Raw genomic sequence first — 71415 nt, 5'->3', positions numbered from 1 at the left:
ACCTGAATGTCTTCAAACTCAACTCCTGAGTCCTGGCATACACTGAAGTAACCCCCACCTCCATTCAATAACCAATTCCCCCCCCCCCAAAAAAAAAACGCCGAATGGTGCCGACGACGGCCAATTAGAGTGAAGCAAGGATGTGTGCACCCCATTTACGCATAGTATCAAGCATCAACAAATGTTAGTGGGTGCGTTAGAAGGTCTAACTTCGGACAGGATCTTGGAGCACGTGTTCTTACATGCGACATGGCGTGCATTTTTGTACACAAATAATATAGGTGGGACGGAATGCTATTTGGGTGTATCCTGAGAAACAGGTAGGCGTTGGGTGATGTTATTGGATTTTTTAGCAAACCGAACATACCTAATGTAATAACAATGACGAGTATGCTATCACGTGTGTGCGATACTCAGGACAACGTTTACTAATCGTAAAGGTAATGTTATTTGTAATTACGGAGCGAACGAAGCGAGCGTAGTCTTTCCTTAGATTAGCGGAGTTTTCTGAGAACCAGTCGCGTATGAATAACATTTGGGTAGGTATGCTCGTGCATCCTACTGGAAGCAAGTGCGGTTTACGGTGTAGCAGACATTAGACAATCAATGCGCACGTAGGTAAATGAATGTTGCTCCGGAAAGCGGCCATTGATCCTGTGACGTACATGGCGGCTACAATAAAATAATTTTGCGATATCCTGAACCGGACACGTAGCACCATGCGAAAACCTTATTAATTCGGCTGGTCGAGAACAATGGCAAATATTGCATGCCTTCCCTCGACATTTAGATAGAATAGTAAGTAATCATTCTATTGGTCGTGTACGTGCCCACGACTAACGTTTCTGCCGAAGAACAAAAGAAAATTATTTTTACGTTTTATAAAGCACTATTGTGTTTGTTCTGAGAATGAAGACTTGCATAGACCTGTTGATAAATGTTATGACGTTGTTAGAACCTTTTATTCTGATATTCTCGAAATGACATGAGAAGACATACCAATATCCGAGCGTGCCTAGCTATTATGGCTGTAGGAAAAGTACTAATAAAATTGCGCTGAAAAGTACAAAGGACTCTTGATACCACTTCTCCGAAACAGTATTCAGAATAAAAGCATGCTAACGATATTTAGATACATACCTACATTATTCGTGTAACATTATTCGTGCTTACTCACTGCCGGATCCTTTACTGCTACCTACTTGTCACGTGTTTCCAATCGCATCATTTTTGCGAAGGCGCCTTGTGATGCTCCGCAGCGGCTCAGGATCGTAATAATTTGCCTTTTGTTTTTTTTTTTTCGCCAGGTTGCTGGAAAGGATGACCTGACTGCCAAATCGTTAACGACTGTTGTTGGAATCGATGATGTAAGTATACTCAGTATTACGTCACACATGACCTAATAAATGAGTGTCAGATGCAATATCATCATGCGGTGTTGGAATTGTAAACTCTTTTCTTTGAAGTGTCTTTTCTTTAAGTGTGTATGTTTTAGGCTCGTGTATTGCTAAGGTGAATCTAACTGTCCATAGAACAATGGTCAAGTGTGCTGAAAATGCTCTGCTGATAGGTATAGGTATTTCATCCAAGAAACGGAATAGCCACCCCAGTCTGTACGTCACGAAAGCCTTCACCTTAACAAATTGGTACCGCCGCTGTGGCATGGTTGACGTATAATACCTCCACATTCGGTGTGGAAGATCAATTGATCAAAGAATTAAAAGATGACCTCCGGCAGCCTCTTCCTTGTCAAAAGAGCTGGCAGTAATTGGGAAATGTTCAGTCAGCCCTGTATAAGAGAAATTCCCGGCTGCGAAGATAATATGAAATAAAAGATGTTTAATAAATCCTTGCCAATAATAAATCATTTCGTTCGGTGGCATCTCCTGGGGGCATGACCTCGTGAACGTCGATATAATGTTTCAGTGCAATTACTACAGCGAGTATTATTTGATGATTTCTTTCTGCAAAAGTACGTGTACACTAGTGATTGAAGTTTTCTTTTGCTTTCTTTCTACCCTGTGTTATGTATTTTTATCAGATGTCGTCTGTCTAGTCATAATGCACAACCAGCAATCATTGAAAACTGATTTCACCTGATGCATAACGCATTTCAACCAGTGGCGGCGGAAGGTATTTTGGGATGGGGGGGCACACCTGATCCTTCCCGGAACCTAGGGTACCCCCAAATCTAGTTTTCTCACCGGTTTTAGGCCACTTATTTTTCACCTCTTGGCCTTTACAACAAAAATAAAAAATAAAACATTTGCAAATAAGTGAGATAATTAGTCTCATCTGAGTCAAGAAACTACCTTTTTGGTAACCTGGAATAAACGTTTAAAGCTTCCACACATGAGCTGTCAAGTCAGGTACGGGGACCCGCAGTTGCTACTGTACAGCGACCCTGAGTAAATTGTCCCAGCACCCTCACAGGGAACAACGATAAGCTGTCAGAGGGCACGCACAGAAAACCTCAGCTGCTCTTGTGCAGGGACCGGCAGTCGATATCAATGTTATCGGTTGTTACTGGACAGGACAGACGGCTAGAGTTGGGGTTCGTGTACAATAGCAACTGCGGGTCCCCGTACAGAGGGGGATTTTTTTACTTAAATAGGTATTGTCTTCCATTCAGCTTTTCTTTGAGGCCCTCGGCCGCTAATATGGGGAGGACAAGCTGCCCCGACGGTTCCTGGCCCTTTGAAACTTTGCGGGGGCAGAGACCCCCACGGCCCCAGAGTTGTGGGGGCAGGCTGCCCCCATGCTGCCCCCCGGCTCACGCGCCTATGCCGGCTGGCGTCTGGCAGAGTCGCGGGGAAAGGCCTGTGGCACGCTCAGACGCACTTTCGTGACGTCCGTGCCGGGTTACTCGCGTTCCGTCCTACTCTTCCAGACTTCGGTTACCGGTAGCTCGTAGATAGCTCTGCTTGATTTCTGAGCATTATGTGTGGAGGGCGTTTGGTGGAAATAGTCCGTCACGGACTAGCTCGCCGGATAGCCCGTCGTGAAAACGGCTATTATCAATCCAAGTTACTCGCTATATCAACTTAATAAAAAGGTACTCAGCCAAACTGGCATATGTTCCTGACGTAGGTAGTATGGAAGTATTGTGGTACTTCGTCGATAACAATTTTGGGGGGGCAAAAAGATATGTTTGCCCCCCCCCCCACCCTGGAAGATGGGGGGGCGCCGTGCCCCCGCTGCCCCCCCGCTTCCGCCGCCACTGATTTCAACGATCATAGAGAATTGATCTCATCTGATTATAATTCGCATTCGTTTCAGGCTACATTGAGGTAAAACAATTGTTTAAAAAAACCCGGTGTAGCCTCAGTGTAGCCCGAAACGAATACGAATTAGGTACAACCATTTACCTGAGGAAGATTAGAAATGTCACTTCGTCAATACCTCACCTGATGGGTTATCTATATGTGTTTACAGATCGCCATTGGCCTCAGCCAGTCACACACGGGAGCTTTGGTAGATACCGGTGACAAGCAGGCCCCATCCAAGGCCATCGCTTCAGTGGTAAGCAAATACATAATTCAACCAGTCACAGCCGGTAGATGCCGGTAGATACCAGGTAGATCACAGATGGTAGATACCGGTAACAAGTCAGCCCCATCATAGGCCATCAATTCAGTTGTAAGCATGGTATATTAGTATTCAGTGATCACTTCACAGATTAAGAGTGTGGGGGTTGTCATGTAAGTGGTTTTGTTTTCTGCAGGGAACGATCAAGATTGTGCGCCTGGCGCAATAGAAGTGTCAACCAAAAATAAAACAAACAGGGGAAAAGGTAATAGTTGGAAACGAAATAGAACCAAACAGGCAAGACACTGCCGTTATTTTCAAAAGTTGAGGTGCACATCAGACCCGCTTCTTCCCCCCCCCCCCAGGCCCAGGCATCAGGCATTGCCAGCAAACAGCAGAAGACCACGCACGCGGGATCAGGGACGGTAACTTCGGATGGCGTCAACGTCACCAACACTGCCAGTGAGTGGTATACCAGTACTGTCGAATTTTACATGAATTATCAAGTTATCAAATTATGAATTTATGAAAATTATGAAAATCAAAATTATGAAATTATGAGTCCATTATCAAAATGCGAGCCTTCTTCAAAAAGTTCGTTATATGTAGAAACTTTCAACATTTATTTATATGCTAGAGTCCTAGATGATAGTAATTGTATCGTTGTTCTTCAGTTCTCGCATTGAATCGCTTGAACATCAAAAAACTCCGAGGCAATGTCGCAAAACTCAAGCTGAAATTATTCAGAAAGTAATAAATTATACGGCTCAATCTATTCGATTCAAAACAACCGGCTCAACGATAACGATGCGTTTGTTGATGAAAGCGTAGATGCATATCGAACACTGATGCGATCTTACGAGCTCTGAGGAATAACTCCGTTATTTTTGATTAGCAACAACTTTGGACTGCACCATCGAAACGGTCAGCACGGGGAGACCTGGATTGTGTGAGAGAGTGAGAGAGAGAGAGAGAGAGAGAGAGAGAGAGAGAGAGAGAGAGAGAGAGAGAGAGAGAGAGAGAGAGAGAGAGAGAGAGAGAGAGAGCGAGAGCGAGAGAGAGAGAGAGAGAGGAGAGAGAGAGAGAGAGAGAGAGAGAGAGAGAGAGAGAGAGAGAGAGAGAGAGAGAGAGAGAGAGAGAGAGAGAGAGAGAGAGAGAGATTGATCCGGATACCAATTTTGATTTATCAACATCAATACTGATATCCACAGAAACTTAGATTATATGAAACTGTGCAGTATGCAACAAAATAAAAGCAAACAAATATATTTGGAATTTATTGGGACGGTTTACAGACAATGCCCAAAGCAAAGTCTGATCCGCTAAGCCTAAGAGTAAGACATTAGCTGATGAAAGCTGCTGCCAGAACAATACATACATACGGATACCATAAGATCTACCTATACCTAAATGCATTTGAACGAGAGGGAGGGATACGTGAACTGCCATTCTGTATCAACTTCTGGGGCTGTTAGAGGCAGCGGATTGTTCATTCACCGCAGTTCCATGAAATGTTACCATTTATTCCCTATGCGCTGTGCAGCACGTTGATGACGCAGTATGCACGTTATGACTTAGTAGTGATTAGGAAACCCTCTGTGACTTTTACTTCTTTACCATACGTCCTAATTTGAACGTCACAAAACTGGTGCTAATACGGCATAACTGAATTGAACATTTATTTCAGGTGATGGAATCAAAGCTGATGTGCTAACACAAATCAACTGCGGAAAGGTAAGCTGTGAACTCTAGGACACTGAAGTGTGAAGCTAGGTAAAGGAAAAAAATGAAGCTAGATGAGTAAGCTAGCTTGGTGTTTGATGTTGCATTTGTAAAAAAATATGAATAATCTTACACTAAACGCTTCAGCGACCTGCTCCGCACTGCGACGTCTCTTGAACAAACCGTGCTCGAGCTCCGGAGATTTTGCCTGTGTTCGATGTCTCCCGGACGACAAAGATTCTTCGTCGTTGTCGTTCAATGTCGCACGTACGGCGAAGATTCTACGCGACGTTGCGTAGAAGTTTTGTCGTCCGCGTGGAATCTTTTGAGCGTACTAAGGTCGGAAAAGAGACAATAATGGCGCACACTTCGAAAGCGGCGCGGCAGCTGTATACAGTAGTTGCTTACATGTGTGTACGTGGTTTCCATGAAAACATTAGAACTGGCAATTTTGCATACGTTTCTATAAAAAAACGAGCAAATGGGATGGATTCGAAAGTGATGAACATTCACAATGCGCAAGTGGCGCACAAAATGGCCGACCACGCCGTCGTACTGTGTGCCTCATCGAACGCAGCGTATATATTTTGCGTAGAAAGTTCTTTGTCCGAGGAGACTGCAAACACGCTCATTGCTTCTCACACTAATTTCCCCAGTACCTTGGAGTGCAATTCTGTCACATACCTCACTTGATGGAGTTTTTAACTGAACACCCATCTTCCCTTTATCGACAGAACGGTACCAAGTGTGCTGGGCCCAATATCAAGCTACCAATCGGTAAGCCGAAGCTGCCGAAGGTGCCCAAGCCGACGTTGAAGCCCACGAAGAAGCCATTCCTTCCTAAACTGGTGGTGTGATGCGGTGAAATCCCCAACGAAGAGACTCTCTACATACTGTCCTGCGTGTGAGGAGGCGGAGAGGGGGTATTATCATCCCCCTGGAGGTGTAGCCAGAAGCAGGTCATCAACATAGCGCACGTGTACAATAATTGATTTTAGCGCATAACCACAGTGTAGTGTGATTATGATTGACTGAAACGACTTGAATCGGCTGATACAATAAACTTTGACAGCGGTGCATGGGGGTTTGGAGAAATGTGCAGCATGCAGCAAAGGAACCTGATAGATACCCTTCTACAAGACAATTATACACACCACTTCTACAATTAATGAACTGGCCACTCGGGGGTAATCAATTTATGCAAATAGGGTAGTCTCGGTAAGGACGAGCCCAACCAAAAGTGTCAGTTAATTTGTGTCACAGCGCAAAGCTACGCCAAAGTGAATTACTTTTCTCGTTTTGCTTCCTGTCAATTATTGCGTATGTAACTGACTATTGATTAGGTGTGCGAGATGACTGTTGAGTACCCCACAACCCTTCCACGAACCGCAGACTATCTCCGCTAGGATTTGCATATGTTACGCATACATGCTACGAGCTCGTTTTGATCTAGCGTAAGCGGCAAGCGCCCACCTGGGGGATCGAATTCAACATCCCCTCTGTTTTCTTGAGCAACCCATGAACCGTGTAAGCTAGCGACGTAGGGCCCACCTACCTAAGAAATTTGGTGTTTCTAGGTGCCATAGGAGCCAATCGCGAGGGGGTCGCATCGCCCCCCCCCCCTGCCAGGCCGTGTTATGAAAAATGCCCTGCCAGGGCGAGGGTTATAGTTGAGCCATGTTATGAAAGCGGTGTGATAAGATACTCAATATTGTTGTGTGACATAATATTTATTTTTGTAAGGGATTCTTACTGTACTAATTACAAGATGAAAAACTATAGGTACGCGAATATCTAACGAATGATAGAAAATGACCGGCAATAATGGTATCAATTAAAAAACACACATGCAAACTTCAATTACATGTATTACACCAACACTCAATGTCTACAACACAGCCATAGATAATCTGATATTCGGTGAAAATTCAGAGCTTGAACACCCAACGTACTTGTCTTCAACATCTACTTGTATAATGATGGAGCATCTGCGGTGATATATGTACAATGTACATACTTTTTAAGTCTGAATATGTAAGCTTGTCTAATCGCTTTCAATGCTTAAACAAAAGGCACATGTGAGCCTCAATGACTTAAGCACTGGCCAGCTGAAAATATCATCTTAATCTCGATGTTACTTTTTGACTTTCTATTCATACCTTTTGCTCGTCCCATGTCATATTTACTTGTGCAGTGTGCACTTTAGGCTATCAGACAGACTTATATAACGAACTAGGTATGGCAACACATTTCTGTCGGAACATGATTCAGAACATTGTATTAAATTTATCCACAGACTTGGGTCGAAGATACATGTCATATGATGACACCTCTCGCCTCACTCTTCGCTCCTCTTCTCACCTGACAGACATATCAGTCCTATCTCCGCACTAACTCGGTTTGATCGCTTGCCAAAAAACATTGTCCACATTGCTACCTTCAATTCCTCGTTAGTACAAAACGTCCACCCATCCAGAACGTGATACAACGTCCTCAGAAATCCAAGGTGGCGCGTGAAATCGGTGTTGCCATGGAAACGGAAACCATACAGCAATAGCGCAAATTTGAACGGAAAGGAGCACAATAGAAACAGGCATACGAGCTTCATCGTGAAGACGACAATTTTCATGTTGTGTTTCAGCCGCTCCTCTCCATTGAGCATGTGCCGGGAAATCTCGTGCATTTTCTTGTGCTGAAAAGATAATTAGAAGTTAGTGACGACATAAATCATACTTCTGTTTCGACATACAGCATTGGTACGCAAATACGCAATCATCTTTATTATCTGGTACATCTATGTAATTAGAATTTCAAATGACCTTTTCCTCGATAATTAATTGGAAATGCAATAAAAAGCAAATATTATATTGTTTGACAAATTTTTGAACCAGCACAGTTCATTCTCATGCCACATGAAACAAATTCATGTGACTTGAGAATGAACTGTGGTTAGAAAAGTTGCGAACAATATAATATTTCCTTTTTATCGCATTTCCAATTGCTTATCGAGGAAAAGGTCATTTGAAATTCTAACTACATATATCAAGATTTTCTTCGCTAGAGCACTGCATACTATTTCTTCATTATCTGGTGCATCAATGAAATTACGTTGGTGCTTTCCTGTTCATGTCCTATTATCTTTTTGCTCACCTTTTTACCGTCTTTAACCTCTCTATTCCGTCCTCTGTCTCAAAAGATAGATCATTTTCAATTGTAAAATTGAAGATAATTTTGCTCAAATATTGATTGGCGATACAAGGTTGCTAAACGGGCACTAGACTGGTCTAACTATAAGTGCAGCGCACTAATATCGGGGTGATCGATACGTATATGATTTGTCATTTGAGCCCGCATCATGCCAATTTCGAGGTTGAGGGAGAGCGGTGGACTTATCGGAGAGCTTATTTGCATGTAGTCTGTTGATCTAGCGATGACGGATCACTCTACGTCCATCAGTTAATGCTGCATTAACAAAAAAGAATCATTAAATAGATAAGAGGAAAACGATGGTTTGGAGAGGATAGGCTTACGCGCATTACTCCGGATAGGTTTATTCGTCAGTTTTTTTTTGTGCGCATTTTACTTTAGCACTCGAAAGCGACCCGATAAAAAGACTGCAATGCGTCTGATGACCCTACTTGGACAAATTTTCTATATAAATTTCGTCCGAACCTTTTGAATGGAAGGGTTCGCAAGGACAGAGCCCGCTAAGCAGAGCTTATTGCGTTGACCCTACCCTCTACCCTCTGATCGCGCAATTCCGGTTCTATGGCAGAATTTGGAGTCCAAAGTTAAACGTGCGCATATAGCCGCGCACGGCCGGTTCCCTCACTGACTTCGACTGGCTACGGCGTGCCACCAACCGCAACCATACCCGCCAGGAGGCTCATAAACGTCAAGCGGGGGTCGCGCTTCGAACCCGAATTGTTGCACCAAGGAACGCGTGCTCTCACCACGCGGAGTCCAACGCTTTACCGATTGAGCTACGGGACCGGCTAATATCTGCGATGATATAGGATGAATAATGTTACAAGTCCTTGTCCCTAGTCTATTTTTGGCGGTCCTACTTAGCGCAGAAGTGGATGAGACAGACGCCAAAGATGGGACTAACCGATGATCTGGTGTCCATTTTTTTCTCCATGCACGGTCATACTCATACGCTGTAAAAATCGAGTCTTCCAGGGACCGTTAGGTTGTAAAGGCAGCACATGCTCCCGTTGTCCCCTGCGTCAAATGGCATGGCACAACTCACCTTTGATGCTGCCAGGATGATCCTGCCGTTGCAGAAGATTGTCGCCACGTCGATGCCGATGTTGACCGTGACGGAGATCGCTGCCAGCAGCGCCGTCTCCGGTCTCAGGAGGTCACTCATAGGGTCACAGAAGAGCTCTTTCTGGGCAGGTAGATCGGTGTACAGTCGACCGCCAGTCAGCATGGCCGCCTGCAGAAGCCCGTAGACGGCGGCCATCTTGAGATGACTCCACTCTCTGCCAAGAGGAACCCTTAGCGGATATGTAATATTGTGCTCAACTGACAAAAGGCGATCCCTGCTCAAGAAAAGCATCATGACGTTGACGGCATTCATGATGGCATTCATCAACGCCTCGGACAAGACGCAAACGAGCTTCGGGAGGCCGCCGGACAGCATGCCACTGAAGACGACGGCTGTGGTCATGACGAAGATGGTGCCACCAAGCATGCCATCCAGCAGACACAATATGAGGACGTAAAAGTAGGAGGTGCGGTGGAGTGAAGCGGTACGCCAGATGACCGCAGCAGTTGGAGCTGATGTCACCACGATGGCAAAGGCGATGACAAAGCTACCGATGATGTTGCTAACATCCACTGTGTTCAGACGACACAACCAGAGGGAGTATGGGGAGAGGGATCCGGCAGCAGCGGCGAGAGCCGTCGGGGTGACGTTGATGGTACTGATGTCAGACATGCTGGTGACGTCAGACACGGAGCTTGAGGTGATGTTGGCGACATCAGTGATGATGTTAGGATTAGAAGTAGTGACTGATGCCATTGTCGTTGTTACCATTGTTGCTGTTTTGTTCTCTCTTGCGAGAACTTCACTGCAAATATCGATGTCTCGTGCCATGATTGAGTGAAGCCACTCTGAAAAACAGTACAGAGAGTATGTATGACGCATCGCAGAGGAGCAAACGCGCAGAGAAATGTGAGGAATAAAGTCACACCTTCTGTGGTACCTATTTGAATGAGATAAGAATAGCAAAACGCCTTTTGGGGCGACTAACGAAGCGAGCGAGAGGGTAGGCCTTGCACGTGCCAAATTGCGAGGGGGTACGGCTCCAACTAACTTTGCACTGCACCCTACTAACCGGTCCCTAGCGATGTGCCAAATTTGAGCGCAATCGGCCTATCTGTTCTCGAGATCTGCAAGCGGAACCCTGCACGTGCGCACGTGTAAAATGGGTCCCAACTCCCAACTGACTTTTGCACGGCACCCTACTAACCGGTCCCTAACGGTGTCTCAAATTTCAGCGCAATCGGTTCAGCTGTTCTCTAGATCTGGAATCGACCCCTGCACGTGCGCACGTGCAGCAGCACCCTATACTGTGGCACATAAAAATGCATTGCCTAGTGGGTGCCTACCTACATGCCTACTTGCAGCGCAATCGGCCCAGTAGTTACCGAGATATTGCAATTGTCACAAGACTGACACCTCTTCGTTTTGCACGTGGCACGTGCATACTAGGGGTCGTCCACATGCATCGGGAATAGCCTCCAATACTTGGTAGAAGGAATGAAGCTACCCTACAAAAATTACCTTCCTCAAGTAAATCGGTCAAGTGGTTGCTGAGATATAAGCCTCGCAAAATCGTTCGCACGGCCGGCCGGCCGCTCATACTCAGAAATTTGCGTCATTCTTCGAAAGATTCCATCCGCTTCACTTGCTTCGTGATAAAAAGTAAGGCTGTATTAAGTATTAACCCAATAGGAAACTTAGAACTCTCCTAGATGAACAATATCTACCTATGCTTATAAAAGGGATTGGTGAAAAAATACAGTTGCTGCCGATGAGCGAAAAAACCCGCGCCCCACTGGGGGGGGGGCTATTTATAGCCCCCCTCCCGTTTTTCTGCAATAACTTCCAAACCGCTTGACGGATCGACGCCAAACTTTCAGTACCTTCGGCTGCATCAATTTGACACCTTGTGTCAAAATTTGAACTTCGTAGCTACCATAGATCGGCCAGAAATGACGTCAGAGTGACATCATGTTCGTCCGATTTCGACGCAAAACATTGAACCACGGCAATCGCTCCCAAGAGCTCAGTTTTTAAGCTAGATCCAATTTCTTTGCATGAAAGAACTCAAAATTGACCACGCTATCGAACTGCTATCTCGGATTTTCAAAATTTTGAAAATTTCGAAAAATTTTATGTAATAATATTTAAAATTTATATTTTTATATTTTTTCAAAAAGTTTTTGACTTTTCGAAAAAACCGGAATATATGTGACAGAACGCATGATCATGACTAACTCTAGCAAGTTTTAGCTAAATATCTTCAAAAATGGCCAAGTTTTACGCATTATTGCAAAAAAATTCACAATTATTAATTTTTCAAATCAATTTTTCAGTACGTATTTGACATCGTACACCAATATAAATTGCACCATCGTGTTCCTGAGCTCAAACTGCATCCAATAGACACCTTTTTTGTTGAAAAATTTTAACTTCAAAATTTGACCTTTTTTGACCTGAAAGTGACCTGACCTAAGCTAAATTCGACTCAAAATGACCTCGAATGACACAGACGACATCAAATTCGAAATCTATGGCCTAAATGGACCATAAAACATGTGTCACTTGACCGACACATGATATAATATTTCCGTGACCTGAGATGACCTGACCCTGACCTGAAAATCAAAGTACAAGTTTGGTACCCTCAAGGTATCTAGAACATCTGTTCACGAGTGTGGAAACCAAAAATGAGCCTGATGTGACTTGTAAGACGGCGGCCAGAGCCCAAAATGTGAACAAGCCAAAATGCTAATAATTTTTACTTTGACCCGACCTGTGACGTCATCGGTGACCTCGAAGTCAATGAAATTAGGTTTCGTTCGACAGTTTTTCCGGGGCTATCAGACGCCGTTTGAATTGTGACGATCGGCCCAGTAGTTTCGGAGTTAGGAGGGGGGGCTATGAATAGCCCCCCCCCCCCCCCCAGTAGGGCGTGTTATACAGTATACACAGACCCCAGTGGGGCGCGGGTTAATATTCCTTGCTGAGGTAATTGTCATTTTTCGGGAAGGCGATCAATGCATGATTGCTCACATTTACTTTGCCTAATGGAATTACAAAGAATCCACAACATTAATGAAATCAGGCTCAGTGTCTTGGTTACAGCACGATTAGGCAACAAGCACGTAGCATTGAAGTTGGTCCCCAAAACTATCGCTCATTAACCAGCACCGGCTTACTCGAAGCGTATATTGTAAAAAGCACAAATAAGCTTAGGCTCCCACACTACACAAACCCTAGAACAATGGCTGACACCACATAACCACCACATGACAATGACACCATGACATCACATGGCAATGACACCACATAGTCCGATCAGCACACCGGATGCACACTGGTACTTACTTCGTTGCTGTCGATCGCTCTGCACAGAATGATGCACTCTCATTCCGATAGCTGTCTTATATACCTGACCGAGTTCACCGGCCGGAGGCTGCTTACGGTGTTTGCGCAAGTTGTCATGGCAACGCGAAGGCAAATTACTATAGCCAGTGTCACATTCATAGTTCATACACACTGGAAAGAACACGTTGACGTAGGGCAATGGTCATGACACAGGCATCAGAAGTCTCGGTTAACCCGCGCACCGACGGGGGGGGGCGGATATCCGCCCCCCCCTGAGGTTTTTCGCAAATAGCGGGAAAACCGCGGCGCGTAGCGCCACCAAATTTGGTATGACTATTCCCTTATCAATTTTACACATGGTGTGCAAGTTTGAACCTCCTACCTTTCAAGGTCAGGTCACCAGGCCACTTTGAATGACCCAACCTCAAGTCACTTTTTTGCAACTTTGTCACCGTGCCAGAGCTACAGTAGATGTCGGAGGCCTTTGAAAGTCGCAGGATGTTATTAGGTCATTAGTAGCTACAATTTGTATATCTCGGAATTTTGATATCGGTGACCTAAGGTCAGGTCAATTTCGCGACCTCCCCATTATAAGTCAATGGGGGAAAAATCAACTCCCTGTTTTTACCACTAAAACGGGTCGGAATGGCCCCATATACCATACATGACTTCATATACGATCAACCTTCACTACCTTGAGGTCTGTTTTGCTGTTGGGCAGCTGTGAGGTCATGTGACGTCATCAAAGGTCACCAAAGGTTTTTGGCCAATAACTCCGTACAGGAACAAGATACAGACGCGTGGATGGTCTCATTGTGTTCAGCTCGTCAAGACGCATCGAATGATATACATGATGACTTCGAGGTCACGTGACCTGAGGTCAACCTTTGACCTTGACCTTTCGAGGTCAACATATATATCATTCGATGCGGATTGACGAGAGGATCACGATGATGCCCTTAGTTTGTTCCTATCTTGACTAATTCAAAAGTTATTCGAGAAAAACTCTCTCCATATCTAGCGCCGCCATTTTGACTTTTTCGACCCCTGTGACGTCATCTTTGACCTGACCTGAAAATGACCTTAGTAAAAATTGTAGATCTTGACCGTGCGTATCCGATGCCGTTTACCGCTTGTCGCTATCTTGCTTCGTTCTCGAGATCTCAGGGGGGGCGGTCATCCGCCCCCCCCCCCCCCCGTCGGTACTAAGTTGGCGCAGACCCCCGTCGGTGCGCGGGTTAAAATATCCTGTTTTGACGTAATGCGCTGGTATCTTATTCATCTGCAAATATGATCAATAAATATTATATTACATGGGGCTCAGTGAAAGGATGTCAACGTGTTTTGCGAAACACAAATTGGCTCATTTTGGAGAACTATTATCCAAGTGAATTAATCCTGCCGGACCTTATCCGAGCAGAACAGGAAAGAAACTCTTCACTGTGTTACTGTGTTGGCTATAATTGGGTTAGAGCTTCCCAGATATAACCGGGATGTGAACGTTCTCCTAACGCCAAGTCTCAGAACAACCGGTGATCTCTGAATTCAAGCCTATAGGATCCAACAGGTAGAGACTGATTTTTAACAGAACTTTCATTAGCCCGGCCAGGGGCGGATCCAGAAAATCTCCAAGGGAGGGGCCATTAGAAACCAGGAGGCCCCCCCATAATCCCACCTGTTGGAGGCCCCATCTTCCCACTTGTTGGGCCCCCCCCCCCCCCCAAAAAAAAACTGCGTCTATTGAGCTTATCTAGCTGTTCAGGCAACATCTCAACATCTGTGCAGGCTTGGAGGCCCTCTGTGCAGGTTAGGAGGCCCTGTAAAAGTGGTCATCTCTGTGAGTATAAGAGACCTCCAAGTTATGAAAAGCTTTACCAATCTTCTAACAAAGAAGTCTTCTCAGCTAGTCTTCTAAGAAATAACTAAGTGGGTAGGTTAAAAAAAAAACTCATCGGATTTCGGCCACTTTATTTTCAGGAGGCCCCCTTTTCAGCTTTTTAACTTTTTAACTTTTTATTTTATTTTTTGAAAAAAATCGGCCAAGGGGGGGGCCATGGCCCCCATGGCCCCCCCCCTTGTATCCGCGCCTGAGCCCGGCAGTTGCTAGGGTATTTCGCCACCCGCCGTTTGCTGGGGGGGGGGGGGCGTTAAACGCCCCAAGCGGATAACTCGAGAACCAATAGGCTCAGCGAAACGCACGAGGCGGCAAACGAAAGAACGTGACGAGACGCTTCAGATGAGTACTTTAAAGTTGAATTTTGAGGTCACAGGTCGGGTCAAGGTCAGGTCAAACACCTGAAATCGGGCTTTCAGTAGCATGGACTTCAGGACTTCGCAATGGGCGCCTCTCGCCATAAACTCTGTCAAAACGGTGCACAATCCTTCATATAAGGCCTACAAGAGTGTCAGATCCATGTAGGGGTCAGTCAAGCATAGGTCAGGGTCAAGGTCACGTCAACCAGGTAGGCACATATCCCCGAAAATCAAAACTGATCTTCGCAGCCTGTGACACATGTTTAATGGGTAATTTGTGGCGTAGAACACGATGGTGACATTCATTTTATCATATGTGTGCGTGTTTGGATCAAAAAGTCCAATTTAAGAAATGCATGTATTATATGGTTGTAAAGTAGTCACGCGAAATTGCCAAGATTCAGTTCAAGGTTTTAGAAAATATGGAACGATAATTAAAATCGAAGATAGCCATTTGATTGTTCATGGTATTGGCAGACTAATGGCGTTTACCGCATGTCTGTATGTCATATTCTGTGATTTTATATGATTTTTTTTTATCTTATGCCGTTTTTGGTCGAAAATTCAGAAATTATGACATCTCTAAACCCTCGATATCTCAAAAATTTTCCGACCGATTTTTTAAACCTTGTCACAATATACTTCAATCAATTGCCTACAGGTACCCAAAATTTGGCGCCTCGCGGGTTAAAATTGCAGCAGAGATATAGGAGCCGTCTTTCTAGCGCCGTCTTTGCTATCTCAACAGCGTTGACAGATAACGGGTGTGCCCTTAGTTTCTGGATAAAAGATTGATCATCTCTAGCTTTTGAACTATTGCAGTTATCAATACAACCATTGTTACAGTGAATTATCAATTCATTTGCTCACGGGCATGCCAAAATTCAGACTGGTTGGACCTTTTCTTTCATACCAAAAAGAGCTTGTAACTAAGTCATGTACCCAAAAAACAATGGCGGGATTTGCACAAAAATGACAAAAAATCTAGGGAAGCAACTTCTGTTCCCAGTGACGTTTTCTAGGAATAGCGAGAAAGAAAGCTTTGTGCCATTGGAAGAACGGCACAAGCACGGGGAAGTGCGTGACACTTGCACAGTGTGCAGCTTTGTCGATTCGTGGCAAAAGTGCCTCCGGCAGAAGAGGCTCGTTGTGGTAAAAGGACTCACATACACTCTTGGACTCAATATCTTGTGAGTGTTTCCCGAAATCCCGACACTCATTCTGTCCTGCCGTTTTCCATGTATGTTGGGAATATTGCAAGTTACGATATTTTGTACATAAAAAACTAAAGATACCGCATGAGTTAGCACTAAGTAGTCACTAAAAGCAGCAGAAAACCAACAAGACCCGGATCCGTAGGCCATCACGATAAAAGCTAAGTGCACGGTCTGCACGGACAAGGCTAGTAACCACCGATAGATGATGGATTTCGTTTGCCTAAAAGCGACATTTCATATATTGAAAATAGGGTAAAAACACCACCCCGCCAGAAGAAGGGGTTCACAAAATGTAGAAAATCAGTCTGCTCACCACGTTCCACGCCATGTCCTCAGGCGCAATATTACCACGTGCCATTTCCAGTAACTTGTTTAGCTCCATGGATGCAATGCCAGCGTCGATATCTACTGACAACAGTACTTAAACCAGTAAAACGCCTTTTGGGCGAAGAACGAGCGAGCGAGATAGTGAGCCCTGCACGTGCGCAAGGGCGAGAGGGTACTTCCAACGGGCTTGTGCAAAGCACCCTTCTAACCGGTCGCTAGCGGTGTGCCAAATTTGGAACGCAATCGGCCCAACCGTTCCTAAGATCTGGAAGCGGCATTCTGCACGTGCGCACGTGCAAGCGGGGTCCAAACTGACCTTTGCACGGCACCCTATACTAACTGTTCCCCAACCTTGTACCAAATTTGAGTGCAATCGGCCCAGCCGTTCTCGAGATCTGGAAGCGCCCCCTGCACGTGCGCACGTGCTGTAGCACCCCAACCTTAACAGATGCAGATGAATTATCTGATGGAGACCTCCGAGTTTCAATTCAATCGGCCCAACCGTTGTGCCGTTATTGAGGTTGCAATTCTGGGGGTTCTTAAAAAATGTTCAACTTTACCACGCGCCACGTGCGGTGGTTGGCAAGAACGCATGATGGCCATCACACCAGAAACCATTGTGCACAACCGTTATGCTTACTTGTGCTTTGGGAATAACCCGCTTGGGGTTGATATCAGCTCAAAGGGTGGTCAATAGCTTTGAGGTCGGGACAGGGCATATTTTAACATACTGACTGCGTCCCATTTTGGGACGCAGCCCCCTGCCTTTGGGACGTAGCCCTCGCGAAATTTGGACCACTGCGTCCCACACTGAAATGCCACGGTTTCAGCCGAAAAGTGCGAGCAAAAATAAGTAACATGCCTCGGTCTTTTACTGTGTAAAAGATGTTGGCTTTCCGATTGCTTTGTGCCCTGATTTAACTACTATGTACCTAAGCACATACATGCCCTCTCCAGTCCTTGTGCCCTGCCCTACCCTTGGTCATACACCTTATTATGTTCTTCCCTACTATACCCCTAGGATATGTGCCCTGCCCAGTGCCCTGTCCTTAGGTCTTTTACCTTGCGGCCTGGCCTTTCTTCAGGCCCTGTGCCCCGCTCTGCCCTGCCCTCAAACACGATACTTTATATATTCTGCCTGGAAATTTGATGCGCTGCCTTCCCGTCTTTTGGCCCCGTGCCCTGTCCTACCCTAGTTTGGGGCCCCTGCCCTTCTCTGCCCTCAAGCCTTGTACACTTGTCCTGCCATCAGACCCCGTGCCGCTGCCTTGTCTGCAGGTACTGTGCCCTGCCATGCCATCAGGCCTTGTGCCTTCCCATGTCCTCATGCCCCGGCCCCGCGCCCATCCTCGAGCCTAATGCCTTGCCCTGCCTCAGGCCCTGTCCTGTCATGTTCTGCTTCCAGGCCTCATGTGCATTGCCCTGCCCTTAGACCCTGTGCCCTATTCTGCCATTAAGCCTTATGCGTTGTATCGCCCTCAGGCCCGTGCCCGGCCTCGCCCTAAGTTGCTGTGCTCTGCCCTGTCGTCCCATGCCATCAGACCCTGTGTCCTACTCTGCCCTCAAGCCCTGTATTCTGCATTGCCCTAAGGTCTCGTGTCCCATGCCCGCTCTCAGGCGCTGTGCCCTGCCCTGTCATCAGGCCCTGTGGTGTCTCCCGCCCTCAGGTCCCGTGCCGTTTCCCGTCCTCATGCCCCGTGCCCTTACCTGTCCTCAGAACCCGTGCTTTGTTCTGCCTCCATGCCCTGAGCCTTGCCCTGCCCTCAGGCCCCATACCCTGGCCCTGTTTCACCGGTGATAGCAGCACGCTGCTATTACACGTGTCAAATTGGGTTTCCATGGAGACATCAACAGGCCCATTGCTCAAACACTACCACAAGTATGACGTCAGCTCGCGGAATTTGATAGCAGCGTCCGACGTCCGTGAAACACTGCCCACGTCTTGCCATACCTTCGGGGCCCGAAGGTATGACAAGACGTGGGCGGTGTTTCGGGCCTTGTGTCATACCTGTGTCTTATGTCTTGCTCTACCTTTAGGTACTATTTCTTGCCCTGCTCTAAGATCCTGCGTGTTGTCCTGCCATCAGGTGTGTTGATCATCAGGTGTTCTAAGGCCCTGTGTCTTGCACTACTCTCCGGCCTTGTGCAATGATAGCCTCAGACCCGCGCCTTGCCTTGCCCTCGGACCCTGCATCCTACCCAGCCCTCAAGTATCCGTCTTAGCTTAGCTTCATGGCCTGTGCCTGCCCTGTCCTTAGGGCTCAGACTCTGTGTCCTGCCCTTCCCTAAAGTCCTGTTTAGAGATGTCAAGTTGGAGCCCGCAGGCCCGGAGCCTGGCCCAAAATCCGGCCCTACAGGGCTTTTGCATGCACAGTGGATTGTATCATTGTTTTGAGGTACCTCATCGAAACGCATCGACTGATATGCGACATGATCTATCTTGGTCACGAAATGACCGTAATGTGAGCTCAAGTTCTGACCTTGACATTTCGAGGTAAAAATGAGAGAAGAACGATCGTGCAAACGAAAATTCTCTACCTTTTTTTTAGTTCAAAAGCTTTTCATGAAACCAATATTGACAAAAATTGTAATTTTACCCGTTTTTGGCTATGGAGCCTTAACCGTTGATCTGAACTCAATCCTGACGAAATATTGACGAAAGAGCTGTTTAAGATATATCGATTGCTTTTCTCCTATCGATTGCGCCCTCCTAGCTATCATAGTTTTTGAGATACCGGCACGTTTTCCGAAAAAAATATCGCATCATTGCGAAGTTTGACATTTGATGGCATACGGTCAGATCAGGGCCGTCATGGCCGTCTGGCCATTGGAGGATATAGAGGGGGCCACGGGGCCATGCTCCCCCCCCCCAAAGCGCCCGGAAATGGCACAAAATCGACACATTTCTGGGCATAATAATTAAACAAAGGAACTTCCATTGGGAAAAGTTTGGGTTATATTACATGATAGGCAGTAAGGAAGCGAAATCCGAAGCATCCAAAGCATCCGTTCATCCAAAGCATTAATCTATGATGGATTTTTTATGTAGCTTTAAAATCCGATGATTTTTTGTCACAACTTAGGTGGGTACTGTTTGACCTTACGTCATCTAATTTTTTCAAACACATAGTATCTTCAATGCAAATTGGCCATGTTTCACACGTCAACCTCTATTTTGAATCAATTGATAAGGGTGAAAAACGCATGAAGAGACGTATGTATCACATTTTAATCATGTGCATATTCATATTTATTCTCTAAGCATAGGTACAATTTGGTGCGTCAAGGGAGGTTCAGTTCAGTTCAGTTCAGTTCATTGTATTTTTTCCATATGTAAACAAGAACAACGAACAAAACAATAGAGGATTGGCGCAAAAGCAAAAAGCTTAAAATTACTGTTTCAAAGAGGTCAAACACGCCCAACGCCGTTCAGGAAAACGAGTGACTAACAACAATGTAAATGTCATTTTAAATCGCCGGTCCGCCCTTTGAATGCGGATAAAGAACGCACTACGACTGGGCGAATTTCGAGACTGGCCAAAAGCAATCACAGCCCGCTCCCAATATCCCACTTGCTGTGCCCCTCCACCAGCACAGTACACAATGTATCTGTACATTATCTCACTTGCATTATATACTATTTCGCTTGCAATGTGCCCTTTCCGATCAAAGCATGTGCCCTATGCCACCTTTGGGACGCAGTGAAAAATCCTTAAAATATGCCCTGGGTCGGGACCCAGAAGGCTGGTTGAGGTAGGTCATGTGATATATCATTTGAGTTGGCAGCTCATTCTGAGCTCATGGATATCTCTCTTGACGCGCTATCTTAGTATGGTCTGGAGTTGTTCACAAGACTATTGATTATATTTAATGTTTTAAATGTTATGATATGTGACGTCACGCAAGAAACAATGATCAAATATAAGTACCGAGCCGCACACAAAGAGTATCACTAAAATCCCTCCCTTCACCCACGCTGGACAAGATCTATAGGCTTGACGGTGCAGAATGCTAAACGGAGCAAAACGAACGCGCTTTCTGTTGCATTTTATGGTAAGATAACTGCGAACAGCAGATGAAAATATTAATGAATTTATTCCCTTTTTGTCTCATTTCTCCGCACCAGAAATCGCGCGTTATGCAAGCTATTGATTGGTACTCAGAAAAGTGTGGCGTGTCAAGCTGCCCATCATTTAGAAGGAACTGTGTGTAATACAATACAGCTGCAGTGCTGGGCCTGGATATGATTGATGTGATTGTTCATTGCTGTGGTAAATGTTGAGTACGAGAGTTATGTCGTATTTCGTTTACGCTGTCAATGATACATGTATCTACGCATGATTTTTTTTTACACACAGGTAAAATAATGACAGCATAAACGAGCGAGGAGTAACACACTGTAAAAAAGTTGAGTACCTCCAAGCAGTTAAATGCACTTGAGCACCATGGTAAAAAACGAGCACCACCCACCGGCTTAAATTAAGCAGGCTAAGAGGGTGCTATTTGAGTTGTTTATTTTTAGCACCATAAACGTCGTAGCACCATTGCTACTGTATGGGGCTAACAAGATGCTTTTTAACCCGCGCCCTGCTGGGGGGGGTGTTTGAACACCCCCCCCCCCCTTGTGGTTTTTCGCGAATATCTCAAAAACGGCGGCGCGGAGCGCCGCCGTTTTTGGTACACCTTATCATACATCAATTCTACACATGTTGTGAAAATTTCAGACCAAGGTTATTCAAGGTCAGGTCACCAGGTCACTTGAAGTGACTTCACCTCATAAAAACTTTCAATGTCTGTCATAGCTACACCGAGTGACCGATCGCTTTGAAACTTTCAGCGATTGCTAAGAGCAATAGCATGTACAAAATGTAAATCTCAGAATTTTGATATCGATGACCTAAGGTCAGGTCAATTTTGCGACCTCCCCATTATAAGTCAATGGGAGAAAATTGAAATGCGCCTCTTTTGGATGAAAGACATTATAAACACTCCCAAACACCGAATTACAAGTGGTTTAGACACACTGAACTTGAAAATGGTGTCCGTGACCCTTGTTTATGCCCTGAGGTCATCTTAGGTCACGAATGGTATCTAACAGTTTTTCGCAAATAACTTTTGATAGAGGCATGCTAGAGCGATGAAAACTCCTTAGATGTGTTCAGCTCGACGATGCGGATCGACTGATATGCAGCATGACCCTCTCCGGTCAGGTCATGACCTTGACCTGAGGTCAAATTTTCAAGTTGACCTTTCAATGTCAAGTTATAGTTCATTCGATGCGTCTTGACGAGAGGAACACGATGCCGGTAAAAGTAAGCTCGTACAAGGCTTGGGTCAAAAGTTATTGCAGAAAAACTTTTCGAAAAAATCGGTTATTTTTGCAGTTTTTGCCCCCTGCAGGCAAAACCGTTGACGTTAGGTCAAATCTGAGAGGATTACTCAGAAAGGGCGTTAATAGGGCTATCGAATGCGCATTTCCGCGGCGCTGTAGCTCTATTGGTTCCCGAGTTATGCGTTGGCTTCTTGGAAATTTTCGACATTCGACCTGGAAATCGGCGAAATTTTGCCTTCAATGACCTCTGGTGACCTGACCTTTGACCTGACCAAAAAATTGACCGAAGTGATGTCGTCATTATTTTTTACGCTCTTTCGAACGCCGCCTTCCGCATATCGCTACGTGGCCCAGGAGCCGAGTTACAAGGGGGGGGGGTGTTCAAACACCCCCCCCCCCCCAGCAGGGCGTGGAAATCCAGGACCCCCAGCAGGGCGCGGGTTAATTAGTACCTCATATCTAAGACCCGAATGGTGATAAAAAATTAGCACCCTGGAGGGTGTATTTTTTAGCACACTGAGGGTGCTAGGGTAAAAAGCAAGCCTTCAGGAGGTGCTACTTGTTTAGCACCTTAGCGATTAGCACCTTCAGCTAGCAAGCAAATAGCTTCTTACTATACCCCAACATACTACTGCGAGCATAACATTAGCATCTATGGACATGAAAAATCACGATTGTGCAAAGTCATGCAGGATGCTTTGGGTCATCTACCGATCACAGGCGGTCACACCATAAAGGGAGATGAACTCCTACAAATGTAGGTGTCCACATTGACCAGACGATGGCAATTCGAAACTTTTCCCACCACCAGTCACGCCGATCGCGTGGGAAATCAAAGATGTTTCGCCGTTGCTTTTGTGACCTATAGGTATAATGAATTGAATTGGTTTCAGTTGTCAGTTTCGGAACAAAAGCGTTGCCAATAGTCACGTGATGAATGTTGCAGAGGTTTTGAAGATGCATCTTATCTATATTACTTCTGCCCCTCTTGGAAAACGCAAAAAAAAATGTGCAACTATATCAGTGGTGCCTAAAAGCCGTATGAAACAGCGCCATCTGTGTGTGACGTTTGAAGCTTCAGTGCCTTGGTTGTACTCCAGGGTTCCATCGGAATAGGTGCTAATCCTAAGCACCTTAATAGCAGTTGTTTAGCACCAAAAGTGCTAATCTTTTTACAGTGTTTCAGTGTAGCACAACGTTAGCACCTAAGGAGCTAATTAGCAGATAGCACCATAGATTGATATTTCCAAAATACTGAAATAAGATGCTATTATGCAGCACCTTCATTAACCCTCGCCCTGGCAGGGGGGGGTCGATGCTACCCCCCCCCTAAGGTTTTTCGAAGATAGCGTAAAAACGGCGGCGCGCAGCCGCAGTCAGGCTCCGTGGGCCATGCTCAGGTTAATAGTTTGCCTCACAGAGAGCAATTCGATGCAGCTCGTCACGGGGAGTCCAATGGTGGTCTTTGTTTTGCCCTACGTGGTCTAGAATTGCCGAAAATTCAGTTTGAAAATTTGACGTCATCATTTTTGAACAGTTTGTTCGCTATAACTTGGCCAAAAACGAGATATCGATCTGAAATTTGGTATGTAGATAGAATACGGTAGGTACTATCACATATATTCCGTTTTTTTAAACTCAATTTTTTTGGATTTTTTGGCTAATATATCACAAAAATCGCATTTTTTATTTTTATGGTCAAAACTCAAAAATTTCACAAATCCGAGATACCAGTTTTGTAGCCCTGTCAATTCTACACCTTCTATGTCTTGATCATTTTTCTGTATCTTCAAAGCTGTAGGCATGACAGCTCTTCTCGCGAAGGTCTTTTTTTCGGTCGAAAATGGCAGAACATGACGTCATTCTGACGTCATTTGTGGCCAACCTATCATGGCCTCTAGAAAAAATTTTAATCCCACTGTGTAAAATTGATGCCCGGAGGGGTCCTGAAAGTTTGGTGGCGATATCTCCAGCCGTTTAGGAGATATCGACCGAAAAGGACAGGGGGGGGGGGGCGTTTCGGACCCCCCCCCCCTCCCTACGGGGCGCGGGTTAAGTTTCGAGATGACAGGAGGGGTATACGGATTCGACACCCCTCCCCTCCCTTATCCACAATTACTTCAAAAGTTACTTAAAAGTATACATAAAAATAGGAAAAATAGCAGAGGTCATCGGAAGCGGTGAAACACCAACAAAGAGACTTCGTGATAAAAAAGAACTTTCCTTATGCCCATGATGCATATGTTGAAAACAATCCATGATCTGTGCTACCGGGTGAATTATTTCGATGTGTATCCGTTGTAATATTGACATCATGATCCCTCGCCCTGGCAGGGGGGTCGATGCGACCCCCCCCTAAGGTTTTTCGAAGCTAGCGTAAGAACGGGCGCCGCCAAATTTGGCACAGCCTATGGGGCAACCTTTTTACATATGACCTGAAAATTTCAGGTCCGGATGACCTTGGGTCAGGTCATCAGGTCAGAAAAACCGGTACAAGGTCATGGTCAAATTTCAATTTTCTTTTTGCACCTGTCCAACTCACAGTGTGGCTGGTGCCGTGGCGAGTCGTGCTCTAAGCCGGATGAAGCCGTTCCAGTGTTTGGGATTCGCAACTTGGGATTCCACACAACGACGGGCTGGGAAGTTCCCTGATGTGGAGCCGTCTCCCCCAAACACTTAGATCGGCCAAGGATAGCGATGTATTTGAATCAGCATGAGCAAGCTATATAGTGAACACAACGATGAAACCATAGTTCGTTTTGGCAAAGTTAAGGACAGTACAAAGCAGTGAGAAAACGTATATCAGAGCGAGAGATACTTTCTAGAAGAGTGCGTGAATGCCCACACAACGATGAACATTATGATACATACACACGAACATACATTTCTAAAACATTAATAAATCGGACATAGAAATGAGCAAGTGGAGCAGAGCCATCTGGCGGATATCGCTGAACCTGCGCCTCGCGTCAGCTGCGACAGCAGCGCCACGTTGAGGTCGACGGTGGCGCCGCCCCGCGTCGGAGCGCTCGCCAGTCGCCAGCGGCGGTAGTGCCGCGCCGCGTCGGAGAACGTGCGGCGGTGCACTACATCACCCTCCCCCTAGAGACGGCACTGCGAACGTGACGTTAAGAAAACGCGTTGGTGGCCGTACAGCACGGCCGGAGCGGGTCGTCCGTAGGCACGGCGGTGGGGGCGCGGGCGGAGGCGGCGGCTGTAGCGGCAGATCGCCACGCGGTGGCGGAAGTGGTGGCTTCGGTGCGCGAGGCGCTGGCAGGAGGAGCTCTGGGCCGGAGGCCGGTGTTGCCGAGTCGGCGGAACGCGCCGTGTCTTGGACCGCAGACGGCGATGCTGTCGGAGTTGGAGCAGGCGGGGGCCGTTCCAAGTGCGCCGGTTTGACTCGGTCGATGGAGATAACGTCGGAACGACCACCTCGGTCCACAGTGACCGTCTTCGCCGATCTGTGTAGCACCTTGTATGGTCCGCCATAACGCGGTGCAAGCGGCGGCTTCACTGCGTCGTGGCGCACGAACACGTGCGAGGCGTGGTCCAGCGCGCGCGGCACGTACGACGGCGCGCTTGGTGCTGGTCGTGGTGCCGTCCAGGGGCTCCGCCACAGGGGGGTACGCGGGGGTCCGGACCCCCTCAATAATTTACCTGGGGGGTACAGTACCCCCCAATATTCTGAATACCTATAAGCGTGTTTTCGCGTAAGAATGACTCAATCATTCACAGAATGTGTTGAATAATTTAAGAATGTGTAGTGCTGACAGTCGCAAAGCTAAGGAATTTAAGATCTAGAAATGTAGAGATCCCTAAAAATGTGACACACGAAACGCTCAACTCTCGCCGACCTATAATATGTAGGTACGAGAGTGTCATTATTCTGCCATTTTGTTATTATTATTAGGTCGTTCAATAAGTAACGAACAATCGGTCATAACTTCTTTATTTGTTTATTTAACACTTTCAAACTTTCACAGATTATAGATCAGACATTTCTGAATGCAGCCTATGCCTCAAACCAGCCGCCGCCCGCCTGCACACACTTCTCCCAGCGTTCCGGCCAACGCCGGAATTCCGCCCGGAAAAACGCGTTTTCCGTATTTTTCACCCAGTTCATGACAGCGCACATGACTTCAGCGTCGGTCTCGAAGTGTTCACCATGGAGGCCATCCTTCAGGGGACCAAAGAGGTGAAAATCTGAAGGAGCCAGGTCCGGACTGTAGGGCGGCTGGGGCATGATATTCAGCCCTGTCACGCGATCTCCTCGCGCGTGGCGTGAGACAAGTGCGGTCGGGCGTTGTCATGGTGTATGCCGTATGGTGATGTTGTTGACATCCGAACCGCGCCTCTTCTTCAGGATTGCTTTTCTCAGTCTCCTGCAGGACTGTGATGTAGCGGCCCGCTGTCCATAGTCCGCCCAGGTTCAAGAAAGCCCACCAGGATGACACCATGACAACGCTCTTCCCCACATGTCTCACGCCACACGCGAGGAGATCGCGAGACAGGGCTGAATATCATGCCCCAGCCAGTGGCGGATCCAAGGGGAGGGGGGTCATATGGGTCATGCCCCCCCCCCTTGGGACCTTGTGGTGCCCCACGGGGGCACCACAGGCCTGCCAGGGCCACCACCGGCCTATCAATTTCCAGGGGCACCACAAGCCTGAAAGGGGCACCACAGGCCTGACAGGGGCACCACAGGCCCGCCAGGGGCACCGCAGGCCCGCCAGGGGCACCACAGGCCCGCCAGGGGCACCACAGGCCCGCCAGGGGCACCACAGGCCCGCCAGGGGCACCACAGGCCCGCCAGGGGCACCACAGGCCCGCCAGGGGCACCACCGGCCTCGCAGGGGCCAGGGGCACCCCCGGCCTCACAGGGGCACCACCGGCCTCGCAGGGCCCAGGGGCACCTTGGGCTTATCAGGGGCATTTCAGGTTTGTCAGGAGCACCACAGTCCTGCCAGAGCCCAGAGGCACCAGCGGCCTAGCAGGGGCACCACAGGCCCGCTAGGGGCACCACAGACCTGCCAGGGGCACCACAGGCCTAGCAAGGGCACCGCGGGCCTGTCAGGGGCACCACGTGCCTGTCAGGGCACCTCAGGCTTGTCAGAGCCCAGGGGCACCACAGTCCTTTCAGGAGCACCTCAGGCCTGTCGGGGGCACCAGAGGTCTAGCAGGGGCACCACAGGCCAGCCAGGGGCACCACCGGCCTCGCAGGGGCACCTTGGGCCTGTCAGGTGCACCACGTGCCTGTCAGGGACACTTCAGGGTTGTCAGGGGCACCACAGTTCTGTCAGGGCCCAGGGGGCAGGGGAAAAATAAAAAAATAAAAAACAGGAAAAAAACTAAAAATAGGGCCCCACCAAAAATAAAGTGGCCGAAATCCGTCGAGTTTTTAATTTTGGGTATAGGTAGGGTGCCCCACTTCGATTCATGACCCCTCCCTTGGAGTTTTCTGGATCCGCCCCTGGCCCCAGCCGCCCTACAGTCCGAACCTGGCTCCTTCAGATTTTCACCTCTGGTCCCCTGAAGGATGGCCTCCGTGGTGAACACTTCGAGACCGATGCTAAAGTCAGGTGCGCTGTCAAGAACTGGGTGAAAAAGACGGAAAACGCGTTTTTCCGGGCGGAATTCCGGCGTTGGCCGGAACGCTGGGAGAAGTGTGTGCAGGCGGGCGGCGACTGGTTTGAGGCAAAGGCTACGTTCAGAAACATTTGATCTATAATCTGTGAAAGTTTGAAAGTGTTAAATTAAGAAATAAAGAAGTTATGACCGATTGTTCGTTACTTATTGAACGACCTAATAAAATGAATGCGTTTAAGATTGCTATAGGATTAGCTCAGCATGCTAGAATTCGGCTATAATTTCGTGAGAGAGGTCCAGCTTGCAGGACACCTAGACACAATACCCGCCCCAAAAGAGCTTCAAAAAGCGATCTGATAATCCTTTTTTCCATGTGAGGTCAACTGATAGTGTTGGGGGAAGGGGGTTAAGCCGGACTTTCAAGCACCGTACTAGTCTAAGCAGCCTCACACCGTTCTGAGGTAATCTGCAATAATCTGCACAGGACTCTGAATGCCGGTCGGTAGAGATACGTCTACAAATCACAACTCTTACAGGATTCCCTGCATAACCTGACCTTTGATTCAATTGCAGCATTTTGATATCCATTTTCAGGTCGAGGTAGGTCACTCTTTGATCACAGAGCCTGAATGTCAGTCTCTAAGGACTCCATACTGCTATATGTATGTGGGCAGGGCTTTCAAATCCCTTCAACGACTCCTAAAGCCCTGCGCTTTCCTTCAACTACGGCCTTGGAGGACCCGGCACTGGCCTAAGAGCCTAACATAGATATCTGAGCGCCTATGAAGGCCCCTGAGTTCCCAAGCGCATGCCAATTGCCAGTCACTGAGAGCCTAATGCGCTGTCTGATGGCTAACACCGCCCTTGGAGCGCGCAACAGCGGCCTCCATTGCTCAAAAACGTTGATTTGAGAGGCCGCCATGTCGGTGTCAATGGGCTCCGCTTCTCAGTTTTCGATTTCTTGTGCAAATTTAGCCTAAGTTTTTCGGCTCAAAGCAAAATTATCCCGATAGAATTATTAAGTTTTCTTTGAGGTATAGAAAAAGCGGCAATTTTTCATGATCTTCGGGAGCTGCAGGGGAGGGGGGTGAATTCGCCCAAAATGCCGACCCCGGATCCGCTAGCGAGGTTTTGTGTTTTCGGTCGGACCCCCCCAATCCCAAAACCGTGGCGGAGCCCCTGGTGCCGTCGGGCGCAGTGCCGCCATGGTGCGCTGAAGCTCGGCGGCGAATGATTCCGGCGTAGGAGGCGCGGTGGCGGACGGGGTGATGAGTTCCCCAGGTAGGCGGAGCGGCGCTCCGTACACCAACTCGGCAGTGCTGCAGCCCAGGTCTTGTTTGAGCGCCGAGCGGATTCCGAGCAGCGCCAAAGGAAGAGCCTCCGTCCAGCGGGCGGGCGCGGCGGCGCGCAGCGCGGCCTTAAGCTGCCGGTGCAGGCGCTCCACCATCCCGTTGGCCTGGGGGTGGTACGCGGTGGTCCGGCGCCGCGCGCAGCCCAGGAGAGTGGACAGCTCAGCCCAGAGCGCCGACTCGAATTGGCTGCCCCGGTCGGTGATGATCTCGTCCGGGACGCCGAACCGAGAGATCCAGCCGGAGATCAGCGCCCGGGCGACCTCTCGCGCCGTGATGCCACGCAGCGGGATCGCCTCCGGCCAGCGGCTGTACCGGTCCACCACCGTCAGAAGATACGAGTAGCCCTCAGACGGCGGCAGCGGGCCGACCAGGTCGGCGTGCACTTGTCGAAACCTGTCGGCAGGTGGCGGGAACGAGGCGGGCGGCGCTGTCGTGTGCCGGTGGACTTTGGTGCGCTGGCACGGGACGCAGGTGCGCGCCCAGAGTGCGGCGTCCTTCTTCACCGACGGCCACACGAAACGCCGCGTGACCAGGTCGACGGTGGCGCGCACTCCCGGGTGGGCCAGATCGTGCACGTGCCGGAAGTAGGCGCGCCGGAGCGGTGCCGGGATCCACGGCCGCGGTACACCCTGGGACTCGTCGATGACCAGCGTGCGGCCGCTGGGGAGCCGGGCGTCTCTGAGTTTGAGCCCGTGCTCTGTCGAGCGGAAGCGCGCCAGCTCTTCGTCCTCTTGCTGGCAGGCTGCGAGCTCGTCGAAGTCGTCGACTGGCGGGCACGGTGCTGAGAGCATCGCCACTGTTCGACTCAGAGCGTCCGCAGCCGCGTTTTCTTTCCCAGGCACGTGCCTGATGTCGGTGGTGAACTGGGAGATGAAGTCCAGGTGCCGGATCTCCCTCGGCGAGTAGCTGGCTGACCCGGACGAGACTGCCGACACGAGGGCCTTGTGGTCGGTGAAGATGGCGAACTGGCGGCCTTCCAGAGTGTGCCGGAAGTGCTTGACCGCCAGATACGCCCCGAGCAGTTCGCGGCCGAAGGTGCTGTAGCGTGTCTCTGCTGGTTGGAGTGACTTCGAGAAGAAAGCCAGCGGCGTCCAGGTCCCGTGCGAGTGTTGCTGCAGGACAGCGCCGACGCCGGTGTCAGAGGCATCGACCTGCAGACTCAGCGCTGCGCCGGGAGTGGGGTGCGCGAGCTGCGTGGCCTGAGCCAGGGCAGCCTTCACGCGTTGGAAGGCGTCCTCAGCGGTTGGCGTCCACTCCACCGGCGCCGCGCGTTTGCGTTTCTGGTCCAGCAGGTGGTGAAGCGGTCGGAGGAGGCCGGCAGCACCAGGCAGGAACCGGTGATAGTAGGTCACCAGGCCGATGAACCTACGCAGTTGGCGTTGCGTGGTCGGCTGCGGAAACTCCTGGACTGCGGCGACCTTCTCCGGCAGCGGGGCGATGCCGTCCGGGGACACATCGTGACCGAGGAAGCTGATACGGTTGACGCCCAGCACGCACTTCTTTGGGTTGATCGTGACGCCGAACTTGTCGAGACGTTCCAGTACCTGACGGAGGTGACGGCGGTGCTGCTCGACGGACGTGCTGGCGATGAGGATGTCGTCGATGTACACGTAGCAGCACGTCAGCCCGCGCATCACCTCGTCTATGAAGCGCTGGAATGTCTGACTGGCGTTGCGAAGACCGAAGCTCATCCGCTGCATCTCGAATAGCCCGAACGGTGTGACGATGGCCGTCTTCGGGATGTCAGCGGGTTCGACCGGGATCTGATGGTACGCGCGGACGAGGTCGATCTTCGAGAAGATGGTACAGCCGTGCAGGTTCGCGGAGAAGTCCTGCAGGAACGGTATGGGATACCGGTCCGGGACGGTGGCGGCGTTCAGGGCGCGGTAGTCGCCGCACGGGCGCCACTGTCCGGGCTCCTTCTTGGGCTCCATGTGGAGGGGCGACGCCCAGCTGCTCTTGGATGGGCGGGCGACCCCGAGGCTGATCAGCTTGTCGAACTCCTGACGGGCGATGCGGAGGCGGTCGGGCGGCAAACGCCGAGGGTGCCCTACACGAGGAGGTCCACGTGTCACGATGTGGTGAGTGACGTTATGGCGTACGGGCAGGAGTTGCGCAGATGTGGCTGTCACTCGAGGGAACTCTTTAAACAAGTCTGCGAGAGTGGGCGCCGCGCACATGCGCACTCCGACGGAGCCGATGTCGGCTCGGGTGCCCACGGCGCACGTTGTGCCGTGTTCAGCCTGGAGGAGCTGACGGCGCATGTCCACCAGCAGACGATGATGGGCGAGAAAGTCCGCTCCCAAGATCGGCATCGATACGTCGGCGACCATGAATGTCCACGGGTAGTCCACTGTTCCGAAACGCACCGAAGTCGAAATAACGCCATGGAGCTTGATCTCTGTGCCGTTGGCTGCTTCCAGTCGAGGCGCGTCGGGCTGCTGCACAGTGGTGCCGTCGGCCACGGCTCGTGGTGGGACGACACTCACCTGTGCGCCGGTGTCAACGAGGAACCGCCAGTTCCGGGCAAGGTCGGTGACATAGAAGAGGGGCGCCAGTGTCGGCCGGCCCGTCTCCGCTGGCGCTAGCGCGGACAGGCGGGCTAGTTTCCCGACCAGGAGCACGGCGGTCTGCAGCGGTGGGCCTCCGCGCCGTACTTCTGGTGGTACCAGCAGTACCCTTCATCAGGTGTCACCGATGCCGGTTGAGAACTGCCAGACGAGGCAGGTGCGGGTCGGCGCGGACGGGAGCGGGAGCGGCCACGCCGAGGAGCGTCGGCACCGCCCCGCTGGAACACGGCCTCGATGCGTGCTACCGCAGCGGTGAGGGCGGTGACGGCAGCGGCCATGCCGGAGTTACCGCACCCGCAGGCGGCGGGCGGTCCGGCGGCGGCCACCGCGCTGGCCGGCGGGGCGAGCGTGACCCCAGGGCCGGCCGGCGGGCCACAGGCGGCAGCGACGCCGGCCGTCGGCGTGCAGACAGCAGTCACGGCGGCACCGCCAGAGGCCTCCTGGAATCGGTCGGCCGCGCTGGCCAGGTCGTCAATACCAGTGTCCTCCGGCAGCAGCGCGAGGGCGGCGCGGGTCGTCGGCGGCAGGCGCTGCAGGAACAGCGTCCTGAGAAGGCCGAGGTCGTGGCCCGCGCTGCCCAGCATGTGCTGCATGCTGCGCAACAGCTGCGTGGGCCTCCTGTCGCCCAGCTGGTGGTCGTGGAGGAGTGCCTCGAGGCGTGAGGCGCGCGACTGGGCCAGGCGCGTGCTCAGGGCCCCTTTTAGTTCTGAAAACGAGCCGGTCTCGGCTGTTATCACGTCTCGAACTTGTGAAGCGACATGCACAGGCAGGTTGGCCACCAGCAGCCGGAACTTGTCGTGGTCATCCGTGATGCCGGCGACGGCGAAGGCACACTCGACCTGCACCAGCCAGAGCTCGGCTTCTTCAGGTGCGTAGGCCGGCAGCCGGAACGACGCGAATGGCCGCGTCGGCGCGTCCTGGGCGGCACTCTCCGGCTCGATGGGTGACGGCATAGTCACTATATACAGCAAGCACTAACACTAGAGGCACACTGAAAGACTGTCGGTAATCACTAGGCGCTCGCCGCGCTCACTGTGCTGGCGCTCGCTGCGCTGCACTGCGTTGGCGCTCGCTGCGCTGCACTGCGTTGGCGCTCGCTGCGCTGCACTGCGTTGGGCGCTCGTTGCGCTGAGGCTAGGCCACGTCACCAGCGCACTATTCACTGTTCGCGGCAGCGGAAGCCGGGTGAAGGTCACCCATTCTTGCCGAGGCGATGGGGAGGCCAGGTCAAAGATGACCTCTTCTTGCCGAGGCGGAGACGATGACTTCTTGAGCTACCGATCACGTCGGGGTCACCATTTGTGGCTGGTGCCGTGGCGAGTCGTGCTCTAAGCCGGATGAAGCCGTTCCAGTGTTTGGGATTCGCAACTTGGGATTCCACACAACGACGGGCTGGGAAGTTCCCTGATGTGGAGCCGTCTCCCCCAAACACTTAGATCGGCCAAGGATAGCGATGTATTTGAATCAGCATGAGCAAGCTATATAGTGAACACAACGATGAAACCATAGTTCGTTTTGGCAAAGTTAAGGACAGTACAAAGCAGTGAGAAAACGTATATCAGAGCGAGAGATACTTTCTAGAAGAGTGCGTGAATGCCCACACAACGATGAACATTATGATACATACACACGAACATACATTTCTAAAACATTAATAAATCGGACATAGAAATGAGCAAGTGGAGCAGAGCCATCTGGCGGATATCGCTGAACCTGCGCCTCGCGTCAGCTGCGACAGCAGCGCCACGTTGAGGTCGACGGTGGCGCCGCCCCGCGTCGGAGCGCTCGCCAGTCGCCAGCGGCGGTAGTGCCGCGCCGCGTCGGAGAACGTGCGGCGGTGCACTACAACAGTTTTGGACTGATTTCCTTCAAACTTTCAGGATGTGCTAAGATCACCGAGTTGTATAACATATAGTTCGGGTTTTTTGAGGTCACTGACCTGAGGTCAGCTAGAGGTCATTACGTCGTAATGTTAAACATATGGGAAAATACTAAATTCGGAAAATACTGGAGATATCCGCTTCGTTTTATCACTTTTGTGCTTTGAAACCACAGTACTTAACAGCAGGTCACTTGGTGCTTCTTTGTTTGGTGTACTTATCCATGGGTCAGGTCAAATGAGGTCAACTGAGGTCAAATAACGTTTTTGCCAATAACTTGGCACATAATGACGCTAGAGCTTAAAAAATGGTATCATTGTGTTCCCAGTGATCAGCCGAATCGAATGAAATGCGATATGATGCAATTTGGTTACCTTGAACTTAATTTATTAATTTAAGTTTACTTAAAATTTAAGAAAAACTTAAAGTACACTTAAGCAGGCTAAAAAGTATATCATTCGACGCGCCTTGACGTGCTGAGTTCACTGGTGCTTTTCTTTTTGCGCTATCTTAATTAGATCGAAAGTTATAAGCGAAAAACTTTTGACCTGTTTTTAGCGAAAGTTTTACATTTATACCCCCCCAAAACCCCCCTAAATATTGACCTAGAGCAACCAAATTTGCAAAGGGGCGAGAACTCTCCAGGGGGCCCACCTACCTACCAAATTTGGTGTTTCTAGGTGCCATAGGAGCCAATCACGAGGGGGGGTCGCATCGACCCCCCCCCCTCCCTGCCAGGCCGTGTTATGAAAAATGCCCTGCCAGGGCGAGGGTTAATATAAGGTGCTATAATTAATTACGATATTTTACAACGGATGCTTAAACCAAGCATCCATTTATCGTAGCATGCTTATATCAAGCATGTGATGCTATATTTTAGCATCTGCTTTACAAAATGCTGCTTATTTTAAGCATCATAAATTCTTAGCATCTGAATAGCACCCTAGTAGCACCGGTTTAGCGCAAAGGGAGCTAAACCTTTTTACAGTGCAGTTGACGAGCACTTTCATATCAACTATACTTAAAAGGACTATCCCACCTTTAACATGGGGTTTGAGTTGAGATAGCCAAGTTTGCGGCGAGGTTCAGAAATCACTATCTATCTAGGTTGCAACCCCCGCGGCCTCTTGGTGTTGAAGAAATTCGCTCCCTTCATTTGAAAATGGGCCTTGTACAAGGCCCTATCTTCAACATGGAGCGACCGTTAGTGTGACGTCACCTCGTTTAGTCATTCTGATTTAAATGGGTTTGTTCGTTGAAAAAGCGCTTAAAACTTGGTCTGAACTTTGTTGTGGTGCCTACAGAGTAAAAAGAATCAGCTTTATGACAGTTATGTGGCCTGGGGAAGGAGGTAATTTTGGGCTGTGACGTCACATATTTGAAAGTTTGTGTTTGGAATATGGGAAGCCTAAGATGTTTAATGAAAAACAAATGCCAGAACCGTGTTCCTAGTCATCCAATCTATAAAGTCGGGCACAATTTAACTGGTTTTAACAACATTTTAGAAGGTGGGATAGTCCCTTTAAGGCAGGGGTCGGCAAATGGTGGGGCATGCCCCCTTTGGGGGTAATGGCGCCCTTCGGCGGGGGGTAATGAGGGCCTCTGAGAAAGCCTCATCTTTTTTAGAATTAATGGCTCCCTTGATGGGACAAACATCGCAACTGTTGTGCCCCAGGATTCAAAGATTAGTCGAGGTCAAACGCACAAAGCATGAACTGATTAGCTGGCGCATGCCAATTTTCATGTAGCTGCTCACCATTCCGTACAGTCGTGGAAAGTAACTGTCATGTACTAGCCGGCGCTCGTCTATTGGCGTTTTCACAGTCACTAACGCAAGGGAGAGGAGTCGTCCATTGCACCCTGACCTGAGCATCTCGGTCTCTGAGCTGGAGCTTTGCAGAAAAATTGAGCGTGTTGCCCGTGAAGATAAGCAGCCGCTGCTACCCAATTTAAAGGTCGTTGGTCATTGGGTGACCTTCCATAGGTCAATAACAAGTGCCGAGTTAATCGGGTCCTGCTGTAACTTCTTGAAGTGAGATTTGTGGCCTGCCATGATCTCAAGAAAGATCCACAAATCAACGGTTATTCGGGTTAAGGTCATGCCATTTTCAGGACAGATAAAAATGATCGGCTCGATGGTACAGTTTTTTTCGATCCGACCCTTTTAACGTGATCTATTCTCGAAAAATACCCGCTACCCCTATACGTATGGGGATTAACCCGCGCCCCGCTGGGGCTCCTGGATTTCCACGCCCTGCTGGAGATGGAGGTTGAACACCCCCTATTAACTTGGCTCCTGGGTCACTAGCGAAACGCCGTAGTCGGCGATCGAAAGAGCGTAAGAAATGATGAAGAAAAAACTATGGTCACCTTTTAGGTCAAATCAAAGGTCAGGTCACCAGAGGTCATCGAACGTAAAATTTCGCCAATTTCCAGGTCAACCTTTGACAATTTTCGACAAACTGGCCTATAGCTAAGGAAAGGATAGAGCTACAGCGCTGCGGAAAAACGCATTCGATAGCTCTCTTAACGTTTTTTCTGATGCCTGCCCTCAGATTCAACCGAAGATAGTTTAGCCTGCAGGAGACAAAAACTGCCAAATTGTACGACTACGTTGCTTGCTGATAGTTTTTCTTAACCCGCGCCGTGCTGGGGGGGCGTTTTTACGCCCCCCCCTCAGGTTTTTCGCGAATATCTCAAAAACGGCGGCGCGCAGCGCCGCCGTTTTTGGTACACGTGTTCCTACATCATTTCCGCACATGTTGTGAAAATTTCAGACCTAGGCCGTTCAAGGTCAGGTCACCAGGTCACGTCAAGTGACCTTACCTCAGAAAAAGTTCAAAGGCTCGCTATAGCTACACCGACTGAACGATCACTTTGAAACTTTCAGCGATTGATATGAGTAACAGTATGTATAAAATGTATATCTCGGATTTTTGATATCTATGACCTAAGGTCAGGTCAATTTTGCGACCTCTCCATTATAAGTCAATGGGAGAAAATTGAAATGCACCTCTTTTGGACGAATATCGTTCAAAACGCTCTCAAACATCGGTTCATAGGTAAACATGACACACTGAATAGGAAAAATGCACCTGTGACCCCTCTGTGTGCCCCTGAGGTCATCTCAGGTCATGAACGGTCGCCAGCAGTTTTTTGGCTATAACTTTTGATAGAGACGTGCTAGAGCGGTGAAAACACGTCAGATGTGTTCAGCTCGACGATACGGATCGACTGATATGCAACATGACCCTTTTCGGTCAGGTCATGACCTTGACCTGAGGTCAAATTTTCAAAATGACCTTTCAAGGTCAACAAATAGTTCATTCGACGCGTCTCGACGAGAGGAACACGATGCTGGCAAAAGTAATGTCATGGCGCTTATGAGTCAAAAGTTATTGACGAAAAAACGTTTTTCGTAAAAACGGCTATTTTTGGAGTTTTTGCCCTCTGGAGGCTAAACCGTTGACCTGAGGTCAAATCTGAGAACATTACTCAGAAAGGTCTGTAAAAGGGCTATCGAATGCGCTTTTCCGCGGCGCTGTAGCTCTATCGGTTCCCGAGATAGCCGTTGGCAGTTTCCAAAATGTTGAAATAGTCAACATTTTACCTTTGGTGACCTCTGGTGACCTGACCTTTGACCTGACCCAAAAATGACCGAAGTGTTTTCGTCCTTATTTTTGACACTCTTTCGATTGCCGCTTACCGCGTGTCGCTACGTGGCCCAGGAGCCGAGTTAGACGGGGGGGCGTGAAAACGCCCCCCCCCCCAGCACTCGGCGGAAAGTTCAGGCCACCAGCACGGCGCGGGTTAAATAACTTTTCACTCAAAACTTGCAAGAGCTCACTTTTATCAGCATCGTGATCCTCCCGTCGAGAAGCATCGAAGGTTTTGTTACCTAACCTAACCTAACCTAACCTAACCTAACCTAACCTAACCTAACCTAACCTAACCTAACCTAACCTAACCTAACCTTTTGTTGCACATCAGTCGATCCGTATCGTCGAGCTGAACACATCTAAGGCATTTTCATCGCTCTGGGATGCCTTTATCAAAAGTTATTAGCGAATAGCTGTTAGATACCATTCAATATTCATGACCTGAAATCAGGGCTGCGGAGTCGGAGTCGGAGTCGGAGTCGGTCGGAGTCGACAGTTATGACCGGAGTCGGACTCGGAGTCGGAGTCGATTTTAGAAACCCGAGCCGGAGTCGGAGTCGGAGTCACCGAAAATCTGTCGACTCCGCAGCCCTGCTAGGTCTGCGGAGTCGAAGTCGGGAGTTGGAGTCGGTCGGAGTCGACAATTCTGCCCGGAGTCGGACTCGGAGTCGGAGCTGGTTTTTGAAAGCCGAAGTCGGAGTCGGAGTCGGAGTCGCCGAAAATCCATCGACTCCGCAGCCCTGCCTGAAATGACCTCAGGGACATACAGTGGGGTTACGGGTGCAATTTTCCGGTTCAGCGGTCATGTTTACTTGTAAATAAGAGTGTCACAGTGTTTTCTGATTAAAAAAAAGAGTGTCACAGTGTTAGGAATGACACTGGTCCAAAAGAGGCGCCTTTCAATTTTCTACCATTGACTTTACGCCCCCCATTGATAATGGGAGAGGGCGTGAAATTGACCTGAACTTTGGTCACCGACATCAAATCTCCGAGATACAAATTTTGTACATGTTGTTGCCTTTATCAATTCCTGAAAGTTTGAAAGAGATCTGTCACTCAATGCAGCTAAAGCAGGCGGTGCAGTCTTTACTGAGGTGAGGTCACTTGACGTGATCTGGTGACCTGACCTTGAGTGACTCTGGTCTGAAATATTCACAACATGTGCAGAAACGATGTATGATAAAATGTTCCAAAATGGTGGCGCTCCGTGCCAACGTTTTTGAGATATTTGCGAGAAACCACAGGGGAGGGGGCCTGCGGTTTCTCGCAGATATGGTACCCAGAGTCACGGAAAAGTATGGAATTTCAGTAACCTTGGTTGTATCACCAATGGGGTGTGGTAGGTGGGGGTAATGGCCCTGCCTGGCGCCAAAAAAGGGGGCACGACCCCGGAGGACCTGCCGACCACTGCTTTAAGGTAACTGAAGTTAGCCACGTCAATATGTCAAGTGCACAGCTTCGTGCGCCACAATTTTCGTTCGACGATAGTTCTATATAGGCTGTATCTTGGGGTTGGCAGTGGCAGAACCACTTGACGGCCTGTTTTAGGTCTTGAAACTGGAAGCACATAATAAATGCCTTCTGCTGGTGGCCAAACGACCCCAAAAACATTGTTCCCTGTGAAGGTAGTATCTCATGGGATTGAAAATTTGCCGATGTAAAGACACACGTGTATTGATGCATATGGGCCGATTCCAACATCACCAATCCATACATCACTACAAACAATATACATTGTAAATATACAACACAATATAGATGATACAATACATTCGTAATTGAACCGATATGACACCTGACTTTGCCTAAAATCAGCACCTAGGCTGTATGGAAGCACACAGAACAACACTGACAGCGATGGCAGTTGAGCGTAAAGATCACGAGTTTTCACTTCAAGAATGCGTATTTTTTTATAAACAATGGCTATGAAGGCACTATAGCATCATGTCAAGCAGAAAAATACAGCTAAAGCATGAACCATGTCCAGTATTCACATACAAATAGACGGGGTTGACCGTATGATGTCCAGAATCCTACATGATATTGGATGATACCTAATTACCAGTTCTTTGCCGATGCGGTTATAACATGACATAGTTAGCCGTGACGAATCTAACAGTATAGGCTACCTACCTACTTGGCTGTCTTCTCAACACTTTTGTATCTGCGTGCTCTTAAAACCAAGCACGGCATCTAGTGATAACTTATAAGTTATAAATACATGCATTATGAATCGATAACTGGGTAAACATTGATTTCTTCACTATTCATTATTTCCTAACTTTTTTCTTATTAAAGTTAACGATGAAAATAGTTGATGACCGTAGAATGTTTCAGTTTTCAAATACCAAATCGTAAGCATTTATGGACCCTGTAAAAACGAAGAAAGTTGGACACAATATGGTCCAATTTTCGTCATTTAGCGCAAACTACATGACAATACTTAACATTTTGCTAAATGTCTTCTAACGGTGCTAATAATAGCAATGCTAATGGACACGCCCAATCAGTGCTCACATTTGCCAGTAAAAATACATGGATACACATTACGCAATATGCTTCAGTAACACCTCGCCATTAGGCATTATTTCAACAACCTTGCAATCGGCTAAATATTCCTTTCAAACCATTGTAGCATGCAGATGCGTCATTAGACATAACACATATCAATCAAAGGTGCGAATGTGATCGTATTTTGATGTCGTTCACGGAACGTTAGAATTGGAACGTCGCTTCTCCCATCAATCTATGTGACTCCTGTTAATCACTATCACTGATATCTGCCCTCTCCGTATTTAAATTGACGCATCACTATACCTGCGATTCCTCCCATCACTATATGCGAGTCCGCCCATCATTATTTGCAGTCTTTCCATCACTATCCGCAGTCCTCCCACCACTATATGCATGACGTCATACTTTGACCTCGACCATTGTTGTCCGTGTTCGCGGCAACTGAACAGCTAGCTGTCTGACTACGCTGGAGAACACAGGTGCACTCATATTCCGGCTCAACGTGCGCAGCAAATACCTGAAAAAAAAAATGAACCAAAAAGTCAGGCTCACAATCAGACGCTCGCTGAAATAAAGAAAGGAATCGTGTATTTTCGTCAATAGATGTGATTGGTAGCATATTGCTGTGAAATTTAGAACATTAGCATTAAATACAGCAACGGCACATTTGCACATCCAGAAGCACGAAGCACTCGTGCATAAATGTTCGTTATGTTGCGCATGCTCATATTATTGTTCACCGCAAAAATTAAAGGAAACAGTTCACTTTCCTGAAATTAGTATTTTGCTATGGATTTATGATTTGTTATGCTCAAAATGATCAGAAAATAAAATAAAACCTTTTTGTAAAAACAAATATTTTTTATATTTTGATATAGGACGAACTATATTCTATGTAAAATAATGTTTGACGCGGAAGCTTATTACGCGTTGACCAATCATATTGCGTAGTTCAAACCTACGCATGCTGCATTGGCTGTAAGCAGCATGCTGATTGGCTGACGATGACGTGGCTGCATTCCTGTGCAAGGCACACATTCCTCTGCAAGGCACTCTTTTCGGAACGAGAAATGGAATATCTTCGTCTAGGGTGATCGTTGAGCCGTAAAAGCTCCTGATTTGTGCTAGTCTCAGCTCAAGCTACGAAACTGCTATTCCAGTTCAAAACCCCATGTGAAAAGTGAACTATTTCCTTTAAGAGACTATTTAGCGTTTCAGTGGAGGGACTAATTAATCGTTAGATTTATAAATTACAGTAATGTTTGTCCTATCTTTCTAGGTGACTGGCCAACTTCAGGCTCTGACATCACTTATCTTTTAAGCAATGCCGGCTTAAAAAAAAAAAACGTTCTCACCAGTCGCCGTAGCCGCACTTTCTTGTGACGTCATCAATGGCCGGGTCGGCACCGTACCGGCTCCCTCTAGCCAGCAGCAGACGGCGACGCAGCTTTGGCGAGAATACGGTGGCCAGCCGGTACACGAACAGCAAACTGCTGACGGAAAAACGAGTTAGGTGCTGAGGTGAGGTAGACAGAACAGCTGTTGGTCGCTTTGACGACAGACGGCTGAAGAAAAACGACGGTAGGTACTAGGTAGTAGGTACCCTGACGACGGTAGACTAAGAACTGTCAAGGATATGCAGATGTTATATTCATTAGTTAGATTGCCTGATGTGGTAAGAGACCAGCTTTTCGCATGGCGGAGTAATCAGCAAACACAAGGTGTCATGCCTATATGATTATGACATAATGAAGGCCTTTCAGTTATACGAAAAATAGGTATATGCCAAATGTTAGCTGTTACGTGTCACTGACATGGCATGTCATGTTCCTGTAGCGTTCTTTATTCCGAACTTTTTTCTTGTCTCTTTGGGGCTGTCCTTTTTCTTTTTCTTTTGCTTTACCCGGCATGTTATATTCTCCCGTCATCTTATTTCTCTCTTTTTATCTACAGTCATTATGTGTGTCTTTTTGCCGGTCATGGTTCGTCAATGGCTTTATCCTTCAGCTGTAGTCTGCGGGCTGCGGCGTACCTCTTCCCGCCCATACCTCTTTCATTCCCCTCCCCCTCCCACCCCCCCCCCCCCGGCACCTGCACTCTATCCAGGAACAGCTGTCTCTCCCGACAACAGGCCAAAAGAAAGGTGAAGGGTCAATAGCACGGTCAAAGTGCAAATTGAGAGGCTGTTGAGATAAAAATCTCAGCAATAGACATGACAATGAAACGTGCTCAGATACCTTTTCCGATTGTACAGGTTCAGTTCATTTCAGGTTGTGCTACTACACATACATCAGTATATCAGTATCAGCAGGTCAGTACATCGGCACAGAATGACAACCGAGCTTATCACTCATCCATCCCATTGCAATTCTCCAGCCGAATAGTCCGTTATGTAAGTTCAAATAAGATCTCTTGCACAATTTTCATTGCACACCAATGTCGCCTCACCTGCCCAGTGCAATGAGAACGATGTACCAGAACCAGACGGTCAGGTAGATCTTGTCGTTGACCACGTTGATGCTGAGGACGCAGAGAGCGTCGAATCTCTCCAAACTTCCTCCAGCTCCAAAACGGTAGAAAGTGCACTTTGTTAGCCGCGGAAAAACCTGCGGTAGAAGCGCAGGGTAAATACAAGCACCCAGTTTCAATCGAGTTTTCTTCATATAACGTTTATCTATAGCACATATCATTTTATGTCTAAATACAGGCAATACAAGTGAAACTCTCAGCAGAAGCAAAGAAGATCGAAACATGACGTTGGCAGCTTTGGTTGGTCGCATATTTCATCAGTGTTGCTGTGTCGACAATTAATGGTCGTATTAATGGTCGTAATTCCCTAGCTTATACAGCAAACTGAGATAATTGCATTAGCAGACCTGAAGGACATTACCAAGGCAATATTTGAAGTGAACGCAATGTCTGTCGTTAACTGCACAATCTGCAAATAAAACCTAGCCATTGGACACCACGGTTGTAATGCCAATGCCAGGCATGATACCGGTGACTGACGCGCCGTTCACCAAGTTTTGATGTTGTGATCCTTTCGTGTTCTGGTTTTGGCATCGCATTTCTCAGTCTCTCGAAAGCTTTCGGCCTTAGCTGGGCCTCGTTACGAGTGCTTTGGCCTGGCATTCGGTTGGACTGAGAACAAACACCATTCCATTCACTGGTTGTCATGGTTACCTGATTCATCGGGTCGTCATCCTCCTCGGCGCCGTGCCGCAGGTACTGAACAACCCGAGGTCCGTAGCCGAGGAACTGTCCTCCGAGGAACGAGTCGGTCACCACCAGCTGAAGCACCGTGTTTAGCAGGTTCAGAGTCTCGCACAACACGTACTTGAAGGCCCAGGCTGTGTGGGAGCCCCAGTGGAAGACCAGGTAGTTGACCATGAGGGCCTCCTTCATGCGGCGTTGTTCGTCGTCAACTACCACGTAGTTGAGACCCTGTGCAAGACAATGTGACGTTGCAGTGGGTGAAAGAGACAGAGACTACGGTGGTGCGCGTTTCGTTGTTGTTTATTCATTGATACCTATCAAAAGAATTACTCGATATAAAGTCACGATAAACGGCGCATGGAATATTTGAAGTAATTTTTAGGTATTGAAATTGTCAGTTTAAATACAGTGCGGAACTACTTGTTCACACACAAATTCATTGCGATAAGCTTTCTCGATATTCATTATTCTCTACATAATTCTAGTTATTTTGACAAATTTTCAACAACTGATTCTCCAAAATCCTCAATAAAGTGATGAGGCATTGGACACATTACACAGGAGAGGAGCCATATATCACATTTCTCACAATTTACTATTTCTCACCTGCAGTATTCCGCGCACTTTGTCCGTTTGCGCCACCTTCCAGATCCAGTGCGGCAGGTAGAAGGAGACTGACTGCAGGAACAGCATGTAGGGCACCCACATGTAGTAATTGTGGTAGCGCCGCTCCTCGGGTCCGCTTCCCGGAACCACACGGCGACGCTGCGCGGCCTTCCAGCCGTGCTAGAATGGGGAAAACAAAATGGCGTCAGAGAAACAAGATGGCGGTGGAAGGAAAAATAGCGGGTGTGAATAGATGACGGCGAAGAAATGACTATGAGGCAACGCGGAGAAGTAAGATTGCGCTTGTAGTGGAAAAAGTAGCTAAAATGAAAAACAGCAAAATCGAAGGAGATGCCTATTAAAAAGTTGACCATGTGGAAAGCTGATTAGGGCATCGAAAGTAGAAGCACAGGAACGATGCCAAAAGAAAAACTTTAAGGAGGAAAAGATAGCAGCACGAACAAGTTGCATCCTATCCTGCGATACTGAAAAAGTATGTAAATAGACAATTTGACATCGTGATAACGAGGATGCTAATTCGGGGTGCGGTTGTCAAATGGTGACTCAAAATGGTGACGAGTCAATACAAATGCAGCTGTGGTGACAAACGTATCCTTGGCACATTCATAATGATGATAAAAAGGCCGAATGAAGCACGGTATAGAGTGGTGTTGCATTGTCTACAATCATTTAAGCAGTAACATTTACCCGAGAAAAAAAAATATTTTTCTCAAAACCACAATGCAAGATCAAAACAAAAATAATAATGTCTTTTATGGCATACTAAAATTACATTCTTAAATCCCATCCTTTTACGAAATTAAACCATCAACCTCTCGAAACCATCAACTCCGGAGAGAATACCCGAAAAAACCATGAACACTCAACGAACACCCAAAGAAGACTCCATCATTCCCCAACTTCACCCAAAGAACGAACACCCACCCGCAGCGCGGTGGAAGACGGCAGGGTGAACGTGCTGGCGATGTAGCAGTACGTGTTGATGACGTTCTGCGGCAGAGAGTCGTCACTCAGGCAGGAGATGGGCGCTCCGATATACTGGGTGGCCGTCACCAGCAGGCAGCAGGCCATCAGTAGGGCGAACGTCACTCGGTAGTGTAAGCGGAAGACCAGGCCGTCACCGCAGGGCTTGGCGCGCGCAGAGAAGAGATTGGTGTGGAAGGCAAGAGGAGATAGCAGACCTTGCATCGTGCCTGAGAAGAGAGCGGGGCGTCTGAGGTCAGTCAAGGTCAACGCAGGTCAACTCAGGTCACGCTAGGAGTCAACTGAAGTCAGCCAAGGTCGACGCAGCTCGACACAGGTCAACGCGGGTCAGTTCAGGTCAACTCAGGTCACGCTAGGATAATCTCAGGTCGGGTCAGAGCAAACTGAGGTCAGTTCAGATCGACGCAGGTCAATGCAGATCAGCCCAGGTCTAACCGGAGTCAGCACAGATCAGCTCAGTCGAGATAACTCATTGCCGAATTTGATACGGAGACGTTACATAAAGCCGACGTGCTTTTCGCCACAGGATTATAATGTAAAAGACGTTTATTTATAGATAATACGTTGTTTCATTAGTAAACTGAGAAGCACATATGTAATCGTGCAAATATCTTCACAATTACTAACGCCTGATGCTCGTAAAGTCAACATGAACACAGTCACACAACACATGGACAAACATCACACTGAACAGCGAATGCCATCACTAACAACGAACCGGTCGGTTTTCTTTTCATCTACCAATCCATCGTTCACAGGATAACGATTCGTGGAGGCAGTATTGGCTGATTTTGGAGATCAGCCAGCGGCGGTGCGTTTGACGGGGCTCACCTTCACTGAGTTCGGAGAAGCTGCCAACTGTGAGTCAGAAGAACGTGTTGCGCACGTGGCCGGCTGAAACCGCTTATCTTTGTATAAAACACGTGCGTCGTAATATGCTGCAATAGGTCCTGGAGGCTGCAGTCTTTGTTGCTCTTGATGGTGAGCACGATCCGACGCTGCGCTGCGCAAGCTAAATAAAAGTACCTATACGGATACGCCACGGGAATTTGAAAGTTAGGAGTTTTATTCAAAGCTTTCCGTAGGCTTCTTCCGTAAACGTTTCCCGACAATAATACCTCACCTAATGCCATAAATTCATATCTCGTTGGGTATATTTTAATCACGCCGGTCTTATTTCTTATCTTATTTCATTGTAACTTCTTACTTGTCACTGAATCATTCGTCACATCAGGTTTTTCCCATCACTGTATTTCGTAGTTTATTACTTCTTGATTCTTGACGAGCTTCTTGCTTCCTTTTTCCACTCTTTTTTTCACAATTCAGTTCCTTTTCACACTTGAAGTCCTTCTTTACACTTAGTTCACACTAACGTAGGCTGGCCCGTATCTTCCAGTGCATCGGTTGCCCTCATGAGCCTCCGTTCTATCGCTGACTTTCTTTGGACCTATACCTACAGCCTCGCGCTATCTGTTCCTCACCTCACACACTTCACTGCTGCGGCTCGTGCGGCGGGGTGCGGCCGGCCGCGGGCTTTGTCGTACCACCTGTGGTAGCCCAGGTGGATGGGACAAACCCTACCCATCTCGCCCCCCCCCCCCCCTCAGCCTCCGCCCCCACAGGTGCCGACACGTGGTCGTTGTGGGAGAGGGAGGGAGGGGGTCGACTGCGACTAATGGTCGAAATGGCGGCTCACATTGGGAATTTAGAAAATATTTGTCAAAATATGTATGCTGTTTTATGGAGCTGATGATTGCAAGACAATGGGCAATAAAAGTGAAACTAAGCAAACAAAGAAAATCCAACAAATGCATGGACACAAAATAAAAGCACTGGCTTCATTTTCAAAGTGGCTGTTGGATCAGTGGACTGACGTTTTGTTGATGGTTTGATCTTATCCTCAACGGGAGTTTTGTCTAGTTTCACTGTATCTGGCAAGTAGCCCGAGAGCTCTCAGCCCCCTGCGCTAACAATGACACTAGAAAACGAAACTAGAACATTTTGCCAACTCCTCCTACACAATGACATCTGAAGAGCGTGGTTGTTCAGTCGAGGAAAATGTTTGGGGTTTTTGTAGATAGCATGGATAAACTTTTTAAGTCGTTTAACCCTCACTGGACTAATGGGTATTCTTGTGTTGAGGGACAACTCGTTCACCGTAACGTCACTATTTACGGTAAAGCTTGTGAATAACGAACATAATGGACCCTTACAAAACACAGTGAGTTACCCCCGAATATCAGATTTTAGGTTGAATAACGACCTTCGAGGTCAGGTCAACCACTAGCACGTTTCAAACAGGTTTCCAATACTTGACTTTCGGAAGGAATTTGGTTACCGCTCAACAGACTTGTGACAGCCACTACGCATAAGTTTTTTGTTAGACAGGACAATTAGTGTTGACTTCAGGTAAGTGTCATGTCAAAACGCTGGTCAGTTCGGGTAGTTTGCCAAAGGATGATTCATGCCATTTCAGTTGACAGATTATTCTGAGTTCATTGGCGCTTTACCCGACACGGTAACTGAAATTGGTCGATAATTTGTAACAAAAACCGGAATCAATACACATCACCTAATCCGTGGCAGTCAAACTCTGTAGCTTCCTCTCCACCACACAGATCCTGCATGTCTGCCACACTGTTTCTTATCACAAAGGGTCTGTTCCAGTCGCACTTCCTAACACCTCCAAACTCCTCCAAGATTGCTTCCCTGTTCCAGTGGCAGCTCTAGCCCCTACAAAGCCAAGGAGGGCCCTGCTCCAACCTCCTCTTCCTTGCACTGGGAGGAGCTTAGAGGTGTTAGGAAGTGCGACTGGAACAGACCCATATATGGCAATGACAGTTGACCTCTGACAGAACACAGCTCACAGCTCCCTCCCCACACTACCTCCCCCGGCCCCGAAATGGACTCACCCGGTCGATGCGCTGCGCCCGGTCGCTGCGCGCTGACCTGCGCGGCCGCAGGGCTCGCAAGCCCGAACGGCAGAAGCGGCGGCTCCGGTCGCGGCGGTGAGACTCTTCTCTCTCGAACGGGTCGGCCAGGAAAGTATCCCAGACACCCCCAGAGCAACACGCGCTTGAGACGACGAGCGCGATCTTCCATACGCGTCTGCAGCGACCGCCGGCTGTGGGCGATCTGACCGGGCGGCGCACCGACTCTTCTGAGGTCACGGGGTCATCGTCAGCCCACTGAGAGTTGGCGCCGCTCACAGACGATAACAGAGGTGAGTCGACGGGGCTCGAAAAACATCCACCCGTTTGCCCAACTGACGTCAGGCTCTAGCCGGATTATACTGGTTTTTACCGGTTCAGGAACTGACATTTAGAAATGGACTACGCCGGACGCCGACCCCCTCTCAACCGGCTAGCGTTCGGAGTCTTTCTGGCGCTGATCGTGCAGTCCCACCCCCTGGAGCCCTCCCCTGTAACTTCGCACGCGAGCTGGCCGATCGCCAGCCGCCCAGCACTCCCTCGTCTGCCCCGGCCACGTCTGGTTCCCAGGTGTACGCTTTCTCGGCGCCTTGTTCGGTTCCCTGGCTGTAGGCCAGTCCATGAGGGCCCATTCCAGGGAGCTGTCGTTACATCACAGCTGGGGTGCACACGTGGGGCGATCGCTGATCACTACGCAACAGACGACGGGACACAGGGAACGATGTTATGCGATTTTTGATCGGTAAAATGTGCACCTTTAGCCATTTTGTATGTATTACTCATAATTATATAACGAATTTACTTGTAATGTTTATGCGTAAATGGATGGGTTGAGAATGTCAGAGCGCACGCAGCGCGTGTTGCGCAGGCCCCAGCTCCTTCCCTTTTATCGAGCAATTCCGGGCAGTCGGGAGAATCTGAATTCCAAAGTTCATCGCACCCTTCAAAGTGGACACTGCCAGAAATAAATGCTCAAAGTAAAACAAGAGCTCAAATTCGTCAAACCATAAACCTCTGTTTAACAGAGGTATAGACTCAAACGTTACAAAACAAAAACGTTTCTACATGACAATGTGTCTCGGGCTTGACGGTTTACGGCCGCTGGAGGTTGAACTGTTGATATTAGATCAAACAAAATTGAATGTCAGCGAAAGAGCTTTTTCAACAAAAAGTGAAGTCCGAATTTGCGAGAACATGCAATGACAATAGAGCATGTTGTGCCTAATGCACTGCTGGGTCTCTCAGCTAAATCATCGATTCGTAATCTATCTGCCAAAAGTAAGGGGCCACAATAAAACAGGATGTGTCATTGTGAACGACTGTATACAACAGGATATCGATTTTAAAGATCAAAGACGAAAATATTTATGGAAAAAATTATCATATTTTAGCAGACACACTTACCCAACACCATAAGAGAAGGACTAGCCTGAAAGACAGACAGACAGACAGACAGACAGACAGACAAACAGACAGACAGACAGACAGACAGACAGACAGACATGGGCGTAGGAGCCTCACAAAAAGTGTGTTTGGGGGGGGGGGGCAGCAAAACTTCAATGTTACTTTGTGGGAGCCCCAATACCTAGATACACCTTATGAAGAAATTCTTTGCCAGTTTTGTGCTCATCTCACCCCGCTGAACCGTTTCCTGCTCTTAGTTTTGTATTTAAATCAAAAATAAAAATTTTCTTTAAAAATGTCTGAAAAGTGGGGGCCATGGCCCCCGGCCCCCTCACTCTGTTCCTACGCCTATGCAAACAGACAGACGGACACGGATGGCACTGAGAGCGACCACTGCGTCACCTATAAACCAATCGATACGGCAGACTAGCGACACCTACACCGGCACAAAGCTCACGAGCACTGGGGACATTGAGCTTTTACAATTTCTGCCTGGCAGTGAATGTAATGTATGTAATTGGCTACTTGTACTTGCTCCGGTGCATGTTTTTCACACAAACTTGAAAACGCAATGTCATAGTGTGTGGGGATTCAGAAAGAAGTTTTGGTTTGCTTCTTCCATAATCACATACAAGATGGACACCGAATGACAGGTATAGGCGATATATGAAACGAAGGTGTCATGTGTTTTCAATTCTCCGTCACTATAGGTACATAGTCTTTTTCACGACGGAACATTGCACCACTGCTTGCTGAAATTTCCAAGCAAAGAAGCAAGCAATAGACATTTCATTCGAAAGGTAAACACCGTACTAGTAAACAATAACTATAATTCCTCAGATACCAAACCGATCAAACGGATCAAATAAGGTGTTAAAAGTTCCGTCGTAAAGGGGGCTTATGGAGCACTACGAATGATTGGACCCCCAGCCCCATCCCACATGTGAAGAACCGATGACCGCAACTTAATAGCATTCAGTAGGAAAAGTGTTTGTTTTGTTGCTTAAAAACATATCGGCTCTCGACTCCCGTCACCTGGGCGTCACTTCGACACTTTGACACCTAAAACACCAGCAAAACGACTGACATTTGGCCAATTTTACACTTATGGCGTATTACCTTGTCAGCCTTAGGCCTGAATAGGTCTTGCAGAAATCATATAAAACCGGCTCGTTGGGCGCTGTCCGCAGGCAACCTATTTACGAGTGTGTAACTTCGAACAGTTATCATGAAGAGAACACAACTTGCTTTGTGTCTTACCGCCGTAATAGTGGCTGTTTTCGTTGCGGCTGATGCACGGGGACAAAGTAAGTAGCCATTACTTGCAAATTCATGGTGTTTTGCTTGTTTTGAGGACCTCATACCTATGATAAGACGGGGCTTAACCAGAGATACGTCTTTGACTTTATTAAAACACATTGAGTGATAAGTGTACACCTTACACCAGAACGTTGAAAACATCACCAGATCTTAGCTTGGCCCGATCAAAATCTCATTTTTTGTTACATAAAGAAAGAAATTACAAAATAAATGCCAAATATCATTCTATTCTAGGTCGAAAAACTAGCCTATTGCTATTTGTTGTTTCAAAGTAGGAGCTAATCCTCGGGTATCCCTTGCTTCAGAGCAGAGCTGTAGCCCGGGCTTCCTGCTTTGACCACCATTGTTCATTTTATATTCCAGAACGGAACTGCAACCCAGGCAATCCCTGCTTCCGCTGTCGCGACACCTGTGACTGCAGCAGCGAGGGCCTCTTCTGCACCCCTGCCCACCGTTGCTTCCACATCCACGTGAGCAACATGAGCACCACCCGCGAGGTCGAGTGCAACTGCAACCACCTGACTCCGTGCGACTCGAGTCACCCGTGCTGGCACCCGACTGTAGTCAACGAGACTCTGACTACGTACGACTGCGACTGCGACTCGATTGAATGCAGCATCAGACACCCGTGCTGGCACCGCGAGTGTGGGTGCAACTGCGCCCATACGGCCTGAGAATAGCGACTGGAAGCGGAAGATACCCTGCTGACATCGCGAGTATGACTGAAGCTGGATCTACACAGGCTGGGAATAGCGACTGAACGAGCGCTTCAAAGTTCATAAATTATCTGTGCTTGCAAAGGTGCTTGCAGCTGCACCTACACTGGCTGAGAGGATCGAATGAAAGCGCTCGCAATTTGCTATCAATGAATCGGTGTTAGGCGATTATTTGCGCGTGATGTGAACATCCACATTGCCCAGCCTTTTATTTAGCAACCGAGAAAACACGTCTTTATCGAAACATATAAGAGTTACGAGTTTACATATTCCTATTATAAAAATGTATGTTTCAACATTTGATTTTCGTTCCATGTCCACAACAATTTGGTCCCATATTTCTGTGAATGTTGAATACATCTTGCATGCCAATTTCATTTGAACTGAGGTGGAAGATATAATTAATCGTTTGAGTTTAAACTAAATGATAGGAAAACTGCAAGGCTAGAAGCAATGCCTCGAAATATCTACTACTAATATGCATGCACAACTAGTGGCTGCATCACAAAGTCATAAGGAATTCAGCGACGTAATCAGGCTTCATAGCGACGTATTTGTGATAAGGGTTTTTGGCCAAAACATTCAGAGATATTCGACCGGCTAAGGTCATTCTGGGTCCGGGTCACAGGGTGTGCTCATGTATATACTTAGGAAGTGTCAATGGTGTGAATAAATCAAGTAGACTTTTACCGGGGAAATAGGAACATTTTAAGCAATATAAATGTTAACTACGATCTCAGTAATCGGTATATACCTTTCACAAAATGTTTGGTCGCCATGTGTACCTTGTGCACAAGAGCAAGACCTCCTGTGAAGGTACTGCAACCAAAGTTTGGTGATTGCTACCAGATACTCCAATTATGTCGCATACAAGGGCGGCAGCCCAGGCCTGTATAGTGTATATCAAAGCATTTCTGAATTGTTGGCGTCGCCTAGGGATAGGTATGTCATACCGTGCTCTAGCAGTGCTGTTACCGTGGCATGAATTACGCTGATGCTATTTGCCGTCAAAGGTTCTGTTCTCCCCCAGGCGAGCAAAGCCCGGCGGCAGGAGACTAAAGTTGCATTGATTATGCAGAGTTCTGGGAATATAACAGCGTATGAGACTCAGACTTCGTCCGACAGGAAATTACTGTCAAATCCAGTCGCATATTAGTGTTTTATTATTTGACTTGCGTTATGTGTTGTATAGCATGAGCTAGACAGATTTTTGGAAATGAGTAATTGGCAATGAAGTTATGCTGATAACGTCATTCTTCGGTAGCTTTAAATAGCATTTACCTCACACTTCTTGGCGGGAAGCTGAGCAGGAAAGTTATTGGTGTCCTCGTTCAGGCTTTTACACAAATTTCGGTGAATCTTTTTCCTCACGTATGGTGTAAATTTTAGCCTCAGATCAGCTCCGATCAGGTAAGCAGGTCATTTCTAATGAGCCATCTCAAGAAAACGCAAATACTCGCTGTGGACACACCAGTTCAATTACTTCCGACGATAGATTAATGGCAGGATACGTGACAATGACGTTTTTTTAGCCGATGATGCAATTTGCAGCTCTTTCCGTCCATACATAAATTGGCCAGCCGAGGGCTGAAGGAGCATATAACCAAAGTAAAAGCACCTGCGTAATATTAACAGAGACAAGGTGTATTTACTATCACATGAGCTTAAACCACCAGGTCGACTAGAATTCACCACAAATCATCCCCTGTCATTACACATTCTTTTCAAAATAGAGTTATCTGACCAAGGAATAGATACAATAGGGGTGAGCAGTCAACGACACTGTCCAATTTCTGGGTCCACTGCTCGCACGAAGGACCGTTCTAATATCAGTCCATACATCAACGCCACAGCTGCTGCACTCGGGGCTTTAGAGTAGAGAAACCCAAATATATCCCGCGCTGAGGTAGGTAGACGGAAGTACGAAAACGTGATACAAATTTTAATGGAATAATATTGATAAATTTATCATTCCTATTCAATCAAAACATGAACATTGGTTATCATGGAAAAACATTGAACCCATTTCAAAATGCTGTAAAATTATATACATGCTTATCTCTGAAACAACGTATTCAACGCTCTAAAAGGCAAGCACGAAACGATGAGGTACTCAGCTCAGCTGGGTTGAAATGGAAAATGTCATTCGCTCACGAAATAGCAACCTGAAATGAGTGAAATTTCTCTAGAAGATGTCTGTACCCAATATGGGTAAGTGTTAGCTCAGTCCTACATCGCATGACACGTTGCTTGCTAATTATTTTGTTTGTGTTTATTGCTCAGTGCAAGCAGCAGGTCAATGCCAAGTTACAGATGCAGTCAACTATGTACAACGCTGATACTGGTGACATTAATCTGCTGTTGAAACCCCCTGTCACATCATAACATGTCACCCACCAACTGCAGACCAGATTGGCACGGGTCTACATGTCTCTCACGTCCGAGACCCAACTTTTCAACTTCCCATTTTACCGTCTAAGTTACATGCCACCACCCGTGTGCCAATGTTGGACACCCACGCTCGAATGGTGCTGCTACACCACACCCACACCCTTATCTATCATTCCGGAAGCATTTCAGACCCCATGAGACCCTGTTTTTCGGCGATAATTTATTTAATATTTATCCAATTGGCTTCAAATTTTCACACAGCACATTTCAGCTCAAGCGCCAATTTTCGCTAATATGGTCTCTTAACAAAATATCAATTGTTAGGGTAATTGTCGTTGCCTCGTAATGTTAAAATCAGCTCCGTAAATCCGTCAGTGGAGTAGAGGCTATCCGTACGTAGGCGTGACGTCACAGGCACGTGACCATTAAGCTCCGCCCTCCCGGCGGACGTAGCGGTGACCTTGGCCCGTCAGTCGGATGCGTGGAGCCGACGGGGCAGCAGCCGCCGCACCCAAGGCCGTTTGCCGGACCGGGGCGGCTCGCATTGGACGTGGCTGCCTTGCGGTTGCCGTTGCAGTAATAACGATACAGCAGAAACTAGCGCTCGTTATTAGCGCACTAGCCTTCGGTGTTGCATTTATCGCAAATTAACCAGCACCTTGTCAATCTATAAGTTCAGGGCTAGTGACTGTATTTTTGCTTGATTGAACGTCATTAAAAAGGCCGTTGATGTCAACTGACTGTGAACTGATGCAAGACGTCGCCCATTTTATAATTGGCTAGATTGAGGTCTCCGGACTGACTTGACCCCAGGCTTTCGTGTTGAACTGCAAATAATTAAGATACCTGTAAGCAAGTACCCTACTGCCTCACTATTGGAGAGCTTGAAATGTTACTTTAGTTTCACAAAAAGATGCGATTTCTTTACTAGCCTATGCGCTTGTTTCCCTTATTCTGATGTCACATTTCTACCATGCGTAATAAATCGCACGACGCACATCACATTTCTGCTCTCTTCTCAACGCTTCCCGAATAACGAACACAGGTCGTGGAGCGATGTCTGAGGCAATCGGAAGTGCTCGCGACTAGTAATCCTACTCTGTTTTTTTCTGCATAGTTAGGTATAACAGCGTCTTCAGAAACAGCAATTGACGCAGCCAACCATATCGATATTTTCGAGTAGTGCAGAGTCTTCGCATGATGTCATAGGTGACAGAATAGTGGCACGACCTGACCATGAGGTAGGCGCCAGAATGTGCATTCATTCAGATATTCAGATAGTGCATGACTCAGCTCTCTATTTAATGTTGGTTCTGGGGAGGTTAATACTTAATATCCTCATTTTGATTATTCTTCATATTCTGAGCTGGATCGGTGTTGATATACCAAAAAGAGGGAAGCGGTTAGGTACCAACTCCCCCAAATGAAGAGCAAGCTTTCGCTCAGGCACTTCCTGTCGATTCCATGTATGTTTCCAGTGCACGGCCCCCGTGCGACCTCTCCGCGGTGCTGCCGCCGACTGAGCCTGCATAGACCCAGCGCGGTCACGGCCAGTGGGCGGAGCTTAGTTGGGCCCGGCGCAACGTGATTGGCCAGCGCTCCCATCCAATCCGCTGCGGTAGCGAACGAGCCTCTATCCGGGTGCAAAATTTAATTAGCATTACGAGCCAATGACAAGTGCTCTAAATATTGACATTTTGTTAAGAGAACATATTGATGAAAATCGGCGCTTGAGCTGAAATGTCTAATGTCAAAATTTCAAGCCAATTAGACAAAAACTGAAGAAATTATCGCCGAAAAACAGGGTCTCACGGGGTCTGAAATACATAGTAGCTACTTCTGAGCCCGGCGCCCAAGGCGAAAGGTGCCGTCTGCCACGCACGCGTCTTTCGGCATGCAAGGACACACACTGTTGTCTATTATGGGTCACGCACATACGACTAGAGAAGGGAAGGCAAACCGTCAGTCTCGCTGAGTTCACCTGTCTACCCATCCACAGGCCCACATTAGTCCATAGTCTACACGTCTTGGCGCATCCAAAGCTGCTAGTCTGCCAAGCAGCCATTCATAGTCCACATTTTATGGTTAAAATATTGTAGAAGTCAGACAACAATAGTCTGTTTGAGCTCCTTGTCCACATAATCAACTTTCGATCTTCATCCACCGTCCCAGTTGATTGCCAACCTTTCCACAACGTAGTCTACCATTCCGAGGACCATTCCACCATTTCACAAATCACAGACAAGTCCCATCGATTCCCCCACAAAGCCTGCAGCCATTACCTCCCTAGGAGTCAATGAATAGTGCATGGTGTTGTGTCTAGTATACCAGGATCGAACAGTCTGTTGAAATTCACGGGCGAATGCTTCCCTAAACAATGACATTGAGTGACCCTGTAAGCACTTTACGAAATTGGCGCGGCCCACTTAGGACGTTGTGCCCTCTGAGGGAAACAAATGAACTGAAAAGACTGGCGTCGAATCCCCGTAAGTCACCGAGTGCGGTGCAAGCATTTGCACTTGCAAATAAGAACTTAGGCGGCTTCGGGCTACTATATAACACTAATATAACTAACACAATATAACACTAATATAACACTAGCACTTCAGAATACTAACACTCGATCACCCCGGCCCTAGGCATTATACTTCGAACGCAAAATATCTTACCTTTTATCGACGGGTACAGGTATGATGTAAAATGCGAAAAAGACCAAAACGATATCGCAATATCTGACCGTGTGTGCCCAAAAATAGGCGGCGGAACGGGGGGCACCGGGGCACCGTGCCCCCCCTTGATTTTGCCATTTTAACATTAGCCCTATGGGCCTTGCATGGAAAGAATGGGACCAAAAGTCAGCAGTCCACACCCCCCCCCCCCGTCTTAATTGAAGGTGCCCCGCCGTTAGTGTGCCCAAATGATGATTTCTGCTATCCCATTATCTTTGTCACATCAAAATAACGAGGGATTCACAAAAATCCAGTCGACAAGCCATGTCACGAACACCGCCAATTTCTCCTCATTTGGCGCGGTGTGAACGGACCGTTTTTCATCACAATTCCGTGTCACAGCGGTCATCAGTGGCCGCATCTCACACAAACACGAACCGGCAGAGTGTCGAGTTGACGGAGTGACCTAGTTCGCGGTGACACACCACACGCGCTACCTCAGTGAGCCCAGCAATGGTGACCTGTCCAATACAGGCGGCCTGGTGGACCAGAATAGATCCGGTGGACAATGGTGGGCACTGCTGGCAGGCCGGGCTGTGTACTGCAGGAGGATGTGGGTGTTTATTGGAGCTTGATAGCACGCGGCGGAGTTCAGTGGAATATAGTGGAACATGGTGGTCAGTGAACTGCGGGGACTGCGATGAAGTTTCATGCCACGCAGTGGACTGATCTCGAGTAGCTTGGAATATGTTGAACATCTTTGGACCTTCATGCCTGCGCTGGACTTCTGTGAATCTTTGCGAACTGAATGTTTCGTGGTGAGCAGTAAAAGATAGCAAACTTGTGGACCATCATTGACCACGTTTGATCACATTGAACCACTGCATGGGCCACCACTGGACCACATGGGACATTGAACCGCTCTGTACGACAGTGGACCTCAGTGGACCACTATGGACAACTGTGAATCACCGTGGACCAGTCTGTAAAACAGAGGACCACATTAGACCGCTCCGTCCGACAGTGGACCACTGTGGACCGTCATGTCCGTCACCACCATCACCGAGGCCGCGCGGTGATTTATTTCGGCGCCCGATGAGACTACCCAGCGATTATCGATCTCCCGCCTTCGGGCGGCGGGCGCCACAAACCATAACCCACCCCGGGGCCGGGCCCGCCGGGCACTGGCCGGCATAACAGCCTCGAAATGAGCACCGGCCGACGACGGGTCGGCATTTTTACTGCACGGCGTCGTCGAACTGCACGTCGACGACGGTGCTTCGTCGTTGCCGACGACGGGGAGGGGAGGGGGGAGGTTGGGGGAGCGACATTGCTTGGAGCTCGGGTTAATTGAGGTTATGATCACGCTATGGTGAATGGGTGGATTGATGGCTATGTAATTAGTTACTGCGCGAGGAATGATAAAGAATTGCGCACAAACACGGAATCTAATCACGCTTTGCAGAAATCCAAGGCCATAAAACAAGTATAAAGCTCGGACAATAGCCAAACATGCATTTCGAGTCCTATAGTCACCAGGCATGTTTGACTTTTCTATCTACATGCAATTCAGTAAGCTGTATCCGCAACAATCATTAGGCGGCTTATTCACCTTTCAGACTCATCCAAATGCAAAGTTCATAAAAGAAGCGGCCCCTGAAAGACAGCAACAACTTATGAAAATGTATTTTTTTTTTCCACTGATACCTTTCAATGTGCTGCATTGGCTGTCAGGCCATGTGCAAAAACCGTTAACTCTGCATCCAGTTAAAAAATGACTGCCGTTGTGCTGTCATATGTCTCTTTCCTATTGACATAGATTTAACTCAGCGACCTATGAGCCTGAGACCATGTTGAAATTAAGCCTCTGCGACGTTTCTCTGAGTATCTGACAGGCAACACCAGATGACTTGACCGTCCGGAGGTGATTTGTAAGGTGTCACTCATGCCAATCCACAAACCGAAATAAATCTAGTGCACTGAACCAACAACTAAACTGAAATATTCCGCCTACCATCGAACACCCGTTCTTGTGATGTAAATATATTCGTAAGAAAAGCGTGCTGACATATGTAAACAGACTGAATTCATAAATTACTCGAATATTTGTGCAGACGGCAAAGAGCACCCCAGAGACCCTGGAAATGGAGACAAATGTCTGGCGAAGCCAGACATGCCCTAATTTTCCGTCGCCAGAGCGGAAAAGAAACATGCAAACTTTTAAGGATGGAACTGCAGTCTCGAGAAAGAGATCATACATCAAAGGTGATTTGGGTAAGGGTCATGAAATTATTATGAAGGAAGTAGGAACTCAATTTGTAAAGCACGGAATTACTAAAAGTGTCAGCGATTCCACCGCTTTAGAGTTATACGTAAAAAAACTGAGGGCACTCATCCGACGTAAGTGCGATGGTAGTTAACCCGGCACCGCCTGGGCTATTTCCGTACCCACGACAGCCTGGGGGGGGGGTCGGATCCGACCCCCCCCCCCTGTTATCTCGAGAACCAATGGTCGCATCGAGCCCCGCGAGGCGGCGTTCGAAAGGTCTCTACGAGACCTTCCCAAAGCACTCTTAAAATTTTAAGATTGAGGTCAACTTTCGGGTCAAGGTCAGGTCAAAGGTCAAATTCTGGGGTTTTACATGATTAGGCTTACGGACAGCGGAATCGATAGCTGCTGCTCGAAACTCACCAAAAATGACCTCAAATGCCTAGTGAAGGTACCATGTAAGTATAGAGGTCATACTAAGTACGGGTCAAGGTCAGGTCAGGTCACGAAAGGTCACGGTTTTCACTTTCTGCTACATGGGCGTGCAACACATGTTTTATGGCTTATTTTTCACGCCGAATCCGATGGTAATGGTTATATGTGACCCCAATTCACTTTGCTGGTGATAAGTGTGCATTGAAAGCATAAAAAATCGTTTATACTAAACGAGGGCTGAGAAAAAGGGTCATTTTTTCAACTTTTTATTTTTGACATAAAAATGCACTTTTCTAGACGAGCTTTGTCCCAGGAATCTAGTGGTGCTATTTGTTTTCACATGCGATGTTCAGAAGTGCCTCTAATTCACGAAAATGCTAATGACGTCACCATGCCCTATGCATGTTGGAGCTATTTTTTACAATTTGGGGGTCAAAAATCAAGATAGAAAGTTGAAATTTGGGACATCTAATGTTCTAATAGAGCTCTATAACATATATTCCGGTTTTTTGGAAATTCTTAAAATTTTGGATTTTATTAGCTGTTTTCCAAAAAATGTAGTTTTTTGAATTTTTAGGGGTGAAAAACGCATTTTATGGAAAATCCGAGATGGTCATTTTAAAGAACTCGTTGAGTTGCGTCTATTCCTGTCCTTAATTTGCAATTTGCTTTAAACCCTGATTTTTGGCGATTTTTTAAACATTTACCACTTTTTGACTAAAAACGCCATGTAGTTACATCACTAAAATCGATATATCTCAAAAAAAATTTGCAATTTTTTTCTTAAAAATTACACAGAAGACGTCAAATTGATGGGGGAGAAGGTATACCAAGTTTCAAGTTGATAGCGTAAGCGGTTCTTGAGTTATTCAAGAAAAACGGAGGGGGGGTCGGATCCGTCCCCCCCCCCCAGGCGGTCGCGGGTTAATATACGAAGGGACATAGTTCATTGCAGAGCTGCTTGAATCCGAATGTGTTACATAACGGACACCCCCAAAGGATGTACGCGAGCAATGGCGTATTTGAGCATCTTTGTTAGTAAAATGGTTTGTAATGATAACCGTATGCTTACTCTTTAACCCTTGCCCGCACATAGGGGGGGGGGGTTGCCACCCCCCCCCCAGGTAGTCTTTCTGCTCTGCACTCAACATTTGTAGAGCTAGAAGGCTGATTTTTCGTATAGCTGCTCCTCTATCCTTTCTTGACGTCCACTGAAAATTTCAAGTTTCTGTGGTTTTTGGTTTCGGAGATATGACCTTGTTTTTCAGGTCATGTCATGACCCAAATGGCCAATTCTCAACATCTTGCGTTGGCTATGGGCCTTGTGAGCTTTTGACACCTTGATTTCGGCCTTTTTTGCCAGTCTTACCTCCCACCTATCATGGAACATGTTGTTCGACGATGTACAGATGTCAAGGTCAAGGTCAAGGTCAACCTAGGTCATCTAAGATAATTGCGTTTTAGGCAAGCGGAATTTACTTTTTGTGAATTCTTTTTGACTGCATTTTTGGTAAAAGCTTCTCAGATCATGATTTCATGTAATATGGACACATAACCAATCGGTGCGCACATCAGTATACACACAGACACACACAGACATACAAACACATATAATTGATCTTGACCTAACTTGACCTGAAATGACCTCAGCAGCAAAAACCTGGTCGGGTAGTGTGACAAAGAGGTTCTAGCTGGCTTGGCACCAGAAAACGGCATCGTCATCGGTATATGATAAGCAGCGCACCTGATATTCAACGGTGACCCAAAACAGCAACATTTTTTTAGTTTGACCTGACCTGGAAGGTCAATGACTGACCTGAGAAGGTAAAACTGGGTATCATTGGATTCGTCTCTTCCCAAAGAATCTTTTTGGTCTTTACCGGTAAGCTCTATCTCCAACAGGAACGAAATGGCGCGGGGGGGTGGCAACCCCCCCCCCCCCATGTGCGTTCTAGGATGGGAAAATGGCATGTGCGGGCGAGGGTTAAACTCTTTGGTTGAGGTCTAATGATTAAACAAATTAATTGATATCTTTCGGCTTGCGCCATTTTCAGAACGTACAAAAACATTCAGAATGTTTATTTTTGTACAATCTGAAGATGATGCAAGCCGAAATATATAAATGAATATATTTATACGGTTATCTATTCGGCGGCATATATATTCGGCGGCATATATATATAGCATGGCTTATATATATATATTAAATGGTATTTACTATTTAATATATATATATATATATATATATATATATATATATATATATATATATATATATATATATATATATATATATATATATATATATATATATATATATATATATATATATATATATATGCATGTTTGTGTAAATATGACAGCATAACAGTCATTTTTACACAAACATGCATCAATGAGAACCTGCTGCCCAAATTTACATATATATATATATATATATATATATATATATATATATATATATATATATATATATATATATATATGTTGCGGGCCAAGTGCGAAGGCTAGTCCATTCGCGAATGGCCTAGTCCGAGTGCGATAACGCACTTGGACTAGGCCGTTTGCGAATGGACTAGTCCATGTGCGTTATTGCAGTTGGCCTAGGCCGTTTGCGAATGGACGGGCGTTTATGCTCCCAGTCCAAGTGCGAAGTCAGGCCAAGTGCGAAATATCCAGCAACGTGACGCCAACTTGGCAAGTCAACTTGGCATGTGCAAAGTCCCGTGTGAAATGATGCGTGCACTGCAAAGTATTGGTAACTCAACCGGAAAACGCTTACACAGTCATGCTGAGGTCGCCTCTTCTTTACCTCACCCCACCCTTGCGTTCACCCCTTGGAAACATTGTCTGACGATGAATTTCATGAGCCTTGCAATGTAATGGTGAAGTGAAACAAACTCAACTCAAGAACACACTGATCCAGTGCGACACTTAAGCCACCCCTTTATGACATCTACTGATGCATGTCACTCCAGCCTTGATACATTTACACCGTCCAGTACACGTTACACGTTGCTATAATTTCCGCGTTGTGCAGGGTTCAGCGGAAAGTCGCATCCCGAATGGACCAGGTGTGTGGAGACCTTAACCCAGAGTTGCGCCAGCTCGCAGATCTGCTCCGGAGAACAAACTAAACATATAGACGCAGTGACGTCGCCACGGATTTTCGACTAGGGGATCTGGTCGGACGGTCAGGCAAAGTAATCCCCACCAAATACTGAAAACTCCTCGGATTTAGACATTTTATTTTGAGAATGCACCAAAATCGTTTTTAAAATATTTTATTTTATCCTTGATCGATTTTCGTGGCCAAAAGTGTGTGTGTGGGGGGGGGGAGGGGGGGCGTCGGACCGGCATATTTTCAAGAATGTGTGTGTGTGTGGGGGGGGGGTCCGGACCCCTCCGACCCCCCCCCCCCGTCGGCGACGCCCCTGCATCGACCAGCGGTCCCCCATTCATTCGGAATCGTACCCCAGTCCGAGGATCCATGCTTCCGGCGGCTAAGTGCAACGCCACAAACCCGTCCGTTCGCAAACGGCCTAGGCCATTCGCGAATGGCCGGCCATTCGCAAACGGACTAGTCCGTTTGCAAACGGACCGCCATTCGCAAACGGCCTAGTCCATTCGCGAATGGACTAGTCCGTTCGCAAACGGACTAGCCTTCGCACTTGGCCCGTAACATATATATGTTACGGGCCATATGCTAACTCGGGTAGTATGCAAACTACCCGGGCAGTATGCAAACTACCCAACAGCCCGGGCAGTATGCATACCGCCCGGGTAGTATGCATACTACCCGACCGCTTGGGCAGTATGCATACCGCCCGGGTAGTTTGCATACTGCCCGGGTATTATGCATACTACCCACCTTTCATCTCACGGGCAGGATGTTTACTCGGGCAGTATGCTGACCGTGGCTCGTGAGGCTAGTTAATGCCATAGCTCGCATACAATGTCAATGGCAGACACTTTAACCCGCGCGGGGCCGCGCTCGGCACCAGCCGTGCCGGTTTTTTGGGAGGGGGATTGAACACCCATAACTCGACTCCTGTGCCACTTAGCGGCACAGGAGTAAGCTGCATGTAAGATGCCGTAAGCGGCATTCAAAATAACATAAAAATTCATGGAAAAAACTCCTGTCATGTTTTAGGTCAGACCAAAGATCAGGTCACCAGAGGTCATCAAAGGTCAATTTTCACCTTTTTAACTTTTTTACAAATCGGCCCACAAGCTCGGAAACTAATAGAGCTAAAGCGCCGCAAAGATGCGCATTCAGTAGCTCTACTAACGCTTTCTGGAATAAGCCCTCAAAGTTGACCTAAGCTCAACAGTGTAGCCTCCAGAGGGCAACAACGCCTAAAATAGCTGTTTTGACGATTTATATATTTTACGGCAAAATTAGTTTACCTTAGATAGGCACGACATTGCGTTTGCCGGCATCGTGTTCCTCTCGTCGAGACGTGTGGAGTTAACTATAATTTGGCTTTTAAGACCACTTTAAAATTTGACCTAAGGTCAAGGTCATGACCTGACATGAAAAGGTCATGTTGGTTATCAGACGATCCTTATCGTCGACTTAAACACATCTAAGGTTATTTCCATTGATCGAATACGTCTCCATAAAAAGTAGGTAATCGTAAAAAACTACTGCAGATCTGTTATGACCTGACATGGCCTCATGGTCATAAAGAGGGGTCACTACAAGTGCAATTTGCCGATTCAGTGTGTTGTGTTTACATGGAACCCGATATTTGAGAGTGTTTAGAAGGACTTTTATCCAAAAAGGCGTCTTTCAACTTTCTCCTGTCAACTTCTAAGAGACTGCAAAATTGGCCTGACCTGGTCATCGGTTGGACATCAAAGTTCCAATGCATGTATTTTATACATGCTTTTACTGCTATTGATCGCTGAAAGTTTCAAAGCGATCGTTCAGTCGGGGTAGCTATGGGGAACAAGTTCTAACCTTTTCTGAGCTAAGGTTACTTGATCTGCCCTGCAGTTACCTGACCATAAGAACTTGTTACGCCTTGCATGCAAATGGTTTCATGCAGCATTAGCTATAATTGAAACTGTACTTACGCCCTCTACAGGTCCAGATGCCAAACCAAAGCCATCGAGTGGTGATACTATAGATCAGTCGTCATTTATGAAAATGACTTGTTGGTCGCTGGCTAATAAACAATGAAATTCTGGGGAAAAATTTCAGTCTGTATATTCTAATTCTTATTCCATCCTTCAATCGATAAAACACGCTTGACGGCAAAACAGACTTCGTAATTAAGCTATTTTACTCAGAGATCCATTTTTATTTTTAAAATGGACATGAAATACACAACTTCAAGACGAGAGGCGGGCAGTATGCAAACTGCCCAAGCTTTTGGGCGGTATGCATACTGCCCAAGGGGTCGGGTAGTATGCATACTACCCGGGCGGTATGCATACTGCCCGGGCTGTTGGGTAGTTTGCATACTGCCCGGGCAGTTTGCATACTGCCCAAGTTTGCATATGACCCGTAACATATATATAGTCATTCAGTCTCAAATAAAAAGTTCAAAGAATGAGCATCAAGCAATCAATACAAAATATATTACCCCCAAGTGAGCCACAATTAACCCGCGCCCCGTAGGGGGGGCCGAAACGGCCCCCCCTGTCCTTTTCGGTCGATATCTCCTAAACGGCTGGAGATATCGCCATGAAACTTTCAGGACCCCTCCGGGCATCAATTTTACACATTGTGACCAAAAATTTTTTCCAGAGGCTGTGATAGGTTGGCCACAAATGACGTCAGAGTGACGTCATGTTCTGTCATTTTCGACCGAAAAAAGACCTTCGCGAGAAGACCTGTCAGGCCTACAGCATTGAAGATACAGAAAAATGATCAAGACATAAAAGGTGTAGAATTGACAGGGCTACAAAACTGCTATCTCGAATTTTTGAAATTTTTGAGTTTTGATCCCCAAAAATCAAAAAAGCATTTTTTTGGATATATTAGCCCAAAAATCCAAAAAGTTTTTTGAGTTTCGAAAAAACCGGAATATATGTGATAGTACCTACCGTCTTCTATCTACATACCAAATTTCAGATCGATACCTCGTTTTTTGGCCAAGTTATAGCGAAAAAACTGTTCAAAAATGATGACGTCAAATTTTCAAACTCAATTTTTGGCAATTCTAGAACTCGTAGAGCAAAACAAAGACCACCATTAGACTCCCCGTGACGAGCTGCATCGAATGGATACCCATTTTATGCAAAAATATCAACTTTGAAATTTGACCTAATTTGACCTGACCTTGACCTGACCTTCACCAAAACGTGACCTAGGCTGGCCCCAAAGGCTGCCTAACCCACATAATCGCATTTGTCATGTAAAATGGACCATAAAACATGTATCACACGACACATTCATATTGTGACCCCCGGTGACCTGACCTCGCTGTGACCTGACCTGGTATCAGTGACCTCAGATAGCAAAGTATGTGTTTGACGAACAATATACCATCGATGGTTTTCAATAAATTACCAATTTACTCGATTTCACAGCACATTTCTTGAATTGCCTGTGAACGGTGAAAACCTGACCTTTGACCTGACCTGTGACGTCATCGGTTTGACCTAGGTCAATGAAATTTGGTCACAAGGTAGTTCCCGGGTAGGGCTATCAAACGCCGTTTGAATTTTGAAAATCGGCCGGTAACTTTCCGAGATCTTAGGGGGGGGGGCCGAAACGGCCCCCTCCCCTACGGGTGGTAGGGTCCGCCGGTAGCCCTACGGGGCGCGGGTTAAGCATTGACAGTGTCTTAGTTACCCGTACCACATAGCTGAACAACTTAAAAATATGTTTTCAAAAACCCTAAATTTGTATTGCATCAATTCGAAGATAATTTCCCATTGGATAGTGAGAAGAAAACAGACCAAAATAGACGCAACGTATCCGTCAGAATTCTACAGTTAGGTAATGGACAATGGTATTTAATACCCTTTAACAGAAATATAGCACTATATAGCAGGCCACTTTACACTGAAAAAACCTTAACTTTGCGATCTTGATAGCCTGAAGCCATAAAATATCACTGTAAATGGATCGTCACTCAAAGCGAGTCTGAGCTGTATTAAAGGTAGCCCGACTAAAGCCTTTGAAGGTCCTCTCGCCGACCCATGGACAGACAATGGCATTGAGTGAACTATAGACCTTCGTACAATGAATGAACACAAATTATCTTTCAATTTCACATATAACCTATTCGTATACGACTATACGTACAAAAGAGTGGCTACAACCTACTGCATTTTGATACTGAAACACATTACACAGTAGCGAAACGAATTAAATCATTAATTATGAATGCGACACACGCACAACGCACATGCTAAGAACAAGTCCCCCTGATGGATCTGTGGATGCGTGTTTAGAAGATCAAACGCTCCGTTGAAGCAATTGCAACGTTAACAACGAGTAGAGGTTCTTAGTCCTCAGGACTTAGTAGTAATATAGTTGATGATCAGACGCATATTGCATACGTGTACATAATGTGACTCCATTGCACATTAGAAAGCGTCATTTGGGTGTCTGGCTTTAAAACCGTTTGCTATAAAGACGGTCGGCATGCATATTGCTAATGCAAACGTGAAAAAGCATGCCTACCGTATCCCGAAATTTAGGACTCTGCAGCTGCATACATTCTATATTAGGTTCAATTTCACTAAAGATGTAATTAGCTAATCCAAAGATGGTGTTCAACAAACAGACCAAGGCGAAGTTATGGCCTATGGGCTGGCCTGGCACCAGGTAAATTGCCACACGTTTCATTGAGGGGTGCCTGGTGATTTGTGATCAAATGAGCAGCTGAACTAACGCAGTGTAATTTAATTTAATTTAATTGAGAGAGTGGCCAGCGAAACATGAAAAGGCACACGGGAAGCATTGCCGTCGTCAGTCCTGTAAACTTCCTGCTCTGATTAGGTATGTGAAGATGAAATACAGCCCCCGGTTTACTCCTCTTGGCTCTTGCCTCTGACAACCGTTACGCCTTTTCCTCGCGCCTCTCAAGGACGGAGTTTGCAGCAATTAGTTTCCAGACTTTTCCTAATTAGCAGAATTATTTTTCGAAGACACCGTCAAGGCGCGAGGTTGTTAGCCAACTTCCGCTCACCAACACGATTTCCGCCCTTCGCAAACAGAAACTCAAACGACGGTAGCGACGCGACGGTAGTATCGTATCACAGCGCCGACGAGTCATTTCGGTTACCGACGAACGTGACAAGCTCACAGGGGCACCTCTGCGCGGCAGCGGCGGCGGCCGACAGTCGCCAGCGTCGACGGCCGGCAGTATTTCGTCGGTACCGACGAAGGGAGGTCGTCGACGGCGCCAGTGGGCCGAGCGTTGGACTGTGTTGAGATTAGAGCGTAGACAGGTGGTTACGACAGTGAATTGTTGAAACCAACGTTGGTGGTGTAATCCAGTGTGTGTGATCTACCTCGCTTGCACAGGTGGAAACTGAGAAGGCTGGCATTGGCCAAAGGAGCTGGCGTAAAGAAGAAAACAGCAGTCTGGGCTACTCGAGCGTACGCAGGAATCGGCGGCAGCGCCCAGGATTGAGTGCTTTGTTGTTATCGCCGTCGCTGGAAAAGAAAAAACCGAGGCGTTTCTAGCGGACGAAAACAAACTAGACGCCTATCATGGGAGGGTTGAGTACAAAGGAAAAATTGGACTTGGTGAACGCCAATAACTTGACAAAACTGGACTCACAATCTCCTACGAGCACATCGCGCCGAAAGCGCTCTCTCAAGTCGTCGCAGTGCCCAAAGAGTGATGACGGGCTTTCAGAAGCGGCAGTCGAGGAGCCGACACTGACGGCTGAAGATAAACGCTATCTCATAGAAACATGGAAGACTCTGGAGTCGGATCCGACCACAGTGGGCATCATCACTTTCTCACAGTAAGTGGCTCGGAGTTTACATCCATGAGCGAAAGTTCAGTCGTAGTTTTTGAACATGGAAGGCGGGTTGGGGGGAGTTGAACGGCACTTCTTGATCGGTTGAGCTTTCTGAGTTTTGGGAGGTTAAAAAGTTTGATCATATTGTTTCCACACGAGCAAAATGTGCTGAATGATACTAGCGTGTATCTGACAAGTATTTTAGCACATCGACGTGATTTATGTGCAAATGAATGCGTGTCGGAGAGAAGAAACAAACAAACAATTTCATGTTTGTGTTGACCTGACCTCCTTGGCCCCACCATTGCTCACAAATGCACGTCGTTGGTGCTCGAAGCTGCAGCTAATTATCTGATGATGATCATACCTCATTAGCCTCGTTAGCCTCGAGTGTTGCAGGTGTCCGGGTGTTTATCTGATCTAATCAAGGAGGGTGTTTTGACATGCCCAGCCTGGCTTGTTAATGATTAGGTGATACGATAAGCATCTGAGTCACCGAGCGCCAAAATCGTGTTATCGCAGTTCCTGTCTGATCATATTTCATTTTCAAATGAAATGTAATTTATCATCGAAATACTGGCACATTGACATGGGGAGATACATAATGAGGTTGTAACGAAATAATGCAACTTACGCTTCATGACTGATCAGTGGTCAGAAGCAGTAAATATGTGAAACTGCATACCATGTAAAACGCAAAATAATTCGTTGAGTTGCTAGTATTGGTAATCACTGTTCAAAGATGAAGATCAGAACGCGTACAATCGTTGTACATACAGTTCTTCGTCCCACTTGCGCATAACCAGTATGAGATATATCACATGAGTAGACTGTGAACAATTGCAGCAATTGCAGGGCTCAGATTATCAAGAAGGCCTTAGTTTCGAAATGAGGAAGTTCAAAGCCTCCTTTTTCTTGCATCAGCTGGCTCTCAATGGTATGGTCAGACGCATTGGATCGTTCTGCGTAGACCTGCAGCAGGCAATGTCGTCATGCCAGTTTTAAAATTGCGGGCGATGCGTTAGCGTAAGATTTTGCATCAAACTTAAGCACTCTCCACTCTCCAGCCTGTCACTGATTATAGAATTGTGTTTCAATTCATGTTTGAAAGGCCATTTGTCTTCTTCTTAGCTCCTTGATTGTCGTTAATCAAAGGTCCGTCCATCTTTTTGGATGTTTTTTGAACAGGAGTATCAATTCGTTGTTGACGTGCTTTGCCGTTCATTGCCGGTAACAAAGAGCACACAACTTTGGATTAAATAAATTAGGCTTAGAGTTGCAAAGATTTCCCAATGGGCTGCTACCGGCACCGCCCCGCCCCACAAAAATTTTCTGGGATACCGGCATGCTACCACGCCCCAAGCAAAAAAAAAAACGCCAAATTACCGGCATACAGGTAATTTGGCGGTAATTTTAATACGGTTTTTGGAACTTTTACCACAAAATGTATTTTGCAGTGGCTAAGATTGCTGTTATTACAATGCAATAGCCTCTTAGTGTCCAAAGTTTGAATCATATGCTGATATTTTTTTTTGTGCAAAATCAAAAATACCGGCATGCTACCGGCAAGACATGCCAGATACCACGAAAAAACCTGCGGTAGTGAAAAATTACCGGCATGCCGGTAGTGCGGTAGGGAAATTTTGCAACTCTAATTAGGCTATTGCCAGCTTCAAAGCTGTTTGTCAAAAACGACAAGTAGATAGTAATTACTTCTTCCTCTTTGCAAGCGATGGATAATTTGTAAGTTGTTGATTAGGCTGAAGCAAATGAAAAAAGTGCAGGGAAAAGATTTGTCATGTCGTTGTGCTTGCTTAGGATGTACTCGTAATCATAAACTTTTATGCGCGTTACGCGAGCTCTCATATACGTTTCTTTTTTGTAGCAAAACAATCGGGCCAGCATGAAAAATTAACAGTTCTATAACTGTTGATTAATTTAAAGTAATTGTAATCACTTTGGAAGTAGGTACAGTCACCAGCAGTTGCTACCCATCACCCCCGGACGGCGGGGGAGCAAGCTACCACCGCCCCTGCGAGACTAGCGCCGCCATGCGCCAAGAAGTGGAAACACCACGTGACTGAGGCCACGTGAGGGCAGGGTCACGTGATGGAGGGGCGGAGCATAGTAGCTTTTGCGCCCGACACTAACTGAAATGCGGCGCTGTGATTGGGCGCCTTAGCATGAATGAAGCCCCGGCGCCAGAATCAGCCGTTCGCCTTATATGGAAAGTGAGCCTTTGCGTTTCACTGTTCTGTATTGGTTTGAGAGCCACGGCACCATACGAATTGTGAGCCCCTTTGAACGGGTCACCGCCCGAGGCACTGAGGCGACGGCTGTGCCGGGCAAAGTCTAGCCTGGTGGGAGAGGTGGGCCAGGGAAAGTGCGATCGAGCAGCCACTGGGACGTGGATTGGGATTATCCACTTCTCAAAACCTTCTCAGCTCAACGATTTAAAAATTCAAAAGTTAAATGTTAAACTTCAGCCTGCATGTGTAAACTCTGGTCCGGCGCTGGCAGGAAGCTTATATTGCCACTTGCAATTCCACTACGTTGTAATATAACCAATAGTTCTGTGAGAGCAGCAACTGAAAGCCCCGTTGAGAGGGGGGAGGGCGGCGCGAAACGGCCCCATCTCTCCTTTTCAGTCGATATCTCCTAAAGTATAGCAAATGTCGCCACCAAACTAGAGGTGGCAAAACTGGAAAGTTTTGGGACCCGGACCCGGACCCGGTCTGACTGGCACATTTCTGGAACCGGTCAGACCCGGTCTAAGTCAGCGTTGGAACCAGATGGACCCGTTCCCGAAATTCATTATGAAAATTGTGTACAGTTGTAGGCATAGCAAGAAGAAAATAGTTTCTTTCCAATTGGGCATACTTGTGTTGCAAAGTAAAAAACTCATGCCATGGTCATTTCACTTCGCTTCACAGTTTGTATTTTAGAAACAGATTCAGGTCATATTTAAGAATACAAGAAGTAAGTAGGCCAATGAATTTCATGCTAACCAAGCTTTCAAGACCCCTCCGGGCATCATTTTTACACCTTGTGACCAAATTTTTCCAGAGCTCTTATAAAAGATTAGTCACAAATGACGTCAGAGGGATGTCATGTTCTGTCATTTTCGACCCAATAAAAGGTTTAGCGGGAAGAGCTGTCACGCTTACAGTTTTGACGATAACGAAAAATATTCAAGATCAAAAAGATTTAAAATAAACAGCGCTACCAAACTGCTAACTCTTATTAATCGGTGAAAATGCGACCTTTGACCTGACTTGTGACGTCATGGGTTGCACTTAGGTCAACGAAACCTGGTAACAAGGTAGTTCCCTGGTGGGGCTATCGAACGCTCTTTGAATGCTCAAAATCGGTCGGTAACTTTCCGAGATCTCAGGTGGAAGGCGAAACGGCTGCACCACCCGATCAGGTGGTAGGGTCTGCCAATAGCCCAAGGGAGCGCGGATTATTTATTCACTCATACAGTGTCATTTATTTTGAGAAGACCTTTCTCACGCCATGACATGGTCCTCTCGTAATAGAACGAGATGAGGAGAGTGTTTTCACGCCTCCTTATGCACGGCTCTAAGTGTCATATTGAGCTATCAACTCTCACCGGTTTTCGGACAATGAAGTTCTTAGTTCTTACTGAATCCAATTTTATTTCAAACAATTGTCACTGTGCTAGTTTTATTCTTACACGTTTTTGAAAAAAGCGCTGAAGAAGTCTTTGATAGACGAAACCGGTCCACTTATTCTTTTTCTAATTGTTTTTTAAATATATTCGTAGACTACTGGCTCTTTACTACAAAATTTGAGAATGTTTGGTATTACTTTGACCCGAACGATGTGCAGCTGAATTTTCCCTCTTGAATGATTATGGACAGCTCGCGAAATTAACTTCAACCTAAACTACCGACAAGCAGAAGAAAATCCGATACAAGCCTACCTCAATC

At 47.3% G+C, this 71415-nt stretch overlaps 5 protein-coding genes across 6 annotated transcripts in view; 2 read left to right on the top strand and 3 right to left on the bottom strand.

Annotated features, from left to right (window-relative positions):
- Positions 1-6327, top strand: part of LOC122375914 (E3 ubiquitin-protein ligase HUWE1-like) — a 12868-nt gene extending 6541 nt beyond the window's left edge. The window contains exons 4-8 of the mRNA XM_043355492.1: positions 1308-1367; positions 3436-3522; positions 3894-3990; positions 5216-5262; positions 5985-6327. Coding sequence (XP_043211427.1) covers positions 1308-1367; positions 3436-3522; positions 3894-3990; positions 5216-5262; positions 5985-6107 — 414 coding nt within the window. The 3' untranslated portion in view covers positions 6108-6327. The remainder of the gene's footprint in view (positions 1-1307; positions 1368-3435; positions 3523-3893; positions 3991-5215; positions 5263-5984) is intronic.
- A 1172-nt stretch (positions 6328-7499) lies between these two features.
- On the bottom strand, positions 7500-10304 carry LOC122375913. Its single transcript, XM_043355491.1, has 2 exons — positions 9503-10304; positions 7500-7942 (listed from the first exon to the last, which is right to left on the bottom strand). Exons 1-2 carry the CDS (start codon positions 10292-10294, stop codon positions 7589-7591), a joined length of 1146 nt encoding a protein of 381 aa, XP_043211426.1. The 5' UTR covers positions 10295-10304; the 3' UTR covers positions 7500-7588.
- A 21239-nt stretch (positions 10305-31543) lies between these two features.
- LOC122375911 lies at positions 31544-32464 on the bottom strand. Its single transcript, XM_043355490.1, has one exon. The coding sequence runs from the start codon at positions 32462-32464 to the stop codon at positions 31544-31546; it is 921 nt and encodes a 306-aa protein (XP_043211425.1).
- Positions 32465-38708: 6244 nt separating this feature from the next.
- Positions 38709-47547, bottom strand: LOC122375909 (innexin inx2-like). 2 transcript variants are annotated; one of them, XM_043355487.1, is made up of 7 exons: positions 47304-47547; positions 44332-44600; positions 43387-43566; positions 42748-43008; positions 42013-42170; positions 40920-41054; positions 38709-40081 (listed from the first exon to the last, which is right to left on the bottom strand). In XM_043355487.1, exons 1-7 carry the CDS (start codon positions 47491-47493, stop codon positions 39964-39966), a joined length of 1311 nt encoding a protein of 436 aa, XP_043211422.1. In that variant the 5' UTR covers positions 47494-47547; the 3' UTR covers positions 38709-39963. The 2 variants fall into 2 exon arrangements, with proteins under 2 accessions (XP_043211422.1, XP_043211423.1); XM_043355488.1 differs by lacking the exon at positions 47304-47547 and adding an exon at positions 45223-45626.
- Positions 47548-49516: 1969 nt separating this feature from the next.
- LOC122375910 (cement protein 20-like) lies at positions 49517-51131 on the top strand. Its single transcript, XM_043355489.1, has 2 exons — positions 49517-50032; positions 50409-51131. Exons 1-2 carry the CDS (start codon positions 49954-49956, stop codon positions 50717-50719), a joined length of 390 nt encoding a protein of 129 aa, XP_043211424.1. The 5' UTR covers positions 49517-49953; the 3' UTR covers positions 50720-51131.
- Positions 51132-71415: the final 20284 nt, after the last annotated feature.

The sequence above is a fragment of the Amphibalanus amphitrite genome, unplaced genomic scaffold (assembly GCF_019059575.1).
Source record: "Amphibalanus amphitrite isolate SeventyFive unplaced genomic scaffold, NRLGWU_Aamphi_draft 001955F_arrow, whole genome shotgun sequence".
Taxonomy (NCBI): domain Eukaryota; kingdom Metazoa; phylum Arthropoda; class Thecostraca; order Balanomorpha; family Balanidae; genus Amphibalanus; species Amphibalanus amphitrite.
Note: the sequence above shows the minus strand (reverse complement) of the source record. Positions and strands in the feature narration are given on the sequence as shown.

Coding starts and splice junctions, on each gene's coding strand:
- LOC122375913 (XM_043355491.1), bottom strand. CDS start 10,294: ATGGTAACAACGACAATGGCATCAGTCACTACTTCTAATCCTAACATC. Junction 7,943..9,502: donor TCATCCTGGCAGCATCAAAG/GTGAGTTGTGCC, acceptor TTATCTTTTCAG/CACAAGAAAATGCACGAGAT.
- LOC122375911 (XM_043355490.1), bottom strand. CDS start 32,464: ATGCCGTCACCCATCGAGCCGGAGAGTGCCGCCCAGGACGCGCCGACG.
- LOC122375909 (XM_043355487.1), bottom strand. CDS start 47,493: ATGGAAGATCGCGCTCGTCGTCTCAAGCGCGTGTTGCTCTGGGGGTGT. Junction 43,009..43,386: donor AAGTGCGCGGAATACTGCAG/GTGAGAAATAGT, acceptor TGTCTTGCACAG/GGTCTCAACTACGTGGTAGT. Junction 41,055..42,012: donor GTTCTCATTGCACTGGGCAG/GTGAGGCGACAT, acceptor TTCCGTCAGCAG/TTTGCTGTTCGTGTACCGGC.
- LOC122375910 (XM_043355489.1), top strand. CDS start 49,954: ATGAAGAGAACACAACTTGCTTTGTGTCTTACCGCCGTAATAGTGGCT. Junction 50,033..50,408: donor GGCTGATGCACGGGGACAAA/GTAAGTAGCCAT, acceptor TTTATATTCCAG/AACGGAACTGCAACCCAGGC.